The following is a 72,089-nucleotide window of genomic DNA, read 5'->3' as shown; positions in this document are numbered from 1 at the left end:
TTTAGAATCGCCAATCCACCTAACCTGCATGTCTTTGGACTGTGGGAGGAAACCGGAGTGCCCGGAGGAAAGCCACACAGACACGGGGAGAACATGCAAACTCCACGCAGGGAGGACCCGGGAAGCAAACCCAGGTCCCCAGATCTCCCAACTGCGAGGCACTATCCACTGCGCCACCGTGCCGCCCTTATTGAACATTCGCTCTCTTGGAAGTAAAGCTGTTTTGGTAAATGATATTATATTAAGTACAAAATCTGATCTGTGTCTTCTAACTGAAACCTGGCTTAGTAAATGTGACACTGTTTCCCTAGCTGAGGCATCACCAGATGGATACTCGTTCCTTCATAAGTCTATAGATTCTGGTCGAGGAGAAGGAGATATGGTGTCTCGCAGGGCTCAGTACTGGGACCTTTACTGTTTTCACTTTACATGCTTCAGCTGGGATCTATCATTAGAAAACATAATGTTAATTTTCACTCGTATGCAGATGACACCCAGTTATACCTTTCATTTAGATCAAATGAAGTTTCTCCAATGTTGTCTTTAATTAGTTGTGTTAGTGAATTAAAGGACTGGATGGATGAGAACTACTTGTCTTTAAACATTGATAAAACAGAGATGTTAATTGTTGGAGAGAATAACGCTGATCACAATAATATTTTGTCATCATTTAACTCAGTTGGAATCACCATTCATTTTACTGAATCAGCCTGCAATCTAGGAGTTATCTTTGACTCTAGCATGTCATTTAAAGCGCACATTACAAAGTTGTCTAAATCATGTTTCTTCCATCTTAAAAATATTGGGAAATTAAGGCGCTTTCTAAATAAACAGGATTCTGAGAAATTAATTCATGCATTTATTTCTAGTAGGATTGACTACTGCAATGTGGTGTTCACTGGATGTTCAAACTGTTCTTTTTACAGCCTCCAGTTAATCCAAAATGCTGCTGCAAGAATTATTACAAGAACAAGAAAAAAACGAACACCTAACTCCAGTTCTTAAATCCTTACACTGGCTCCCTTTTAAGTTTAGGGCAGATTTCAAAATCCTCCTTTTAACATATAAAGCATTAAATGGCCAAGGTCTAGCTTACTTGTCTGAACTTATCATGGCTTACAAACCAGAGTGCACATTAAGATCTCAAGTTGCCAGTCTGCTTATGATTCCAAGGATTAATAAAATAACAGTGAGAGTTTGTGGCTTTAGTTACAGGGCTCCTAAACTGTGGAATGGTCTGCCTGCTATTATAAGAGATGCCCCTTCAGTCTCAGCTTTCAAATCCCGGCTGAAGACTCACTCAGTTTAGCATATCCTGAATAAAGCTGCTGATCAACTGTACAGACTGCATCTCTGTTGTTAGTCATTAGCACTAAAACATAAGTAACACGATAGTTATTATTTGTTACTAACCCTCACCTCTTCTGTTTCTCTTCTCAGTACTCAAATGTGGCACTTTGTGCCACGGTCCACCTGCCAAGTTGTTTTGCCTGTCTAAGGTAAAGTCATCTCTGATGGAAGATCACAGGAATCGTTGGGTAGAGGGGTCCACTCATCGGATTGGCTGGCCCAACGCTATCTCAGCTGTGGAATGGCCAATAGGGGGATCCAGCTTGACAGCTGAGGTCTCCAGGACTCTAAACAAATCCAAATCATATTATGTGATATCATCTACTGTTAAATTCTGCTCTGTACTTATAATATTCTTATTATACTAATATACTGCATTGTACTGTATTGAGGATTTGTTCTGTTCCGTGTATTGTATTGTATTGACCTCCTTCTTTTTGACACCCACTGCATGCCCAACCTACCAGGAAAGGGGGTTCTCTCTTTGAACTGCCTTTCCCAAGGTTTCTTACATTTTTTTTTCCCTACTAGGTTTTTTTGGGAGTTTTTCCTTGTCTTCTTAGAGAGTCAAGGCTGGGGGGCTGTCAAGAGGCAGGGCCTGTTAAAGCCCATTGCGGCACTTCTTGTGTGATTTTGGGCTATACAAAAATAAATTGTATTGTATTATCATCATTTCACTCAGCTCAGGCACATTTCCTGCCATCTTCAAACACGCTCTGATAACCCCACTTCTCAAAAAAACAACACTTGATCCATCCCAAGTTAACAATTGCAAGCCTGTCTCTCTCTCCTATCCTTTCTTCCAAAACACTTGAATGTGCTGTTTCTAACCAGGTTCCTTCCTTCCTTGTACAGAATAGATTGCTCGATACCAACCAGTCCAGCTTCAAGAGGAACTAATCAACTTAGACAACTCTACTGACTGTGGTCGAACAGCCACAATTTTCTAGAGCTACCAACATGTCATAGGTCTTTATAGATCTCTCCTCTGCCTTCGACATGGTCAACCACATCATTGTTCTTGCCACCCTCTTTGACCTTGGCACCGCTGGGACTGCTCTCAAATGGTTTGAGTCCTACATCTCAGGCAGATCCTATAGTGTGTCCTGGTGAGGAGAGTTGTCAAGGGCACATCAGAAAAGAACAGGGGTGCCCCAAGAATTGGTGCTGGGTCCTCTACTTTTCTCTCTGTACACCACCTCACTGGGCTCCATGCTCCAATCCCATGGGTTCTCTTATCAGTGCTGACGATCCACAGCTGTACCTGCCGCTCCTTCCTGAGGACAACATGGTATCAGCTAGAGTCTCTGCATGTCTTACTGATATCTCAACCTGGATGAAGGACCACCATCTACCGCTTAACCTGGCAAAAACCGAGCTTCTTGTGATCCTGGCCATCCAGTCTGTTCAACTCTCAATCTCTGTATAGCTTGGCTCACTGTTGCTAACACCAACCAAATCAGTATGCAACCTTGGGGTAGTGACTGATGAGCAGTTATCTTTTTCTGACCACATTTCTGCTATTTCTCATTCATGCAGGTTCATTCTGTAGAACATCTGCAAGATCAGACCTTATCTGACAGAGCACGCAACACAACCTCTGGTCCAGGCTTTGGTTTTGTCACATCTAGATTACTGCAACTGGCATCTGGTAGGAGTACCTGCATGTGCTATCAAGCCACTGCAAATGGTCCAGAATGTAGCAATTCATCTTGTATTTAACCAGCCAAGATGGGCACATGTCACTCCTCTCTTCAGGAAGCTACACTGGCTCCCTTTAACAGCACACATTAAATTCAAATCCCTGATGCTTGCTTACACAGTAGTCAATGTATCAGCTCCTGTGTATATGGAGACTCTGGTGAGGTACTACGCACCTTCTTGGCCAATCAGGTCTGCCAGTGAACAGTGTCTGGTGATGCCACCTCTGCATTGTATCAAGTATCAATTCAGACTCTTTTCCTGTATAGTTCCCAGTAGGTGGAATAAGCTGCCCACCTCCACCAGAACCACTAACTCCCTCGATATACTTAAGAAACAATTGAAAACCTGTCTGTTCTGTGAATATCTGTCTAATTGATTGAAGGGGGAAAAACTTTGCTCTGTGATCTTTAATATTTCTGGTTGATATGTTCTTACATTAAGTTTAACTGTTATTCTATGATTGTGGTCATCAACTTTTGTTACATGTCCTACTACACTTGCTGAACAAACAGGCCCTAGCCTAATGTTACTCAAACATGTTACCTCTTTTGTAAATTGCTTTGAATAAAAGTGTCTGCCAAGCAAATAAATGTAAATCTACTAATGAACTTAATGTGCTGGCTGGTAAATTTACTTGCAGTCCATTTTTATTAGCAACCCTTCAAGATAGTGGTTGTGTGCAGCCGGTTTCTAAACGAAACTTGTTTATTTCCCATATCATATTCATAAAATATTAACATTTGTAACTTTGAAAGAAGATGGCACAGTGGCCAGCACTACTGCTTCACAGTTCCAGGAGATTGGGTTGAAATCTCAGACCAATTACTGCATGCATTTTTCTCTCGCATCACCAAACACATGCATATTAGGGAACACTATATTGCCAAAAGGTGTTCAGGTTGAGGTTTGAGCTCTGTCAAGTTCCTTCATGTCTTTATGGACCTGGCTTTGTACACAGGGGCACAGTCATGCTGGAACAGAAAAGGGCTTTTCCCCCAATCTGTTGCCACAAAGTTTTAAGATCATGATTGGTTAAAATGCCTTTGTATGCTGTAGCATTAACAGTACTCTTCAGTACAGCCAATGGGCCCAAACCCTGAAAAACTGCCCCAGACCATTATTCCTGCTCCAACAAACATTTCAATAGGTACTAGGCAGTCTGGAAGGTAGCAGTCTCCTGGCATCTGCCAAACCCAGATTCATCCATTAGACCAACAGATAGTGAAATGTGATTCATCACACCCGAGAGGGCATTTCCACTACTTCAGAGTCCAATGGTAGCATACTTTACACCACTCCAGCCAAAATTACGCATAGTGTGAAGGCTTGTGTGAAGTTGCTTGGCCATAAAAACACATTTTATGAAGCTTCCAACACCCAGGTTTTGTGCTTAAGTTGCTTCCTGAGGCAGTTTGGAACTCTGTTCTGATTGATGCAAATGAAGATAGGGGACTTCCACACACTGTGCATTTCAGCACTCAGCGGCTCTGCTCCTTGAACCTGCGTATTCTATCTCCTTTGTGGCTGAAATGTTGTTGCTACGAGATATTTCTACTTCATTATAATACAGTAACATTTACAGTTGACCAGGGAAGATCTTGCAGAGCAAAAAGTTCATTGTATTGTACTCACCTGTGGCACATTTACTTCAATGACATGTCATATTTAACATCACTGAACTCTTCGGTATAATCCACTCTACTGCCAATACTAGTAGAGATTGATACCGATTTCTTTGATTTGATGCACCTGATGTGACAATGGGTACATTTGACACACCTGAACTTAATTATCTGGATGGGTTGCCCACATACTTTTGGCTATATAAGTGAAGTGTAAATTAGTGTGGTGTGAGGGTGTATTTGTGGAAGCTACCATCTGCAGTGTACTTTCCAACATTGTATGTGATACAATGCTGCCAGGAGAGGCTATAAATCTCGGGACCATAAATATACAGTCATGGCCACTAGTTTTAAGAATGACGCAAATATTGATTTTCACAAAGTTTGTTGCTTCAGTGTTTCCAGATCTTTTTGTCAGATGTTTCTAAAGTATACTGAAGTATAATCACAAGCATTTCATAAGTTTCAAAGGCTTTTATTGACAATTACATTAAGTTTATGCAGACTCAATATTTGCAGCGTTGGCCTTTCTTTTTTTAAGACCTCTGCAATTCGCCCTGGCATGCTGTCAATCAACTTCTGGGCCAAATCCGGACTGATGATAGCCCATTCTTGCATAATCAATGTTTGGAGTTTGTCACAATTTGTGGGTTTTTGTTTAACCACCCGCCTCTTGAGGATTGACCACAAGTTCTCAATGGGATTAAGGTCTTGGGAGTTTCCTGGCCATGGACCCAACATTTTGATGTTTTGTTCCCTTAGTTATCACTTTTGCCTTATGGCACAGTGCTCCATCATGCTGGAAAAGGCATTATTCATTAACAAACTGTTCTTGGATGGTTGGGAGAAGTTGCTCTTAGAGGATGTTTTGGTACCATTCTTTATTCATGGTTGTGTTCTTGGGAAAATTGTGAGTGAGCCCACTCCCTTGACTGAGGCGCAATCCCACACATGAATGGTCTCAGGATGCTTTACTGTTGGCATGACACAGGACTTATGGTAGTGCTCACCTTTTCTTCTCTGGACAATCTTTTTTCCGGATGCCCTAATCATTCAGAAAGGGGATTCATCAGAGAAAATTACTTTACCTCAGTCCTCGGCAGTCCAATCCCTGTACCTTTTGTAGAATATCAGTCTGTCCCTGATGTTTTTCTTGGAGAGAAGTGGCTTCTTTGCTGCCCTTCTTGACACTAGGTCATCCTCCAAAAGTGTTTGCCTTACTGTGCGTGCAGATGCACTCACACCTGCCTGCTGCCATTCCTGAACAAGCTCTGCACTGGTGGTGAGCTGATCCCGAAGCTGAATCAACTTTTGAGACAGTCCTGGTGCTTACTGGACGTTCTTGGGCATCCTGAAGCCTTCTTCACAACAGCAGTGGAAATGGTTTCTTTGGGATTAAGTTCATTTTCACGGCAAAGAGGGACTTTGCAATTAATCTGATCACTCTTCATAACACCCACTACATTCTGTAGTATATGCAAATTGTCATCATAAAAACTGAGGCAGCAAACTTTGTGAAAATTAATATTTGTGTCATTCTCAGAACTTTTGGCCATGACTGTTTATTATGTTGTCGTATAAAGTGGACGAGTGGAAAGATGGGTGAAAGAAGTTTGAAACTGCATCATGCACAGTGTGAAATATCAGTACTTAAAATAATTTTGGCTGCTCAATGTATGAATGAACATGAAGGATAAAATATACATCCAGAGAAGACTTCACCAGTATTGGTGCTGATATCCATGATTAGTGTAAAAGTCATTCAAACTCTGGATATTTCTGTCTTTTTCATCATCATCATCATCCAAACAGTATGTGTGTGACACTGTTACGTCTTCCTGCAGGTTTAAGTGTTGGTTAACTGCTTAAAAATATAGAGAACAAGTGGGGAGCAAGCAAATTTATCAGTATGAGGTTATGGAAACAAAAGGTGCTGTAGAAATTAAGAGTTCTTTTTTATTATTTCTATATCAATGACAAAAGGAAAGGTGTTATTAGATTCATTTATTATATTCCTCAAATGGCTTGGATTCAGTTTCTTTAATACCTTTGTACTGAGTAAGAGTTCCCAGGCACTGGATTAACCATTCTTCTGTAGGGTTCAGAAAGAAAAAAGTTAGAAACCCAGTGATACTACATTATCTGCTAAGGTCTAAATAGATAAAGCAATTATTTTTGCTGGAGCAGCACTTTTGTTGTGAATACAAAGTGTAAAGGCAGAAGGCTGTGCATCAATGCACTACTGTATATAGCACTATAGTATCAGACTATGGTCTAAAGAAAAGGTCCAGTATAAACATGAATAATTATATAGCTATGTCATGATGCCCTAACACTCTGATACAACTGTGCTCTTCCAAGGCCTTAAACATGGCTACACTAAATGTTAGTTTTAAACTGTAAGATTTAAAAAAAAATTAACAATCTTATTAGTGATAGGAAAAAAGACTTTCTTACATCGAGTGAAACATGACTAGGCAGTGATGGCAAAGCAATGTTAATTGAAGCAGCACCACCGAATTACAACTGCTCTTTATTTTTGCCAAGGTAAGAAAAGCAGCGGTTTAGCAAGTATTTTCTCAAATCAAGTAAACTGCAAAGATACCAGTTTTGATACTTACTCTTGTATTGACCGTTTACAGACCTCCAAAATATAATGTGTCTTTATATGACAAATTCTTAGGCTAATTATCTTAATATATAATTCGCCTGCCTCCTCACTCACTCACTCACGTCCGTCCGAAGCCGAATGCGCAGTCGCCTTCTGCGCACGTCCGAAGCCGAATGCGCAGTCGCCTTCTGCGCAGCTGCCTGAAAAACCTTACAAGACCGACATCCAACCCCAACATCGTGGCAGACGGCGGATTTACGGCCGCAAAAATTCAAAGAGAAAGGCGACTTTGATTAAAGCTTTGGAGGCCTGAAAGGCGATTTCGACTACAGCTCGAGGTCTAATTACGCATTCTGATTCAAATACGTATTCATTCAATACACCTATATTAGGTTTATGGTGCTTATACTTATTACTATTCCATATTGTACTGGAACATTCATCATTCAATATTATACTATAGGCCTGGAAAATTCATCAACTAACAGTACAAGCCTGTACAGTAATGAGTAAAGCGGACTACAATCATTACAAAACAACTTCTTCGTTACTTAGCATTTGTTCTTCATACACTGCTGACACAAACTCGTGCCCGTTTCATCTTACGTTGTCGAAACGGGCTCTTTGTCTAGTCTATAATAATAACCAATCATGGCAGGTTCCTAATTGTAGGTGATTTCAGATTTCACGAGGATAGTGTGACCCAAAATCAAATAAAAGTACAAACTTACTGCACTTATTTGATCTTAGTCAGTATGTCGGCCAGGGTACACATAAATAAGGACAAACACTGATTTTAGTAATTTCAAAAGGAATAAAACTTGACGTGAGGCAGGTCATCAATATCGGTATCTCTGACCACTTCTGCATTCTATATGACACTGGGATTGAAAAGCAATGTATGGTTAAATACATTATTTTGATGTGTCTGCAGCTTCTAGGTTTGGTAATATTCTGAATAATCAGTACAAGTTTAGAACTTGTCCTAACACAGCCAGCAATGTTATCAGTAAGGTGCAATTTTTTAAACTAAAAGGTAAGAGCTGCAGCTGACATAAAGGCCCCTGAAACAAAAAAAGAAAAAAGAAGAAACCCACCAGTATCTTAAGAGAAAATGCTGTAGGACTGAGCGTAAATTGAGGAAAACTAAATTAAGGGTTCACTATGAAATAATGAAGACATATACAGTATAGATGAATACAACAAAATAGTTTGTCTTGAAAGGCGGTCCTATTTTTCTAAAATTACCAATGATTATGCAATGCAGGAAAACCAAGAGTTTTATTTTCAATTATTGATCGTGTTCTAAATCCAGTTCAGCCAATGAAATGCCTCCTGGTCTAGCCAAAACTTTTGCATTTTTTTAAACATAAAATAAACAATAGGAGATGTAATGTATCCCTATAAAATTAATCCTGTTGAACCTCACCATGGTCTTTTAAATTCCTTCACCCAAACAGGTCTATCTCAACTGTGTAGAATCATTTCTCAGCTAAGCCTTCCTTATGTTTCCTTGACCCAGTCCCAACAGGATTTTTTAAAAGATGTCCCATATGTGCTAATTCTTTGTATACATGACATAGTTCACTTGTTTTTGTATACTGGAGTCTTCCCAGATTGTCTAAAAGACTGCAGTAGTTTAAATCCCTGCTTAATGAAAGCAAACGTGAATCATCTGTACTTGACAACGCTAGATCCATTTCTAACCTACCCTTTTAAAGTTAAATTATAGAAAAAGCAGTTTTTCAACAGTTACAATAACTATAACAATAACTATTTAAATAAACATTCTATTCTTGGTTACGTTTTAGAACAAATCATGGTACAGAAACTACATGCTCCCATTATGTCCAAATTATATCGAAACACAAGATGAGCTACCACAGTTATGCAGATGACATGGAGCTTTACTTATCTATAGTACCTAAACCCCCTGACACTCTGGATTTTCTGACACAACATCTTGCTTATATTTCTGAATGGATGAGTACTAATTTTTTGCAAACTAAATAAGGAAAAAAAAACCCTGAAATCTATAAAATAGGAATAATGAGAGTATCATAAAGAAATTTGATCCCTTAGCATTAAAAGTCACAGTGGAAGTAAAGAATTTAGGTTTAATTATGGACTCTGACATAAACTTTAAATTGCATACTAACCATATTATTAGCACTGCATTTATCCTTTTAAGAAACAATGCAAAATTAGACCTCTTATAACAATGCAAGATTCTGAAAAATTAATTCACACTTTTGTTATTAATTGACTAGATTACTGTAATTCACACTTAACAGAACTACCTAAGAAAAACATCAATCAACTGCAGCTAATTTAGAATGTAGCAGCATGAATCTTAGCGAGTAAAAGAAATTCAGAGTACAGCTCACCAGTTTTTAGCATTGCTGCCTGTGTCCTTTAGAACTGATTTTAATATAATACAAATGGCATATAAATCCTTAAACAATCTTGCTCCTTTGTATGTTTTGGAAAACATTTGAAATCTCTCACAGCTGGATTACAGAGCCTGCAGATAGTCCCACTTCGAGCACTAAATCCAATGTCACTAAAAAGTCAAGGGTCATACCATACATAAAAATGACACTTAAGAATAACAGGTCAAATAAATATAAGCCAACCTTGCGTGAAAGAAGAGACACTGGGTGCCACTCTAATTTGAGTAACAGACAGAAGTGGAACCAAACAAGCAATACAAAATGTTACCAAAGGAATCTGGCTCTTGGGAAGTAGAAAGAACATTGAAATACAACTCTTAAATCTTGGTCATAGGTTGAGCTTAATAACAAAGCTGGTTAAGGCACATTTTTCATTCGACATTTATATCAGTGCAAAGTGCTGTTAAGCTTCCCTTGTAATGTGTACGAAAGTGTCTTCCATTTTTCCCAAAAGACATAGATTACTCTTGAATAGAGTCAATAGCCAAGCAAAAATTTGGCTATAATAATGCCATTTGTAGTAAAAAGGTCACACCAACACTCTGCAACAACTTAAGGTCTTGCCGACAAATGTCATTCTATTTGTCCTATTCACAACTTTCATATTAATTGTTTTCTTGGGACATAAATCACATTTTTTAATTAGAATTGTTAGGTTTTCTCTTCCTTCCTACATTGGCTGTCTTTAAACAGCAGGATGTGGTTTGGACCAAACACTGAAAGATCCAGATGGCATTATTTTTCACAAAGACGTGATATGTAATGAAAGAACTCTAATGTAGTACCACTTGATTTGTCTCAGAAGGTAATCTAAATGCCCCTGCAGATCACATAGCTAATTCATTAAAATGCTACAGCTGAAGACACAAAACAATGCTTTGGACATGTTCTAAATAATAACAGTTCAAAACATCATTTTCCTTCTATATTACTTGGTTTCTCAGAAAATGGAAGGAGTAATATCCATTTACTAATGCATGTGCATTTTTTTGAGATTGCAGTGCATTCAGAAAGTATTCAAACTCCTCTTTCACTTTTCTCACATTTGTTATACTGCAGCCTAATGCTGAAATCTTTTTAAATTCATTTTTCCCCCACCTCAAGCAACCCTCAATGCTCCAGAATGACAAAGCAAATACTGGATTTTTAGAAATATTGGCAAGTGTATTAAAAATAAAAATACTGAAATATTACACTTGAAATTTGGCTCAAGTGCATTCCATTCTATTGATCATCATTAAGATGTTTGTACACCTTATTTGGAGTTCACCTGTGGTCAATTCAATTGTTGGGACACGATTAGGAAAGGTACACAACTATGTACATAAGGTCTCGAAGTTGACAATGTGTGGAACCTCAAAAAAACATGCCCAAGGTCAAAGCAAATGCCTGCAGAGCTTAGTGACAGGAATGTGTTGAGGCACACATCAGGGAAAAAAAACCCTGCAGCAAGAACCCAGTTGCCTTCATAATTCTTAAACAGGAGCTTAAAACAACCCCAGCTCTTCCAAAAGCTGGTGATCCAGCCCAACTGAGCAATGTTGGGAGTAGGTCCATGATTAGAGAGGTGAGATGCAGAGAACCTATGTGGGGATGGCAACACTCCACTGATCTGGAAAGAAACCTCTACTCAGTAAACGACACATGAAAGTCCACTTGGACTTTACACAAAGGCACTTAAAGGACTCTCAGACTTTGTGAAACAAGATACTGTGGGGTGATGAAACCAGCATTAAACAATATGGCCTCAGTTCTAAGTGTTATGGATGTAGAGACCAGACACTGCTCATTACCCATGAAATACCATTTCAGAATTAAAACAGTGGGTGCAGAATCATGGCAGCAAGTACTGGGAAACAGGGTGAAATGGTAGCACAGTGTTATCAATGCTGCTTCACTGTCGAAGACCAGGGTCTGTGTGCCAGGTCTTCCTTACATGGAATTTGACATCCTTCACATCTTTGTGTGGGTATCCCCCGGTTGCTCTGGTCTCCGTCTGTCTAAAGACACGCAGGTTAGTTGAATTTGCAACATTATATTAGCTCTAATGTGTAGTGTGTGTGTTCATGTTTGCCCTGCAATGGCCTTGGCCCTATGCTAGCTGGGAATAGGCTCTGACCCTGGTCTAAACAGGTTACAAAATGACAGATACTGGGAGACTAAACAGGGCTGAAAAAAAAGCATAATGGAGCAAAATGTAGAGGAATCCGTAATGAAAACATACTGCAGAACACCCTGGGCCTTAGACTGGGCCTCAGGTTCACCTTCCAACAGGATAATTACCCTAAGCACAACGCAAACACAACACAGGAATGGCCTAGGGTCAACTCTGTGGATGTCCTCGAGTTGCCAGCCAGGACCAAGATTTGAACCCAATCAAACACCACCAAAAAGATGTCAAAATAGCTGTCCACATATGGTCTTCATCCAACCTGCCAGGGCTTGAAAGGATCTGCAGACAAGAATGGCAAAGAAATACCCAAATCCAAGTGTGCAAAGCTTGTCGCATCAGACCCAAGTAGACTCCAAGCTGTAATCACTGCCAAAGATGCTTCAACAAAGTTCTGAGTAAAGGGACTGAATGCTTGTATCATGATAATTCACTTTTTTATTTTTTAATAAATTTGCAAATAATTTTTAATTTCTGTTCAAGCTTTGTCATTCAGCAGTATTAAGTGCTGCTTAATGTCGGGAAGAAATTAATCTAAATGACTGTAGACTTAGGCTGCATCATAACAAAATGCAACAAAAGCATGAGTCTGAATATTTTCTAAAGGAACTGTATATTTATCTTGATCTGTTTGTGAGGATCCATCAAATGTATCATCTCAATCAAAGCTAAAAACTACTTTCCAAATATTCTGGTTCATTAGATTTTGGAAATACAGGTGCTGGTCATAAAATTAGAATATCATGACAAAGTTGATTTATTTCAGTAATTTCATTCAAAAAGTGAAACTTGTATATTAGATTCATTCATTACACACAGACTTATGTATTTCAAATGTTTATTTCTTTTAATGTTGATGATTATAACTGACAACTAATGAAAGTCCCAAATTCAGTATCTCAGAAAATTAGAATATCAATTAAGACCAATGCAAAAAAAGGATTTTTAGAAATGTTGGCCAACTGAAAGGTATGAACATGAAAAGTATGAGCATGTACAGCACTCAATATTTAGTTGGGGCTCCTTTGGCCTGGATTACTGCAGCAATGCGGCGTGGCATGGAGTCGATCAGTCTATGGCACTGCTCAGGTGTTATGAGAGCCCATGTTGCTCTGATAGTGGCCTTCAGCTCTTCTGAATTGTTGGGTCTGGCGCATTGCATCTTCCTCTTCACAATAGAAAATCTATGGGGTTAAGGTCAGGCGAGTTTGCTAGCCAATCAACAACAGGGATACCATGGTCCTTAAACCAGGTACTGGTAGCTTTGGCACTGTGTGCAGGTGCCAGGTCCTGTTGGAAAATGAAATCTGCATCTCCATAAAGTCTGTCAGCAGCAGGAAGCATGAAGTGCTCTAAAACTTCCTGATAGACGGCTGCGTTGACCTTGGACCTCAGAAAACACAATGAACCAACACCAGCAGATGACATGGCACCCCAAACCATCACTGACTGTGGAAACTTTACACTGGAGCTTACGCAACGTGGATTCTGTGCCTCTCCTCTCTTCCTCCAGACTCTGGGACCTTGATTTCCAAAGGAAATGCAAAATTTACTTTCATCAGAAAGCAGCAGTCCAGTCCTTTTTGTCTTTAGCCCAGGCGAGACGCTTCTGACGCCATCTCTTGTTCAAGAGTGGCTTCACACAAGGAATGTGACAGCTGAAACCCATGTCTTGCATACGTCTGTGCGTAGTGGTTCTTGAAGCACTGACTCCAGCTGCAGTCCACTCTTTGTGAATCTCCCCCACATTTTTGAATGGGTTTTGTTTCACAATCCTCTCCAGGGTGTGGTTATCCCTATTGCTTGTACACTTTTTTCTACCACATCTTGTCCTTCCCTTCGCCACTCAATGTGCTTGGACACAGAGCTCTGTGAACAGCCAGCCTCTTTAGTAATGACCTTTTGTGTCTTGCCCTCCTTGTGCAAGGTGTCAATGGTAGTCTTTTGGACAACTGTCAAGTCAGCAGTCTTCCCCATGATTGTGTAGCCTACAGAACTAGACTGAGAGACCATTTAAAGGCTTTTGCAGGTGTTTTGAGTTAATTAGCTGATTAGAGTGTGGCACCAGGTGTCTTCAATATTGAACCTTTTCACAATACAGTAATCCCTCCTCCATCGCGGGGGTTGCGTTCCAGAGCCACCCGCGAAATAAGAAAATTCGCGAAGTAGAAACCATATGTTTATATGCTTATTTTTATATTGTCATGCTTGGGTCACAGATTTGCGCAGAAACACAGGAGGTTGTAGAGAGACAGGAACGTTATTCAAACACTGCAAACAAACATTTGTCTCTTTTTCAAAAGTTTAAACTGTGCTCCATGACAAGACAGAGATGACAGTTCCGTCTCACAATTAAAAGAATGCAAACATATTTTCCTCTTCAAAGGAGTGCGCGTCAGGAGCAGAGTCTGTCAGAAAGACAGAGGAAAGCAAACAAATCAATAGGGCTGTTTGCTTTTAAGTATGCAAAGCACCGCGGCACAAAGCTGTTGAAGGCGGCAGCTCACACCCCCTCCGTCAGGAGCAGGAGAGAGAGAGAGAGAGAGAGAGAGAGAGAGAGAGAGAGAGAGAGAGAGAGAGTTTGTTTTTCAATCAAAAATCAATACGTGCCCTTCGAGCTTTTAAGTATGCGAAGCACCTGCAGCATGTCGTCTCAGGAAGCAGCTGCACAAAAGATAGCAACGTGAAGATTATCTTTCAGCATTTTTAGACGAGCGTCCGTATCGTCTAGGTGTGCGAACAGCCCCCCTGCTCAATCCCCCTACGTCAGGCTCATTGAAAGTCAGCGCAAGAGAGAGAGAAAAGTAAGCCGGGTAGCTTCTCAGCCATCTGCCAATAGCGTCCCTTGTATGAAATCAACTGGGCAAACCAACTGAGGAAGCATGTACCAGAAATTAAGACCCATTGTCCGCAGAAATCCGCGATATATATTTAAATATGCTTACATATAAAATCCGCGATGGAGTGAAGCCACGAAAGGCGAAGCGCGATATAGCGAGGGATTACTGTATTCTAATTTTCTGAGATACTGAATTTGGGATTTTCATTAGTTGTCAGTTATAATCATCAACATTAAAAGAAATAAACATTTGAAATACATCAGTCTGTGTGTAATGAATGAATCTAATATACAAGTTTCACTTTTTGAATGGAATTACTGAAATAAATCAACTTTGTCATCATATTCTAATTTTATGACCAGCACCTGTAGACTATTCTTTGTTTAACTGTGCTACAGTTTTTGTTTCCATCAGTTTCTCATTTACCATAGTATAAAGTCCTCTAATCCCTCTTGGTGGTGGTAAATACTTCCTTTTTTTTGCTATAATAAACTTAAAGTTGCTAAAAATTGAGAAAAAAAAACTGAACTGTTAATCACTTTACCATTTATTATCCTTATCTAAGCAGGTCCTAATGTCAGTAATTTTAAACTTGGGGTAAAAGTGCATCATATTAGCAAAATAACATTTTCCTCATTAGTACAACTATCAAGAGTTGTGGAATTTCTTTAATACACTATATTTCTAACAAATATGCTTGATTAAATGGGGTAGGCATTTACAGTAAGGTAACATAGGCACTTTATTTTAGTCTTACAGGCAAACCGGTTTTACTCTTCTGAAAATGTCCAAAGCACATTTGCAGGTATGTCAACATACAAGGTCAGTCACACTGACACACACTCTCAGAAATGCACAAGGCAAGTTTGAGTGTCCCAAATATCTATATACTAGACATAACCTGCAGTGACTCTGAGTCAAGGCTTTCGAGTATAAAGCACAGTAGTCAAGACTGCTCACAAAAGAGGTGGATCAAATTATGATTTAATTGAAACGATCTGATCTAAACCCACATTCAGTGTTAACACACCCAGCAGCAAAAAAAAAAAAAAAAATCAGCAGTCAGATGGCCACTCTGTATTTTCCCAACTTACTCATAGTCAGTCACCAGCATAGGCAGATAATGCTGAAACTATGTCTGTCCTAAGGATCAAGCCACACAATGACTAGCCTCATTAAAAAACTGGATCTATTTTTTCCCACTATGACATAACCCACCACTGTAAATTCTGATACAATTATAAAAGTGATATAACCTCCTTATGCCTGGACAAAGGAAGAGGGGCCCTTGATAGAAACTAAACTGTAAACCAGAAAATTTCACTAGTACAACACATACATTGTGGAGATGGGTGTAAATTACATTTACGTGAATTGGCCATTCTGGTTGAAGCATTTGCAGTTTAAAGGAAATGAACAGATTTCTCAAACTCAGCTAGAAGGAGATGTAAAACAGAACTAGAGTTCTCTACTCACGTTTCCTAAAGAAAGAATATCAGTGCTTATAACTTCATCAAAATAAACAGTAACCAAGTGCTGCTGGAAATTGTTTACAGATTGCCTTTATGCAATAAAGCAACAAAAATGGTGGATTTCATTAAATTTTTCACATGCCTTCTTGTGCCATTTTGCTTTGTGATCTTAAGATTTCTTTGAAACATTTAGTGATTTTACCAGATTTTTTTTATGTATATATTTTAAAATATTTTAGGCTTAAGTGTTCGTCACATAAAGACACAGCAGTAGCACCACTTTTTCCACCAAGTAATGGTAAAATACAATAATAAGGTTTGAGACTAGCAAAAGCATGCCACCAAATGCAACAAGTCATGACAAACATCATTAACAAAATTCTGGGATTAAATGTTTTGCATAAAAAAAAAAAAAAAAAAAAAAAAAAACTTGATTAAATGTGAAAATTTAAAGTAGCTCTTCATTTATGAATTTAAACTTTTCACAAATTCAACAAAAAAGGTGCCGTGGTCCTTTAGAAGTTTAACAATTGAATATAACTGAATAATAAGTCAAAACAAAAACTCCTTAATTAGGCCAAAAATATTAGAAATTCGGCAGAAATGACAATACATGTAACACACATAGTTCAAGTTGACATTTTAAGCAATAAGTAATAAAGAAACAAACATTAAAATATTCTCAGTGTTCTGCAAAATATTGAACCTGACAAAATATTTAAGGAATCAAATGTATGCTTGAAGAATAACTTAGACACCATAGCAATTTCATGTTTAAGATGCATTTTTACTAAGTTGTCTATAGTTTTAATTGAATTGTGTGATATCTGCGATATAAATCACTGTAAGGAACAACAAACTAACATTTATAATATAAAATGAGTGGGAAGAAGATCAAGATATAAACCAATCTCTAAACATTCTTTTACTTATAAACCTTTGTATTGACATTAAAACAATATGCGTTATGTGAGGTGTTCATTTACATACAATAAGACTGCTCATTAAAAGCAGCAACACAAAGGGGCATGTGTGCTGTAAAACAATTATAAAATTGATATACATACACTCGTTTTTTTCATTTTGCGTTTCAACTTCATTGAACAGGCTCTGGTTTAACCACACCAAGTGCCAGCCGGTGTAATAAAAATGACTACGTACAGGATCTGCAGCTATTATGTTTAGATCATATTATAATGCCATTGTGCACATAAATAACCTGCTGCTATTACTTCACATACTAATGGCATTGTGCATATACATCTGGTTGCTATACATTGTATGTTTTAAAATGGTATGCATGTTAGACAGTCTTTCACTTTTTTTCCTAGATTTGTATGCATTTCATGCCAGGTGGGAAACTGGGTTACAAAGCAAAAAGGTAAAACTGAATAGTGATATTATAACACTGATTCAAAGAAAAATACTACCACATTTACATGACACTTAAAGAGTGGTCTACTTCTGGAAACATCAAGAGCTTTTTACATCGTATTCCATACACATCAAGGGTGAAAAAAATTGATACCACATCTTAAAGTACAAAGTTACACTCTTTTGGAAGCTTAAGCTCTCCAGTGCATAAAAAGGCTTTAAGACTGTATGCACTACTATTCCCGCATGTCATGAAAATATGGTGTATCCTGTTTTCTTGGCTAAATTTCAACTTCTGGCGATATATCTTGGCATACATTTTACATTGTGATGACCAAAACTGACTAATGAAAGTTAAGTGGCATGTTTAGTGGGATTCTCCATTTACTGATGATCCTTCTCCCCGAGGAGATGATGACCTGGACATTGCTCGTTCTGTGTTGTCGGAACTGGAGCCACTCTGGCTGTGCTGATCAGCAGACGTAGCACTGGAAGCAGGTGTGGACTTTGTTTTCTCCTTAAAGTCTGTGATAATAACAGTCAGGTCTCCTACTGTCACTTCCAAATGTTGAGCACTGCTTCTGTCCACGTTTTTTAATCTTGGCCTATTCATATAGAAAGCAAACATGTTTATAAGAGGAAATGAGCTGCATGGCAATGTCAAAAACATACATTTTTGTGTAGATCTCCATTATCATTTTTAAGAATATTTAGTACAGCTTAATTCAATAACACCATGTAGACTAAAGTCAATATCACTATCAACTTAACTGCATATTTCAAACACACTCTTATTGTGTAATTATGACTTCTGGTGACTTGTCTTGTAGCCACAAATGCAGCCTGATGCTTTGCCATATTTAACATCTGACTAATCTAGTGCCTTAAAGCTCTGAATAGTTTCAGAATTCCTATGAAGATCTCAAATTCAACATAATGCATAGACGAAAATGTATTAGTAAATTTATTAAATCAAAAATTGAAAGAAGGCTTAGCAGAACTGAGCAACAGACTTCAATTTTTCCACTTCCTCTTAAGAAATTGCCAGTACATCTCCTGAAGGAGGTAACCACGGTAAATCTTCATTAGATTACACTACCTCAGATGGTCCCTCTGATCTGGAGCAGGTGCAGTTCTCTTCTACAATGGTCCTGCAATGTTGAAAGCTTTATCATACCATGCAGAACACGTCCCACAACCTGACGGAGGAACCTCATTTAATCCAACTGTACTTCACACTTCAAATACTGTACATCAAGCACATATTGTGAACCACTGCAGTCTTACCACTGAGGCCCACCCCACTCTATGTAATGGGCTCAGTCACAGAAGTGAAGCCATCGGCTATTAGGAAGCAATGCATGAAGAACCTATTAGGAAGACATCTATTCCAGAATCAGAAACTTCACAAAATGTTCTTCCCAGTTATAGAAAATATTCAGTCAAGGTCAATATTTCCTAATCCTTGCTGAAAACAACATGGATACTTTCTGAATCATATGTGGGCATTCTCTTAAGCATCCCTAATAAGACTTCAATAAATCTAGCTCTCTAGTACACCTCACATACTGTACTGCTATACATGGACAATTATCTCAGATTTACAGGTAAAGCATCCTTTAGCTTGAGGTTTTCCTTCATACTAGGTAACTACAAGTGAGGGTTGTCAGTATGATAATACCAAAAACTATTTGACTATAGCTTGCAGATACCATTAATGTGTTTAAGGTGATGATCCACTTATCACACCAAAGATGTGAAACAACCTTTTCTTGAAGTAAGATTTCAACTAACTTTAACAAAATTGTTCACTGGGTGTTCCCAAGACACCATAATACCTGTGGGTGTCTTCTAAAAATTTCCTAACAGTTCCCCAGTCATCCAAGGAAAATCACAACCCAGTGTTGTGGCCCCTCAAACACTGAGCACATAATGCCTCAGCTCAAATAACATTACTGCACAAATCAATCACTTATCTTTCTCCTAAAGTGCTCTGACAGCAATTATACTTGCAAGTCATCTTGTGTCTCAAGATGGTGTTTGATATACACATCACATTTGTCAATTAAGTAACTATTCACCGCTGTAAAAGTCAGACTACATATACACAATTGAGATACGTCCCTTATAGAAGTGTATAAGTGATGCACAAGAGAAGGAACACAGCTGGAAATAGATTAGGCTGAAATATTCTACAACCTGTCATCTATGTATTAGCAAATCCAGAAAGAGTACAGTTTTCAAGTCTCTGGTGTTTAAAAAAGTGTGCAAGTTCTGGTGTTCCACCTTGGGTGGACAAAAACAGGAATGTGTGTTGGGCTGCTAACAAAGAAGCCATATACACAAGGACAGAAGCAAATTTATTTACTGAGGAGGCCCAAATCATTTGCTGTGCACTTTTCTACACATTCTATCAGCCTGTAGTTCATGTGAGCTGTTTTATATAGTACTATACTGAAGTAGTAGCATGAGAACAGGAGTCTACTGTGGATGTTGTGGAGGCAACATCAGAGAAGAATATTGACTAAGCTGCCGAGTATGATCAGCATGCTTCAAATTAAATCTTTGTCATCACAAGCACTATCAGCCAAGACAAATTCTGTAACAGTGTGCCAGGGAGCACTTTCAGTATTCAATCTCTTCAATCTTACAGTTTCACATTAAGGCTATGTCACATTAGATTACTTTTCCAGCGATTTTCATTTGTAGCTTTCATTTACATAATCTTAGCCAATCAGAGGCAGTTGGCCACATGCTAGGATGAAGCAAATCTTCTAATGTGACACACCCAAAAACTGAGACCAACTAGTCTGCGACTGGCTAAGATAAAATTAAACTGGTTGAGTTGAGAACCAATGAGCATTCACCTAGAAGTACAACACATAAAATATAGCAATGAGAAATACAGAACCTCAAATAGAAGAGAAGCTCATCTGTCTGATGTATCATGTTCAACGTACTAAAACAGAATGGAAACAAGAAAAAAATAAGGGTCAAAACTACGGCTAAACAAAATACAGCTAATAACCCTTCATACAGTGCCAGTTCAGACAGGCAGCACAGATTCTGTAGATATTTCAAACAGAAGAAAAGCTCCACTGTCTAATGTCTCCTATTTTACACACTATAACAGAATGGAAAACGGTCAGCAACAATACTCTGGTAGGCTGTGACATTGAAACAATGCTCAGTTGGTACTAAGGGGCCCAAACTGTGCCAAGAAAATATTCCCCACATCATTACACCACCACCAGCCTGAACCCTTGATACAAGGCAGGACGGATCCATGCTTTCATGTTATTGATGCCAAGTTCTGACCTTATCATCTGAACGTCGCAGCAAAAATCAAGACTCATCAGACCAGGCAACGTTTATCCAATCTTCTATTGTCCAATTCTGGTGAGCCCATGTGCATTGTAGCCTCCGTTGCCTGTTCTTAGCTGACAGGAGTGGCACCCTGTGCGATCTCCTGCTTCTGTAGCCCATCCACTTCAAGATTCAACATGTTGTGCATTCAGAGACGCTCTTCCGCATACCTTGGTTGTAATGAGTGGTTATTTGAGTTACTGTTGCCTTTCTATCAGCTTGAACCAGTCTGGCCATTCTTCTCTAATCTCTGGCATTAACAAGGCATTGTCGCCCAGAGAACTGCCGCTTACTGGATATTTTCCCTTTTTGGAACCATTCCCTGTAAACCCTAGAGATGGTTGTGCGTGAAAGTCCCAGTAGATCAGCAGTTTCTGAAATACTCAGACCTGTCTGGCACCAACAACCATATCACATTCAAAAAGTCACTTAAATCACCTTTCTTTCCCATTCTGATGTTTGGTTTGAACTTCAGCTGGTTGTCTTGGCAATGTCTTCATGCCTAAATGCATTCAGTTGCTGCCATGTGATAGGGTGATTAGATATTTGTGTTAACAAGCAGTTGAACCTAATAAAGTATTAATAAGGGGTCTGAGCTGCCTTGAAAGTTTGCATATTGCAATCTTTTTAGTTAGCCAATAAAAGGTACCATTTTGCTCGACTTCTCATTGCATCCATAATGGCTAACATGGTACAAAAGCCTACTACTGCTCTCCCAAAAAACACACTGCTGCATACCTGACGTTTACCAGGTCCACAAGTATTACAGTACATAAAAATATTGTGAAAATGTTTTGTGGACTGATAACTAAATTGCTCAGGAAAGACAGCAGTTAAGGCTAATTGTTCAGAAAAAATACAGTAGTATGCATGGTATAAAATGAGCACTGCATACCAAAATGAAAATAAGATCCCAATAGTGAAATATGGTGGGGGAGCACAGTGATCTGGGACCTCAAGCCTGGACATCTTGCCATTACAAGGGTAAAATTAATTTCCAAGTTTACCAAGGTATCCTAAAGGACCATGTCAGGGTAGCTGTCTGCCAGCTGAAGCTTAGTAGAAACTGTGTAAAGCAGCAGGACAATGGTCCTATACATCAAAATAAATCTAGTACAAAATGGCTTCAAGAAAGAAAAAGCAGCCTTTTGGAATGGCCCATAGTCAGAGGTTACACCTAAACTCTACAGAGAGGACATGGAATGACCTGAAGAGAGTTGTTCACATTAAACATCCTAAGAATATGGCTGAGCTGGAGTAGTTCTGAAAAGAAGAAGGGACCAAAATTCCTCCTGAACGTTATGGATGTCTGATCTGCAGCTACCAGAAATGTTTGTTAAGAGTTTACTGCTGTCAAAGAAAGAGTTAGTTAATAAATCCAGGGGTTCACTTACTTTTTCTACAACACAATCACTAAAACACAACTACCGCTATCTGTTACTTTGTTTCATATCTCCACAATTCATTATGTAAGGAATGCTCCATTAACATTCTGCTTTCTAAGCATTTTGTATCCTTACAAAACGCACAGTTTTGCTAACTATATCACAATCAATGTCATTAACAGAAATTACAGCAACAGTCCACTCATAGGTCCCTTATAACCTTCACTGATAAGAATACAATGTACGGTGATGAACTAGGTATTTTAGAATTATTATGGAAGACTGCACTCAACAGAATTTGTTATTAGTTTTTAATAAAAAAAAAACAAATAGTATAACTGGTATTTCAATAGTCCAAGACCAAACAAAAAATCCTTAGGACTAGCCACAAAGTCTCTCTGAAATTAATTAAATTACTGAATTTTGTAAGAAGCCCTACCAAAATGTCTGTTTTACTTCTAAAATAAATGCATAAAATGCCTTTAGTCAGCATATTTTACAGGCAAATTCACGTTTTAGTAGATGCACGGTAGCACTGTGGGAAGACGTTCTGCTTCCCAGATTCAGTGTTCTAGATTTGATTCCCACACCTAAAGTGGAGTCTGTATGTTCCCCATTTCTGGCATTTTAGTCTGTAACAGATTTCCATTGTCTCCCTTTAGTGTGGATTAAATTCACACTAGCAACTTTCTAATCATTAGATACAGTGCATCCGGAAAGTATTCTCAGCACATCACTTCTTCCACATTTTGTTATGTTACAGCCTTATTCCAAAATGGATTAAATTCATTTTTTTTCCTCAGAATTCTACACACAACACCCCATAAAGAGAACGTGAAAAAAGTTCTCTTGAGATTTTTGCAAATTTATTAAAAATAAAAAAATTGAGAAAGCACATGTACATACTGTAAGTATTCACAGCCTTTGCCATGAAGCTCAAAATTGAGCTCAGGTACATCCTGTTTCCCCTGATCATTCTTGAGATGTTTCTGCAGCTTAATTGGAGTCCACCTGTGGTAAATACAGTTGATTGGACATGATTTGGAAAGGCACACACCTGTCTATATAAGGTTCCACAATTGATAGTTCATGTCTGTCTGTAGACCTCCAAGACAGGATTATCTCGAGGCACAAATCTGGGGAAGGTTACAGAAAAATTTCTGCTGCTTTGAAGGTCCCAATGAGCACAGTGGCCTCCATCATCCGTAAGTGGAAGAAGTTCAAAACCTCCAGGACTCTTCCTAGTGCTGGCCGGCCATCTAAACTGAGCGATCGGGGGAGAAGGGCCTTAGTCAGGGAGGTGACCAAGAACCCGATGGCCACTCTGTCTGAGCTCCAGAGATCCTCTGTGGAAAGAGGAGAACCTTCCAGAAGGACAACCATCTCTGCAGCAATCCACCAATCAGGCCTGTATGGTAGAGTGGCCAGACGGAAGTCACTACTAAGTAAAAGGTACATGGCAGGAGTTTGCCAAAAGACACCTGAAGGACTCTCAGACCATGAGAAAGAAAATTCTCTGGTCTGATGAGATAAAGATTGAACTCTTTGGTGTAAATGCCAGGCGTCATGTTTGGAGGAAACCAGGCAACGCTCATCACCAGGCCAATACCATCCCTACAGTGAAGCATGTTGGTGGCAGCATCATGCTGTGGGGATGTCTTTCAGCGGCAGGGACTGGGAGACTAGTCAGGATAAAGGGAAAGATGACTGCAGCAATGTACAGAGACATCCTGGATGAAAACCTGCTCCAGAGCGCTCTTGACCTCAGACTGGGGCGACGGTTCATCTTTCAGCAGGACAACGACCCTAAGCACACAGCCAAGATATCAAAGGAGTGGCTTCAGGACAACTCTGTGAATGTCCTTGAGTGGCCCAGCTAGAGCCCAGACTTGAATCCGATTGAACATCTCTGGAGAGATCTTAAAATGGCTGTGCACCGACGCTTCCCATCCAACCTGATGGAGCTTGAGAGGTGCTGCAAAGAGGAATGGGCGAAACTGGCCAAGGATAGGTGTGCCAAGCTTGTGGCATCATATTCAAAAAGACTTGAGGCTGTAATTGCTGCCAAAGGTGCATTGACAAAGTATTGAGCAAAGGCTGTGAATACTTATGTACATGTGATTTCTCAGTTTTTTTATTTTTAATAAATTTACAAAAACCTCAAGTAAATGTTCTTAATGTTGTCATTATGGGGTGTTGTGTGTAGAATTCTGAGGAAAAAAATGAATTTAATCCATTTTGGAATAAGGCTGTAACATAACAAAACGTGGAAAAAGTGATGCGCTGTGAATACTTTCCAGATGCACTGTATATTTCACAAATTCAGGTGACTACTAGAAAATGCTTACTAAAGGTTTATAAGGAGCATCTTTCACTAAGTAACATAATTATAGTAAAGTACAATAACAAACAATGTCATATTTAATGTGCCACAATAACCTTGGGTCTTTCAGTTGAGGGATTAAAGCAAATTACCAGTACAATAGATTCAGAAAGCATTCAGACCCCTTCAATTTCTGCATAACTTTATTGTATTCTAAATTTAACTTTAAATTGATAAATGTACCATTTTCTTCCGTCAATCTACATTCAAAAACACATAATGACAAAATGAAAACCTATTTTCAGAAAGGAAATTAATTAATAATCAAAAACTGAAATCTTTTCTTTATGTAAGTACTCAGAACATTAACTCAGTACTTCATTGAAACCCTTTTGGCAGCAATTATCCAAGAAGACTTGAAGTTGTAAGTCTCCGTAAGCTTTACTTACCTGGATTTTGGTAGTTTATTCCATTGCTCCTGGTAGACCTCAAGCTCCATGAGACTGGATGGGCAGCATGTGTAAACTGCCATCTTCCACAGATGTTCTATGTGGATTAAATCTGGGCTTTGGCTAGGCTACTGAAGGACAGTCATAGAATTTTCATGAAGCCACTCCATTGTTGTCTTGGCTGTACGTTTTGGATCACTGAAATGCTTAAAGCTGACCTGTTGCCTCAGTCTAAGGTTGCTTGCATTCTGGAACATGCTTTCTTTCAATTACCTCTTTATATTTGGCTGCATTCATCCTTCCGTAAATTCTGAATCCCCCTGTCCCTGAAAAGCACACCTATAGCATGATGCTGCCACCACCATGCATCACCTCCTTGACCAAGGCTTTCTTGCCCAGGTACTCAGTTTGGTCACATGGTCAACTCTAGGGAGATTCCTGGTGGCTCCAAACTTCCTGAGTTTCACAATTATTGAGTTCTTTGTAATCCTGGAAACAATGATGGCAATAAAAATGCTACTATACTCTTGTCCTGATCTGTGCCTCACGACAGTTCCTTGGAATTTATGGCTTCGTTTTTGTCCTGAAATGCAGTGTGAATTGTTGGACCTTATATACACAGGTTTGTCCCTTTCTAAACTATATCCAGATTGCCACAGGTGGACTCCAATCAAGTTCTAGAACTATCTCAAGGAAAATTAAAGCAACCTGAATGCAAATGACCACAGTTTGGACTGCCACAGGGTCTCGATACTTATATAAATGAGAGATTTCAGTTTTTAATTTTTAATGAATTTGCAAACCTTCCAAAAAACATGTTTTCACTTTGTCATTTTAGGTTACTGAGTGTAGATTGATGGGCAAAAAAATGACAAATTTGGCTATTTGAAATTAAATTGAAAACACAATAAAATGGACAGAAAGTGAAGGGATTTGAACACTTTCTGAAGACGCTAAAATTACATAATTTTCTTGTGATGTCTTGTGGAGAAAAAAAAAAATCCTGACCACTTTATTTAGTGTAAATTGTCTATGATTTTGATATGATAGTCTAAATCCTTCCAAACTATTAATTATAAAGCAAATTACAAATTTAAAAATATTTTACAAATGAAAATATTAAAGATCAACAAATGACTTTAAAGAGCTTACCTTGTTTTCTTGTGACTGTTCTTTTTGAGTGCAGTTTCCTTCTCACTTTTTTCCTTTTCTGCTTTGTCTTTTTTCTCTTTCTTTGGCTGTGTAGGAGGTGCAAACTGCTGGGTTACTTGCTGTGAAACCAACTGAGATACAGGACGTGGTTTCCTGAAATCACAGAGACAACTGTGACTTAGCTTGGTCTAAAAATTTCTAGAAAACAATGTTGAAATCCACACAACAATTCATTTAGGTTTAATGAATGCAACGTTTAAATGTCTCAGGAGGGAGAGAAGTTATTTTGTAATGTTCAGAATAGTTTACAATCATACAGAGTATAGAAAAGTAAATACATCTTCTACATATTCTCAGATCGAGTTCTTTTAGGGCTGATCACAAATTTCATTTCACCAGAATCAGCCAATTCCGATACCAGTTTTTTTTTCTTTAACCTTGTAAATTTTTTCCACTAATTCCCCTTAATAACCAACTGTGTAGAAGCTCTATGTTCTATAGTAAAGTGTTATCCCTGGTATTTTAACCCTTAAACCATCACATACTTTGGGGTTAATGCACCCCTGGACGCCAAATACTCTTTTGCTGCACTTTTTAAGTAAACGTCACAATTCACAAAGAAAATGTGAAATTTTAACAGAACACATTTTTTTTCATGCAAAGAGCATCACAATTACTGCAACACTGATCATTTTACATACTGCCCATAAAACACTACTGCAACAATCTATTATAGGTACAAGGTGCAACTGACGGCATTGATGAAATTCAGTAAATCACGGAGCCAACTGCACTTGAACTGGCTGCACACAAGAACAGAGGCCAATGCTGATGCCTGCAAATTAGTCTAGTGCAGCGGCTGAATCCCAGGGACAGTGATGCTGCAGTGGTGCTGGGGCCGGCAGTGGTCATGAGCTGGCTGCTCAATGAATATACGGCTCAGACTGATCCAGCTCCGACGTGCTGGCAAATTGCTCTGTGAAGCGACTATAGCCAGTTGCAGCACTCAATGAATATATGTCGCCGAATATACTCGGTCCCTGCGTGCCGGCAAATTGTACTGAGACACCTCAATGGAAATTCAATGGGCATTGCTTTGATGTTCAGTTCAGATCTAACAAGTACAGCCAGACCCCCACACTGACCTAAGCACCCTTTCTACTAAAGTCTAAATTTTTTCCATATATAGTAAGCGTTCCAGTAAAAAAACAACCTGTGCACTTTCTCAAGTACTGTAATACTTTGCATAAATGAGCACTATGACTTAATTAGTGTAAACTGTAGAAAAACAGATGCTGAAAAAATCATTTTTTTGTGATCAGCCAACTTGCCACTAACCAAGAGTAATTTGGAGTGGAAATCGGACAATTTAGATCAGTGGCTGATTGATTACGGCATTACTCTAGACCTGGATAGGTCTTTAACTACAGTGGTGATAACATCTAATACTGCAAAAAGAATCACACAGTTTGTAATGGATCATAACTTATCAGGCCCATGGAGATTCTTAAATCCAAACTCAAGAATATCCCTCATCATAGTTACTCAAGAATCGATCATTTCTTTCCCAATAATAATTTATTACCCACTATCAAATCTTGCAAGTATGATGCTATTGATAACTTTGATCATGTCCCTTTGATCTTGGAAAATGAATCACTATGTCCTACATATTAATTTTGTAGCTAGCATTTGAACCCCCTGTAATTAGCAGATGCAAATGCTACAGAAATCACCACCAAAGAAATTGATTCTTGTTATTTATATATATATATATATATATATATATATATATATATATTATATATACATAGTACTGTGCAAAAGTTTTAGGCAGGTGTGAAAAAAAATGCTGTAAACAAAGAATGCTTTCAAAAATGGAAGTGTTAATCATTTATTTTCATCAAACAACAAAATGCAGTGAATGAACAAAAGAGAAATCTAAATCACATCAATATTTGGTGTGACCACCCTTTGCCTTCAAAACAGCATCAATTCCTCTAGGTACACTTGCACACAGATTTTGAAGGAACTCGGCTGGTAGGTTGTTCCAAACATCTTGGAGAATTAACCACAGATCTTCTGTGGATGTAGGTTTCCTCACATCCTTCTGTCTCTTCATGTAATCCCAGACACACTCGATGATGTTGAGATCTGGGCTCTGTGGGGGCCATACCATCACTTCCAGGACTTCTTGTTCTTCTTTACGCTGAAGATAGTTCTGAATGACTTTGGCTGTATGTTTGGGGTTGTTGTCCTGCTGCAGAATAAATTTGGGGCCAATCATATGCCTCCCTGATGGTATTGCTTGATGGATAAGTATCTGTCTGTATTTCTCAGCATTGAGAACACCATTAATCCTGACCAAATCTCCAACTCCATTTGCAGAAATTCAGCCCCAAACGTTCAAGGAACCTCCACCATGCTTCACTGTTGCCTGCAGACACTTATAATTATAACTGCCTTCTGCTACAGCCAAATATTTCAAATTTTGACTCATCAGTCCAGAGCACCTGCTTCCATTTTTCTGCACCCCATTTCCTATGTTTTCGTGCATACTTGAGTCGCTTGGCCTTGTTTCCACGTCGGAGGTGTGGCTTTTTGGCTGCAACTCTTCCATGAAGACCACTTTTGGCCAGACTTCTCCGGACAGTAGACGGGTGTACCTGGGTCCCACTGGTTTCTGCCAGTTCTGAGCTGATGGCACTGCTGGACATCTTCTGATTTCGAATGGTAATAAGCTTGATGTGTCTTTCATCTGCGGCACTAAGTTTCCTTGGCTGAATACTGCGTCTATGATCCTCAACGTTGCCCGTTTCTTTGTGCTTCTTCAAAAGAGCTTGAACAGCACATCTTGAAACCCCAGTCTGCTTTGAAATCAGTATAACTACCTTGTGTCCTGTTGCTGTGCTCAATCTTGCCTTGAAACTGTCTTCCATAACCTCACCTTGGTAGCAGAGATTGGCTGTTCCACAATAAACAATCATTATTTATATTTCTGAAAGCATTCTTTGTTTACTTCATTTTTTCACACCTGCCTAAAACTTTTGCACAGTACTGTATATATATATATATATATATATATATATATACATACATACATACATACACACACACTAGGGGGCTTTGCTCCCTGCTCACTTCGCTCGCCAACCCCCGTGTTTGGTTTTCCTTATACAGTGATCCCTCGCTATATCGCGCTTCGCCTTTCGCGGCTTCAATCTATCACGGATTTTATAAGTAAGCATATTTAAATATATATCGCGGATTTTTGCTGGTTCGCGGATTTCTGAGGACAATGGGTCTTTTAATTTCTGGTACATGCTTCCTCAGTTGGTTTGCCCAGTTGATTTCATACAAGGGACGCTATTGGCAGATGGCTGAGAAGCTATCCAACTTACTTTTCTCTCTCTTGCGCTGACTTTCTCTGATCCTGGCGTAGGGGGTGTGAGCTGGGGGGGCTGTTCGCACACCTAGACGATACGGACGCTCGTCTAAAAATGCTGAAAGATTATCTTCACGTTGCTATCTTCTGTGCAGCTGCTTCCTGAAGCGACATGCTGCACGGTGCTTCGCATACTAAAAAGCTCGAAGGGCACGTATTGATTTTTGACGGTTTGTTTTTCTCTCTGTCAAACTCTGTCTCTCTCTCTCTCTCTCTCTCTCTCTCTTCCTGCTCCTGACGGAGGGGGTGTGAGCTGCCGCCTTCAACAGCTTTGTGCCTCGGTGCTTCGCATACTTAAAAGCAAACAGCCCTATTGATTTGTTTGCTTTCCTCTGTCTTTCTGACAGACTCTGCTCCTGACGCGCACTCCTTTGAAGAGGAAAATATGTTTGCATTCTTTTAATTGTGAGACGGAACTGTCATCTCTGTCTTGTCATGGAGCACAGTTTAAACTTTTGAAAAAGAGACAAATGTTTGTTTGCTGTGTTTGAATAATGTTCCTGTCTCTCTACAACCTCCTGTGTTTCTGCGCAAATCTGTGACCCAAGCATGACAATATAAAAATAACCATATAAACATATGGTTTCTACTTCGCGAATTTTCTTATTTCGCGGGTGGCTCTGGAACGCAACCCCTGCGATGGAGGAGGGATTACTGTATTTAAGCATAATTTCACATACTCCAGAAAACAGTGGTGAGTAACACAATGCGCTAATAAGGTCCTTCTGCACATGTGAAATGCTGTATAACAAATGTTTACATGCAAGATACTAGAGAATATATTAACTGCAACTATGCACATAAGGATTATCAACTTTTCAGTAATGCATGCAATTGGAAAAAAAATGAACTGAGCAAACAGCTTTGCAGCAAATTTAACTACAAGTCTTATTAAGGGGTGACCTGCAGTCAACAAGAGAAACCTAAAGTATAATATCCATTTGTATAAATTTTATGAAGAGCATTAAAGGGCAATTAAAGATCAAGTCATCAAAAGAACCCTTTTCCAGGATATAACGTGAGTATGATGATCTTCATACAAGGCATAACAGTTTACATAATTGCATTACCGAAATCCTTTCCAGACACTCTAGTACATCGAGCATGCAAGGCAGAATGAAATGTCCTTAAAAGAATTGGGAAATAATCTGAACAAAGGGGTAAAAAAAGTCTTGAGCACTGTCCTGGCCTCTGGACTAACATTTTTATAATTTATCCATGACAGTCTCTATAGTCTGGAGCACAGATACCAGGGATCACAGGGGATACTGAAAGGTGGGCTTTTATTACAAACATCAAATATTTCATGAAACATGTTCACCTTATCTACTGAAAATGAAATGAGGCAAATAAATCCTTTCCACATTCTGCTTTAGAACCTATAATGGCCTAAAAAACATTCCAAATAGTATATTTTGTATACCTAAGAAAAGGAGAAAAAAATGCAAGACAGAAAGGATATATAAGGACAGAAGAAGAACATATAAAAAAGACATTTCAGGCTTTTTGCAGAGACATTAAGAGTAAAAGCACTAAAGGTAGGAAAATGTGCTGTAAAAAATAAAATGCCCATTACAGGTTGTCAGATATTTGGTATGCAGAGTTTTTTTTTTCCCAGAAGAACTGGTCCAAAAACAAGACACATGGATGGATCATTTCTCTCAACTGGTCTTGAAGCACATAGGAATTGTAGAGGAGGAACTGGAAAATGATGTCGATGATAGTGTGGATTAGTATGTTGGTACAAAAATGTTGCTTTATTTGACACATGTTTAAGGACTCATTTTATAAACAGTAATATTGTTATATGCATAATATTGCATGAAATTCTTTTAAAGCTTTTCAGGAAATAAATCAATCTATTCGGTCTCAAACCACAGAAAGCTCCAGACTTTGCATGAGATAAGGTTTAGTTACGAATGGAAAGAGACCATAATGTTTTTGATAACTTTTAAACTCAGTTTTAACAATATACATGCATAAACACTTGGACAAACTTCTTTTTCAGTCTTCAGGTTCAGTGGCAGTTTTAAAAAATAGCATTGCAAGATAAATTTATTATGATGTAATGATATTTTGTAAATTATTTAAACAGTCTAAGAAAAGAGGAGGAAGGCTGCAATGAGCCAATAGTGCCTTTTTATGCATAATTCTTCTTAATGTTCATAATTCTTCATACTGTTCTTTTGGTCAGCATTATCTGCTAAAGATTAATTAATTTAGGGTGAAAATGCAAATTTATGCAACGCTGGACTAAACAGTGGTACAGGAAAAGTATGTAATATGTTTTTATATCTACATTTTGTTTCTACCATATACACACTTTGAAAGTTGATGCTAATATTAGCCAAAGCTAAAAAGAGACAAGGAATATAGTAGGAAAAACTCTGATTTACAGTACATCACAGTGTCATTATGCTCTGTTGATGCAAAGTAGCTTTACTTTGTTTATTTTTGACAGATATGCAATATTTTAATTAATTATCTACAGTGACGGTGCAGGTTGGCCCCACACTACCAGATCCCACTGGGAGTCTCTTCAACCTGCCTCCGCCGATAACACTGGTCTACAAAAAAATATTTTTTTTGTTTGCCACTGGGAACTTCAGAGCAGCTCTTTAAGGTTTTTACACTGATTTCATATATGAAATCGGAATTAAGCTAGCACATCAGGATTTTGAAATGCACATCATTGATGTTTTGACACTTTTGAATATCAATATATCAACACAATACCTGGAGTTTGGACTATGTCCCACCAAAATTGTTTTGATGTGTTTATTCTGAAAACAAACCTGAAGACAATATCAGAGACGCGTTAAAGCATATTTATGTCAATTTACCGCAATATAAAAGTGAGGTCAGCGTGCCCAAAAATGTTGGAGGCACTCACTTTTGTGCTTGTACTGCACATCCGTCTCTCTTTGCAAGAACCAACAGTAGTCACCCATCATGCTCGGAGTGAATTTTCCCCGATACCAGTTTTCCATCACATTTATATCTTGATGAAATCTTTCCCCATGCTCATCTCTGACATCGCTTAGATTTGGTGGAAAAAAGTCGAGATGAGAATGTAAAAAATGCGTCTTCAGCGACATTCTGCCTCCTGTAAGCTAATATACTTTCAGCATATTCTCCACAAGCTCTGCATTATTCTCTGCTCTGTGACTGTCAAGAAAATTCTGGACAACCTGCACGAATGAGGGTGCTGATTCAGTTGGCTTCAGTTTCCTTTTGAACTCATCGTCAAGCATCAGTTCATGGATTTCAGGGCCAACAAAAACACCTTCCTTAATTTTGGCTTCACTTTTCTCGAGACCAAACTTATTTCTTAAATGCTGAAATGCATCTCCTTTACTGTCCAGTCACCCTAGTTGTCCAAGGCCTGGAACATCATAACTAAAAAATGGGTCGTGCTAGATGAAAACGGTTTTCAGATTTGGAGTCAGCAAGTGAAATTTGTTAAAAGTACAGATGAAAGAATCCCAGTAACAAAATGCTTGTTGACCAGTGTAATGTTTCCAAGGGATGAGCTTGGCAAATGAGGGCAACACACAAAGAAAGGGGAAGGTGCAAAGTGCTCAGTGCCTTTATTAAAACTATTAAAAAAAAAAAAAAAAAGCATTCAAAAAGTGCAGTGCGCAGTTCTCAAATAAATAAATAATCCAATTAAAACAAAGCTGAGGTGGAGATTAAAACCAGCATAAATAAATTAATTAAAACAAGGTTAAAACCACCTGGAAGGAAACTGTCCTTTTGTAAAAGCCCAGTGCATTGTTCCTTTAACTGCTGGCTCCTCTGCTTATCCCATACAGGCCTTGCAGCAGAGGAGTCGCCCTGCCAACAGACATAGTTGACTTTCCACAGGTCCAGGTCCCTGCCGTCCCATGGCTACGGTAAGGCTCCCTCTCCGAATCTAGGCTCAGGTCCTCAAAGGCCATGGCTCTCACAATGGGGCTCTCACTCCAAGCTTCTGACTCCCAATGCCTTCCTGGGCTTATTCAGCCACCTGATCACTCCAGCTCCCCCAGGATGCTAAGCTGGAGTGATCCCACTACAGCAGCCCCTTGAGCAATTGCCACACGCACCTCTCCAGGGGCTCTCCACAACGCTGCCGGTCACTGCTCCCACTGTTTTGCTCGCTTGCACTGGCTCCTTCTTCCTCCAACCTTCTTCTCTCTTTCTCCTTTTAACCTCCATTTCCTATTTCCTCGCACTTGCACTTCCCTTTTAAAACAAGGACATGACACAGCTGCAGCAATCATGGTCATGGGTGATCCTGCACCTGTGCACTAAGTGCAGGGCCATTTGCTCCCGCCCTGCCACCAAGCCCCCACCTGAAGACAAGAGTCTGGCGATTATTTTGTAACGGCCGACCCCTTACCCAGCCGGCAGCTACACCTCCAAGACCTGTGGCCTGGATAATTTACTGAGGTTAAATCTAACTATCAAGCCATACCTCTAACAAATTAAACGTTCAAATGTTTTCCATGCTTTTTAGATTTGTCATTGCTTTAAGACTACCTTTCTGAATAAAATGAATTATTGTTACTATTAAATGTAACTTGCCAATTTGAAATTATTTTTTTCAGAATTCTAGCAAAACTGCCTCTTTTTATATTTTTTTAAAACTTCTTCACATAACTGACCAGACTTTGCTATTACTTGTGCCTGGGTTTTATTCCAGAATTTGCCACTGAACTGGACAACAATAATTATTCATAACTGTCCTCTGCATTATGTTCTCTCCCATGCAATCCAAATATGTGCAATTTGTGCTTTCACTACACTTTGAGCTACTTTTTTGTATGAAAATGTGCTATACAAATAAATATTATTACTACTACTACTACTACTACATTTGGCATATTTGTTATAGTAATTAACCTTTAGTTTGATTTCAAAACCATAAGGAATGATACAAATGTAGTAATTGCTAAAATCATCTCAGCAAATAAGTATTCCGTTTTAGCAGCCTCATTAACAGCACATCCCCATAATTATGTCTTCTGTTTCAAAGCAGTACGAGCTGAGCCACACAAATGTATGGTCAATATGGATATTCTGAAACATTAAACACATTTTATTGTTGAATTAATATACAGAGCAATTCATTTTGTCACTGTTGTAGACAGAGAGCAATGTCAACTTTGCCCATAGTGTAGCCAGGATAGGTACCCAAACCAAGCAATCTTTAACTGGATAGGTTAGTTATAAAACAAACAGTGGTAGGACTTGTAACTATGCCTTGTTCATTAAAACCAGAAAAAGTATGCAAAACCACATTTAAAATGATGTATTAAAAGTCAACTGATCTGGGCATAAATCCACCAAGAAGAGTCCCAAGCCCAGCTGCAAAAGGCCAATGATTGGGCTGGGGGAACGCAACTCCACCCTGTAAAAATTTGCTAGCTACAGAAACATTAACAGACTTGGATGAGGAAGGGTCTTCACCAAGAAATCGTTATGACGTGCTGCAGTGAAAACCAGGAAGGAAGCTGCAATATTGATTATCCTTTTGTCAACTGGAAAGTTTTTAACCATGGGCACCTTGAATGTCAGGACATGGTATGAGACAGAGAAGGCAACGCAAGTGGCAGCAAAGATGCTACAAGCTTGCCTTGCTGGATGAGCCCCATGAAAATCAAGATTCTTTACAGTGACCATTGACATGATGAAGAGACTGAAGAGAAATGCTGTTTTGTACTAGGCACATACCAAGGACAGCAATGAAAAACCTAAGAAGCAGTTCTATCAGGAGTTGCAGACCATTGTAGAAAAGCTGAACAACAGAGACATCAACATCATGGTGGAAGGCTAATGCAAAGATAGAACTAGACAACACCAGATAAAAGTAAGTGATGGCACATTATGGAAGGCGAAATATAAATGAAAATAGTGAACTGAACAAGACAGAAGAAAGACAAGATACAACTTTAGCCTGCTTAACGACACTAAGATGAGAAGAGAGTTCAAGACAGTGCTTGCCAACAGATTACAGGTCATCCGAAAACTGCAAGAGGAAGAAGAGAGTCAGAATGTCAAGTTCCAGTGGAGGAACATCAAAGAGATACTTAATGCAACATATGAAGAATTTCTTGGAAGATATAGGAGGATCCAACAAAGGAAAGAGAAGAAAGTTGCAGTAAACAAATCAGAGCTCAATTTTTTTTTTAACATTATTCACTTGGTGCAAATGAAAAGGCCTTGAAATTTTTATACAGAAAATAATAATGAAGAGCGGTACAATACACGCTGGCAGAATTGTATCTGAAACAATTTTCTTATGATTAACTATTTTTCCCCACTTACGGTATGTAGATAATAGAGTTTACATTCGTGCGCCACCACCATCATTATAATAACTATTCATTCAAAATCTGTACTAACCCCTACTCTCTCTTCTGTTTCCTTTTCCGGTGTCCTGTTGGTGGTGGCGTGCGCCACCACCATCTACCCAAAGCACCATGATATTCCAACAATGATGGATGGATTAAAAGCCAGAAGTCTGTATGACCATCGGCATCAAGTGACTCCGTGAAAAACCCGAACTACAAAGAGGACTATTTCATTTATGTTAGGTAGAATGCCCAGAGGGGACTGGGCGGTCTCGTAGCCTGGAACCCCTACAGATTTTATTTTTTTCTCCAGCCTTCTGGAGTTTTTTTTATGTTTTTTCTGTCCACCCTGGCCATCGGACCTTACTCCTTTCTATGTTAACTAATGTTGTCTTATTTTAATTTCTTATTTTGTCTTTTATTTTTCTTCTCTTCATTATGTAAAGCACTTTGAGCTACTTTTTGTATGAAAATGTGCTATATAAATAAATGTTGTTGTTGTTGTTATGCGCCCAAGTTTTCCTAATAACCGAAAAAATCCAACAGTTACCAAAGTGTATAAAATACCTAATCAGAGGCTGGACTGTATATGTAAAGAATATTTAAATTGAGGCACAATCTTCACAGTAGAGTAGAATCTCTATAGAATACATATTTTGGGAGACCTCATACAAGAGCTGGGGACACCAGGTATTTCCATGACACTTCAAAGTAAAAAGCATGGAAAAAAACTGCCAGAATCTTTCAATGCACACTATGAATTGGCAGCTGAGTGATTTCTTACAAACGACTGTGGGGCTAATGTGAAGGACTGCTGAAATAGGTGCTTGGCTCAAGTTGCGGTACTACAATCACATTCAAAGTATTACAAAGTACGCTTACGTACAGTATTGTAGCTACTTCTTTGCAGTTAAAGGAAAGTAAAATATGTGAGCCAGAAAATGCAGTTCAACAAGAAAATAAAAGTTCATTATAGTGAGAGGTTCAAAACGTGAAAGAAGAAAGGATGGTGCAGGACGGAACTGATTCTAAAGAAATAGCATACTGAACTATGCACAGTCTTCCCCACAGTTCTGGACGTGGGGAACATCTTTACAGATCTGCTCTAGCTGCTGCTCATTCCAGTTAGGATGACTTTTATAACACAGTGGATGAAACAGTCTCTTCCCCTTCAGCTCTCTTGTGACATTGCTCTCTGCTTTTTTTCTGATCCAGAAGATACCACTCACCCTTCTGTTTCTCTCTCACCTACATTTAGGTGAAACAACACTCAACTATGCCACCACACTCCTTCATGTTTGCCACTGCCATCATTCTCTCTTTCTTCTCTAGATGGTTCCCATTTGTATAGCTAGCTTACACTTTCTCATCTCCCAGAATGCATGGTAGTCACAGAGGAATTGCTACAGTATTAAAGCCCATCATGTGCCAACAGTATTGGGTAACATTACTTTTAAAAGTAACTTAGTTACATTACTTACTAGAGTAAAACTGATAACCTGAGGTAATGTAGACCAATGCCGAAAACTCAGATAAAACATATGGCCACATCCATTTCGGATTTAAACTTACAGATATACTATATATATTAAAATGTTGCCAATTTATATGGTACAGTATCGCTTTTAAGCCTCATCTCATACCTTAGTGAATTTAAATTTTATATGAAAACAAAAAAATACACATTTACTTATTTTTATGTATCCTCATTTATTATACATGTCATTTTGTAATAAAGGTTATTGTTTAAAAAAAAAAAAAGTCCTTCAAATTTTTGTTTTATAGTGGTTCCTCGTTTCTTTGCCACAATGTTCTGCAGTTGCTTTAGCATCAAAAATGTCAGAAGGTGTAATGTATATTGAACATTAGGTAGATACAAGTACTGTTAAGAGATTTTATGAATTAAAATGGCATTACACTGACCATTTTGCCTCAGACAATGCAAAACCTTGCGTTAATAGGAGCACAGATAATCAAGGCTCTACTATATTTGTAAAAAAAAAAAAAAAAAAAAAAAGTAGCTACATATGGTATATAATTAACTTATAAAATGTAATGCATTACAAACAGTATGGTACTTTTGTGTCACTACTTCTTCTCTTGTATTAAAAACTACACATTTCGCTGATCAGCATTTGCTATTGATTCCAAAGTCCATATATCAACCTGAAACTGACCATTAAACTGACCAATTTACAGTGTTTCTTGTGTGATAAAATAAATAACATTTATCCCTTTTTTGCCATCCCCAAAAGCGAGCCCCCAAAGATTTGCAGTATGAACACTAGCTGCTGTGCCACCAGATCACACAGTTTTCAAACTATCTACAGCAAACAGCTGGACTAAAAGTAAACTACTTATTTATAGCTTTCCGTTACTGAATTGCATAAGGCACACTCTTTTTTGTTTGGCACTGTGATTGTGCTCTGCAAAGGACCGGCAGACCCCATTTACTTCTTGAATTACACTCAGTATTGCTGCAATAATCACTGCCACCCTGGGACGTTAACCTGGGTGGAATAAATATGCCTCAGCACACACAAGATTAAATGCATACCTATAACTTTTATTCTGTTCTTTTCACTTGATTGCATGCCCTTAAATGGTTTACTTGTGCCTCACTAGCTGTCACCAAAGGGCCAGAGCACACACGTGTGCTGATGTTACATAGCACAAGGCAACATCTTAAAAAGGCAATACTTCTGTGAAATAATGCAGTATTTTTGATTAGCTTACACAGTTAGTTTAAAAAAAAAATGTGTTGCAGCCTACCACAGTACACCAGTAAAATAAGTATTCGGTTAGGCTACATGTTTCTTTAAAAATTAATGATGCTATCCAGAAAAGACTTCTTTTTCAATGTTCACATTCATCTTATCTGTAGATGGCACATTTTTCATGGCATTTTGGTTAAATCTGAGGGTTTGCCTTACATGAGTATCTCTGGTAAAAATAGTCATAGTAACTCTCAAACTGATAATTCAGAGGAGAGGGAGGCAACAGCCTATCCTGTTAGTACTTGCCACAATGCATGAATAGGGCATGGGCAGGGTACCAATACATCGCAGAATCCACCAACACACACATACCCCCATAAGGGGGCCATTTAACAAACTTGCAAGGTTTTGAGAATATGGGAGGAAAACTGGACTACCCCAAAGAAAAGCACAAAGACACAGAGCAACCATGTAAATCTCCACAAAGACTATCAGGTTCTGGAACCTAGTACACTGGATCTGAAGTGGCTGTGCTATTCAGTGTATACTATTGTACGACTTAAGCTAAGACTTTATGAACTATATTTTAACTAAAAATATTTATATTTCTTGAAAATAACATTTACCCTTACAGCCTTGTGCTGTTGACTACTACTACAGAAAATTATTCTATGACTGGAAAAACACTATAGTATTGATTTAAAAAAAATAATTTCTTAGCATATTTCATTTTGCATTCTGTAATACATTTTATCCAGGCAAAAGTCAGGCTTTTGGTTAAATCCACGTGGAAATTTACAGAGCCCCGTAGGTGTCAGGCAAAAACAAAAATAAAATCCGATTGGAAGAGAATTATTAATCTGTTTTAAGAAATTAATAATCCACTGAGACATAAATAGCTACTGAAATAAGAGTCAGGGAAAAAAAATATTATTTCATCCAAACAGATTTTTATTTTTCCTCCCTGATACCTACTGGGCTTTGTAGAAATTACTTAATGCAAATTCAACAATTATTTTTTAAAGTTAAAACAGCATAAAGATTTTTTGATTTAATTGATCAATTATGTTCCAGATTACAGCTATCATTTACCATTTTTAATGATGTTTTATTGGTATGAGCTTCATTAAATAAAATTCCATGCAACTGGAATTGCTATGGTAATTATTAACTTGGTATTCTACCAAGATTATTTGTCAGTCCTCACATTTAAAATTTATGCAGACAGATTCCAAGGTCCAGCCAGGACTGAGACAGTATCCATCATGGGAATCTGACGGTTACACCTATGCTGCTTGCAGGTAATACAGTGCCTTTATCCTTGATTGACTTATTTCTGATGCAGACCGCAATCAATCCTTTGAGATTACCGTCAGCTATTCCAATATCATAAGTCATTGATCCTCTCTTGCATTCCATAGGTGATAAGGGATAAGCTGTTCCAAGTGTAATTGTTTAAATATTTTGAGGTCCCTTGGGTTGTGATACTGTAATGACACCCACAATGCCAAATTCAATGAGATCTGAGGCTTTTCTTCAATAAAATTGCTGCTAATGATTTTCTTTCTCAAAATTACTCCACAGGAAAAGGGCATTTCAGGTAATATTTTAAGTGAAGGCAGGAATCACTACAGATAAAATGCATAGCCCAATACGTTTGCTCATGGCAAGGGCACAGAAGCGAAGAATGGGGAAATGTCAGAATGAGACTGAAAAAATGACTGCACCTTACATTACCTTTTGACCAAGATATCATGCTGTATTAGTTTGTGCAGCACATAAGTTTTACAGTTTTTGATTAATACTGTATATCTGTTTGTAGAAATATCCATCCATCCATCCATTTTCCAAACCGCTGAATCCGAACACAGGGTCACGGGGGTCCGCTGGAGCCAATCCCAGCCAACACAGGGCACAAGGCAGGAACCAATCCTGGGCAGGGTGCCAACCCACCGCAGGACACACACAAACACACCCACACACCAAGCACACACTAGGGCCAATTTAGAATCGCCAATCCACCTAACCTGCATGTCTTTGGACTGTGGGAGGAAACCGGAGCGCCTAACCCTAACCCTAACCCATGCAGACACGGGGAGAACATGCAAACTCCATGCAGGGAGGACCCGGGAAGCGAACCCAGGTCTCCCAACTGCGAGGCAGCAGCGCTACCCACTGCACCACCGTGCCGCCCTTGTAGAAATATACTGCTGCAAAATTTGCGAAGCACAGAACAGCTCTGTAATGGTAAAACATAATATACCAGTTATTGGGGTTGTTGGTCCTGGTGGGGCAGCGGGCGTTGTTGCATTCAAGAGGCAAAACATGATAGTAGATAAGTGAGTTACCCACCCCAAATCTTCAAACAAGAAAAATTTGGGCAACTGTTGTTTAAACTGTTAAACTGGTGCACCCTATATAACATAAGCATCTGCACCACCGTCAGAGAAATGGGTGACCAAGACTTAAACTGCTCAGCCTGTTGGGCACTGCAGCACTATCACTCACCCCTATAAATCAACTGTCATGTACCCTCATAAAAAATGCTTTTCCCTGGGAAACTCTGCATCCAATTCCTCACATTCATCCTTGCAGCAGCAAGACGCACCACAACATGTTTGCAGTACTAGCCGAGTGTTACAAATGGGACCCATGCAAAACTGTCATTACTGTTTTATGAATTTCCCCTTGGGATTAATAAAGTATCTATCTATCTATCTATCTACCGTCTTTTTCCGAAAATAAGACATCCCCCGAAAATAAGCCCTATCGAGATTTTCGGAACTTTTTGTAATATAAGCCCTCCCCCGAAAATAAGCCCTAGTTAAAATAATGTGAAAAAAAGAATTCGTTAAAAAATGCTGTTGATTTATTAAGTATGTTTAGCTTCCCTAATACTCGTATTTCAGAGAAATGTTTGAAATAAAATATTCCGAGAAATTCATTGTTTACCTCTACAGTTCGTTTCAAATTAATTCTTGGAATTTATCTTAAAAATACAACATAAGGCAGCATGAATACATACCGTAAATATTGTGTCCGCTCTGCTCTGCTGTGTTGTACTGCGTCGCGCGTATCGCAGAGTATGGTCGAATGAGGTGGGGAGGGGGTGGAGGGGGGCATGCATATGCGGAATGCGACGGAACGCGTCGTTGGCGCACACTATAAATAATTGTTCGTTAAGGCAGCAGTCTACATTGAGCGACAGTGCAGATACAATGTTTGTTCATTTCAGTCTTGTAAGTCTGATTATTTCCTCATACGTAATTTTATTTTTTATAAAGTGAATAATTTTTAACCGCAGTTAAAATGAGTACAAAACGAAAGAGCTATTCCGTCGAGTACAAAAAGGGAATTGTGGAAGACTCCAGGGGTGTAAATCTTGATTTATGACGATGTTCCAGAAGAAGATGACATGACTGTAATTGAATAAATTTTAATTTCTGTATTCTGTGTAAAATAAATAAATAGATAGATAGATAGATAGATAGATAGATAGATAGATAGATAGATAGATAGATAGATACTTTATTAATCCCGATGGGAAATTCAAATATTAAATAAAAATATATAAATATACTTTTATTTTTGTCCTCCCCCGAAAATAAGCCCTAGTGCGTATTTTGGACCAAAAAAGAAAGTAAGACAGTGTCTTATTTTCGGAAAAAGACGGTATCTATCTATCTATCTATCTATCATATGCTTTGCACAAACACCTTGAATAAAAAAAAAAAAAAAAAGTAAAAATATTAATAATTTAGTGCAAGTGTGATCAGCATGTGATTAAAACTCCTCTTCACGGCTGCTTTAATGGCTTGCTGTCCTAATAAGGATCAAGAAGGGATACTGGTCAGTTAGTAAGACAGCGACAGGGCAAGAACAGCAAAAGAAGTAAAACAGGAAAGAGACCAAACAAGTCTGTCTTCGACTTGCCTATTATTTTGAATGTGTTCAATGGGCAGTGGTAGGGTATCGATTATGTTGCAGTATTCAGAATAAAATAACAGTTGGCACCTGTGGACTAACCCAGAAAAGCATGATCATCACAGTATCAAGCAGAGTCTGTACAATCGTTTACTTTTTTACCCTTTACAAATGCAGCAATATCTTAATAAAGATGGCTTCAATATTTTTAATTACACCTAATTGTTTTAGGCATTATATGTCAAACCAATAGCTACCCATGATTGGAACTAATTGTAGGATACTGCACCAGAGAAGATTTTTTGAAAAACTACTCAGAGTAAATCTGTAGATCAAAGTGCAGTCAGTGGGACCAAGAAATGTCCACATAGCATGCAGGCACTTATTTGTCTATTTCAAATGCTCTGCACTACTAAAACGTTACAAACATGAATAAAAACAGCAGCCTTAGTAGTTTTTTTATTTTGCCTTCAATGTTCACGTATCAGATACGGTGTAAATTGCATTACAGTCCATTTAATTTTCAGTTTGAGTTTTTACTTTTGTTTAGCAGGTGCATTGAGTTTACTAATGACTGAGAACGTCTGCGAGGAACGATTTAAAGTTATGGTGTTGTGCTATCTCATCCTGTTGTTCTATTTTCTCCATGTGTATTAGTGTTTCGCCGCTTTAAGAAACAGTATTTTGCTGCCTTGCAATGTTTAACTTGTAATTCTTCCTAGCTCTGTGCATCAAATGAAAGTATACAGTATATAGCGAGTTAAAAAAAAATAAAACTGTTCTGAAAGATTAGTTAATATCTACAAAATATGTTCATATTAATCTTTAGTTATATATTACTGTTCTAGCAAGCATTCATTCATAACTTTAAACATGGTATATGGCAGCGTTTCTTTGTGCTCTAAAAGCACCCATATGCCTTTGCAGATAAATGCAAATTATTGTACTACAAGATGGTGAAAAAAATTTGTCTGGCAGAGCAGTTTCTGGGGGGGCAAGCTGAAGCAGCACTTATCTAATATATAGTGCCATTCATATGTATCCATCTATCTTTCTACCTATCCACTCATACATCATGCTCTCATGATCCTTATAGTGCCAATGAACATCTTGGGCTGTCCAGTATCAGACCCAGAGGACAAATCCAGTGTAAAATGAATTATGCTCTTTCCAATGCCCAATCTGATGACAAATTTCCCATTTCTACTGTGCTCCAAAACATCAGTCTGTGACATTCATGTTCCCCCTTATTCTTCACATTACTTGCCCTATAGATGTGGAAAATAACGGGTGCACCTGCCACCCAAATTTTAATACTATACCCATCTCTAAATTGCACAATCCTCTGCCAACTTTTGTAACCAAAACCATTATTTTTATTATTATTATTATCCCAATGCACACCACTATCGTACTAACCACAAACACACATCTCATACATTTGCTCACCTGCCTGAAGGGACAGGACAAGTGGAGAAGCCGGTAAAGAAAGTTTGCAGATACTGCACTTAGTGCGCACTTTGATGGCATGTCCATGCTACTTCGCCCTTTTGCCCACCTCTCTCTGCCACAGAGGCAACTTGTATGCCCACTATCTACCTGCACTGTGAGAATCGCAAGCAACCACAAACCCAGAGCAGATGGACATTGTGATCACAGAACTGCCTTAATGCCAGCTTTTTCCAGGTGGACCTATCCTCCTCAGACAGGTCTTGACCATCAATGGAGCTTGTCCCCCTCTCTGGTTCAGACCCAAGTGTGCTACACTATTATTTCCACAGCACACCTGGGTAGCTCTCACAGTATACCACTGTGCTGTGGCACACTGGTAGAAAAACACTGATCTATCTAACTATTCTGTCATTATTCTGTGACTTTTGACCAAAGTCAGAAAAGGCATGTATACACAAATACCTAAAGAAAGATATTGCTTTGGATTGAAAAACACTGACAGAAAGGTCATGCAGGGTCAATTAGACTCACTCCAAACACTAACATGTTGCTATTTCCTAGTGTACTGCTTGAGGAGGGGGAATGACTTGATGTACGTACAATACTTATGTGAAATATTCTTCATGTGAATCTCCCCAGGTGCAATACATTTGGATTAATAAAGTATCTATCTATCTATCTATCTACATTTGGCTCTGCATACTTCCATTGCCCTGACGGATACAGCTAGTTTGAAAACTAGTGTGTGATTTTTGTCTAAATCCTTTCCCCTGCTAGCTATTTATAGGGTATCACTTTATTGCTGACAAATGTTGTTGCTGCACATTACAGCATTGCATTGGCCAACATACTGTGCAAATATATGTGTGCTTTGCTTATGGGTTATACTATTAAACATTAGTTTGCCTTCAAAAACCAGATGACTGACACATATTCAGTGTTATAAATAGTTATCAATGAAGTATGCCGTTTTGATCGTCCTGGTAACTGAATGTTTTGGTGATTACACATTTTTATTCAACACAGTACACATCATAGTAGCCTCCTTAGCATTAGACCCGAGTATTACTCAGGCTGCGAAAACCATGCTAAAAGCGTTAGTTTCGAGTGTCACCCAGGCATCTGTACAGATGCATCTTGCGCAAGTGTTAGAACAGAGAATCACTCGGGCTGTAAAAGTGCTGTTAGTGCTGCTGTTCATTGGAGAAATTACTGTATGTCTGAGAGCAGGTTTTCACAAATTATGAAATATCTGAACTTTACCAACAATGAAGACTTTGATGAAAATAACCACCCAGCACCCAATCTGAAGAAAATTTGGGAGATATTCCTGGCCATTGTAGGAAAATTTCAGATTGTTTACATTTCGGACCATGATGTCAGCATCAATGAAAGTCTCATGGCTTATAAAGGGCAGACTGTGATGGATACAGTACATCGCGTTAAAAAAAAAGCAAGATTTGTGAGCTTTGTAAATCTAAAATGGGATGCATTTGGAATTCTGTACACAGGGACAACGCTTGATCCGAAATACAATCAGTACAGAGTTGTTACGTCATTTGTGTCGACTTTGATAGATGCTCTGCTGAATCAAGGTTACTGTGTAACCATGGACAATCTGTATACTTTGCCAGAGCTATTTGACATCTTGCTACAAAGAAAGACTAAAGCATATGGAACATTGCATCCCAACCATCATGGCCTGTCTGAAGATTTTGGCACAGCTAAATTACAGCGAGGTGCGCTAGTAGCTTAGCAAAAGGGTAAAGTGCTTACACTGAAATGGAAAGACAAGAAAGATGTTTTGCTTTCTTAGCACTGTACATAATGTAGCTAGTCACCATATAGGCAAAAGGCAACAAGCAAGTTATGAAGCCTTGTGCTGTGGTTGACTACAACAGCACAATGGGTGGCATAAACCGTGGGGATCAAGAATTGACTTTCTTTCCCATTAAATGGAGGCAACAACAAAAGAAATACAGTGATCCCTCGCTATATCGCGCTTCGCCTTTCGTGGCTTCACTCCATCGCGGATTTTATATGTAAGCATATTTAAACATATATCGCGGATTTTTTGCTGGTTCGCGGATTTCTGCGGACAATGGGTCTTTTAATTTCTGGTACATGCTTCCTCAGTTGGTTTGCCCAGTTGATTTCATACAAGGGACGCTATTGGCAGATGGATGAAGCTAGATTGCTTACTTTTCTCTATCTCTCTCTTGCGCAGACTTTCTCTGATCCTGACGTATGGGGATTGAGCAGGGGGGCTGTTCGCACACCTAGACGATACGGACGCTCGTCTAAAAATGCTGAAAGATTATCTTCACGTTGGTATCTTTTGTGCAGCTGCTTCCTGAAACGACATGCTGCACAGTGCTTCGCATACTTAAAAGCTCGAAGGGCACGTATTGATTTTTGATTGAAAAACAAACTCTGTCTCCCTCTCTCCCTGCTCCTGACGGAGGGGGTGTGAGCTGCCGCCTTCAACAGCTTTGTGCCGCGGTGCTTCGCATACTTAAAAGCAAACAGCCCTATTGATTTGTTTGCTAGAGATTGTTTTCTCTATCTATGTGACATTCTGTGCTCCTGACACGCACTCCTTTGAAGAGGAAAATAGGTTTTCATTCTTTTAATTGTGAGACAGAACTGTCATCTCTGTCTTGTCATGGAGCACAGTTTAAACTTTTGAAAAAGAGACAAATGTTTGTTTGCAGTGTTTGAATAACGTTCCTGTCTCTCTACAACCTCCTGTGTTTCTGCGCAAACCTGTGACCCAAGCATGACAATCTAAAAATAACCATATAAACATATGGTTTCTACTTCGCGGATTTTCTTATTTCGCGGGTGGCTCTGGAACGCAACCCCCGCGATGGAGGAGGGATTACTGTACTACAAAAAAGATATTGTCATCTGGTGGGACAGTGCATTTAGAATGCGTTAGTCTTATACAAACAAAAAGCTGGCGAAACTGTATCTAATGCAAACTTAACATGCCAGCTTATAGAACAAGTCATTGCCGCACATCCATCATCCATACTACTGCTAAAGAGAAGCGGTCGACCCAGCACATCGTGGATCAATCCAGAGCTTCTTATTCGTAGACTCATAGCTGTGCAGTGCGCTGTTCAAAAACGGACAAATCTGGAAAGAAAATCCGAAAAGAAACACGCTATTATTGTTCTGACTGACGACGGATTGTGTCTTTCACCGTGCTTTAAGATTTACCAGACAAAGGACTCATTTTGAGATTATATACTGTTTTGGCATCATTATTAGTAGTATTTGTACTGTTATTTTTGTTATTATTGTTCATTTCATATTATTTTTATTCATCATTACTATTATTTATATCATTAATATACTTTTGAGATTTAATAAAAATGTCATTTTTCATGGCAAAAAAAAAAAAAAAAAAAAAGCAATGCTTTTTAGAATAAAATGCAACACTAATGAGGTTAATAAGAAGATGTGCCTTGTCCTTTGGCAGCTCAAATATATTTGATTTCTCTGTTCTTGCAATAATATGAGCTGCTCAGTCTTCCCACATTCCATAATTCTATACATGCAACTGGGGATGCGTGCAAGTCACACCCCAGCACAACCGTGAACTGAATATTCCACTTAGTAAATGGAAATATGCTTGGACTGATGGACATCCTTAGAAGTACTTATTACAATCAAGAGAATGAATTTGAAGACTCCATTAATTTATCAGGGCTGGGCACTCTCATTACCTTTTCATCTCCTCTTACAAATGTGTGACAACACAAGGTTAAGCTATTACACCTCATTTGATCAATAAAGTTATTTTGCTCTGAAAACATGTGCAAATCCATTTTTTAGATCCCATAATGAGAGAAAAGTGTGTGGTGTGTTTTGCTTTTTTTTTTTTTTTTTTTTTTAAACAAGCATGATTCCTACACTAGCACAATAAAATTCTTCTGAGCAAACACAAACATTTCTACACATGACCTTTTCGATATGTGTTGAGGTGCTGTATCATCACCATAGGGAGCGATTTTTATATGTAGTTTTCATCATATATTATTGTGCCTTCCAGAGTAATTTGTCTACTAGCAGTCACAAATGAGTGCAGTACCAACATTCTCGATACTACCAATACTGTAAAAAAAGTAGGCACTGTTACATTTTCCGAACTTCGGTACCAATTTGTACCAAAATACCAGTTCTTGTTTTATCCTTACTTGCAACCTCATTCTTTTGGTCATTACTTGCAGCTCATAATCCAAAGTGAAGACAGGGAAGTAGATTAACTGGGAAACCTAGATTTTTGTTATTAGAATCTGCTGCCACATCACTACCATGGACTGGTAGCACCCACAGAACAACTGTCTCCTCTCCAATCCAACTGTCAATCTTATGTTCATTTCTTTAACACTAGAATTACCAGAGTCAACGAAAAAACTCGTAGATCCGGCCCACCTTAAAACCATTCTCACCTCTCTTTTGTCTTCTAAATGAGCCGATTAAGACAAGCCAGTAAGCAGCCGGCTATTCCATCCCCCACCGTCGCAGAACGTTCACTAAGTTTTCCCAGCTCATGCCTTGTTTGATTATCTGGGAGTGACTGAACTGCTAGAGTTTTAGAGTGAAAATAATAGATCGTTATTTGGAACACACGCATTTCATGCGTGTTCCGTTTCTAAAGTAATCTGTGTAAACACATTGTTAAAACAGAAACATTTTAGTAATAAATGTTACAAAATGTGGCATAAACTATTGCATTTGTGAAGCTTGACGTCCAAACATCAAATAAACACTTTCACAAAAGATTCAACGATGCTACAACACCTTCCGTGGCGTAGCAGTAAGATTTGCTGACTTAGCGCTACAGCAGCCTTGCCGTGCATTACAGACCCGAGTTCGATTCCTCGCTGGGGAGGAAGTGTTTTTTTTTCTTTGTAACCTCAAATGGACAAAAAATTTATAAATTGGTATGCACTGTAAATCATTAAGTTTAAAATGTTGATCGCGGTTATTTCTGTTGATTAATTCATACATTTTTACTTAGAGTCAGAACAGGAGCTTATTCAGCTTCTGATCTGACTCTAACAGCGCCACAGTATAAATTCACACCCAATCTGACGCTGTTCGTTTTCAAATAATATTGTACTAGTGCGATTATGTTTTCTGATTGGTACTATTCGCGTCGTCATAAAATGATTTCTTCAAAACGTCACATATATTTGTCTCTTTCTTTTTTTAAAATGTGCGTTGATCACCACCAGCATGTTGTAGCACACAGCAACTGGTACTGCATGTTCTTGCATGCACTGAATAAGCGCACTGAATAAGACAGCGCTATATGCAATCATCAGATTCAAACCTTAACAGTTCACACACACGCAAGGATCGTCTTTCTTACATTTACAACGTGTGTACCTGTTACAATGTATTCACTTCTCTCTATGCTGTGGTTTCTATTACACACCTGAAAGAAAGACAATATATGTGAAAACGTCATCGCACTAATGCAATATTATTGAAAACGAACAGCGTCAGATCGTTTGTGAATTTATGCTGGAACTGGAAATTCTCTGATGTGGAATCAGTTCTGTATGGTTGTGGCCATGGGTGTGAGTGGTAGACATAACTGGGAATTACTGTGAATGTGCGTGGTGTTTTGAGATAATGAATAGAGCTGCGAATTACAGGTGCTTGCTCAGTGTAATAGAAACCATAGCACAGAGAGGTGTGTACACTGCAACAAGTACACATGTAAATGTAGGAAGGGTGCTCCTTGGGTGAGCTATAGCGCGTCCTTATGTGAAAACAGCAGTGTCAGATGGGGAGTGTCTGATGATTGCATATAGTGCTGAAGTTAATACTCTTTACTATGCTTTCCTCTGCATGTCCTGGAGTACAAAAGAAACAGCATACAGCAACGTGTGGGGACTGGCAAGATTGGGGGGAAAAAAAAAAACACGCGGTCGTATGTATTGTGATACACTGCAGAGCTATAGCGCGTCTTTATGTGAAAACAGCAGTGTCAGATGGGGTAGGAAGAATGAAAAGTGAATAAAACAAAAACAAAAACAAAGCTAACCTTTACAAATATCATAAATTACACCGGCTGTTACAGACTGAAATCAAATATATCTTTTTATTCTAAAATAGTAAAAATAAGAGCAGTTCACTTCTCAAAAGGGAGTCGTGCAGGATCGAACTCGTGACCGGTTGATTGCCAGTCAGCAACTGATACTGTTGCGCCACAGCAGCAGTCGTTGCAAGTAAGTGAAAATGTCGCACACTAAGGCGACTTTTTTTTTCTGGAGTTGTGTTTTTGAATAAAAGCGCACTTGTTCCGTTATATTTGTACCTTTCGTGAAAGTGTTTCTTTGATATTTGGACTTCAGGCTTCATACATTATATAGTTTATGCCTACATTTTGTCATTTACTACTAGAATATGAAAAAGTTTCTGTTTTAAAAATGTGTTTAAATAGATTATTGTAGAACGGAACACAAATGAAATGCTTGTGTTCCAAATAACGATTTATTATTTACACTCTAAAACTCCACTTCACTCCCATATAATCAATCAAGGCATGAGCTGGGAGAAATTCGTGCACGTTCTAAGTCAGTGGGGGGATGGAATAGCCGGCTACTTGCAGCTTGTACATTTAGATGACAAAAGACAATGGCGGAGAGGTGCGAAAGGATTTAAGAAGCGATTTAAGGTGGGACGGATCTACGAGTTTTTTCGTAGGCTCTGGTAATTCTAGTATTAATCACTCATGAAGAATATCCCAAGATACCAGAACTCTTCCACAAAGTGCAACTGTCCCTCCATTCCCCCAGCCCACCAGGAGTGAGCGATTCACTGTTTTTCAACAGAGAATCAAGACCTCAGACTTAGAGGTGCCAAATCTCATCACTCCCACTTCACACCCTTCAACAACCCATTTGTGTGTGTACCAAAGGTCACAGTCAGACGAGGCAAAAAAAGACATCATCAACATCTGAATAAAGCAACAATTCTACCATTAGCATCTCTAATTGGACACCCTTACATCTTTGGTTACACCTTGATATCCTGTCCATGAAAACCACAAACGGGAATGGTGACAAGATGAAACCATGAACAAGTCCGGCACACACAAACGAATTAATGACAAGTATTCAGATATGTATTCTGTATACCAATACTAGAAAAGTACCCAAAAAACAAAAAACAAATATCAAACGGTACTTTACCAGCACTTCTAGATTTTCAGTACCAGAATTAAACGTCAGCCTTCAATTCAAACCTCTCATCCCAACACATAGTGGAGTACAGTAATCCCTCCTCCATCGCGGGGGTTGCGCTCCAGAGCAACCCGCGAAATAAGAAAATCCGCAAAGTAGAAACCATATGTTTATATGGTTATTTTTATATTGTCATGCTTGGGTCACAGATTTGCACAGAAACACAGGAGGTTGTAGAGAGACAGGAACGTCATTCAAACACTGCAAACAAACATTTGTCTCTTTTTCAAAAGTTTAAACTGTGCTCCATGACAAGACAGAGATGACAGTTCAGTCTCACAATTAAAAGAATGCAAACATATCTTCCTCTTCAAAGGAGCAAACAAATCAATAGGGCTGTTTGGCTTTTAAGTATGCGAAGCACCGCGGCACAAAGCTGTTGAAGGCGGCAGCTCACACCCCCTCCGTCAGGAGCAGAGAGAGAGAGAGAGAGAGAGAGAGAGAGATAGATAGAGACAGATAAAAAAATCAATACGTGCCCTTCGTGCTTTTAAGTATGCGAAGCACCGTTCAGCATGTCGTTTCAGGAAGCAGCTGCACAAAAGATAGCAACGTGAAGATAATCTTTCAGCATTTTTAGACAAGCGTCCGTATCGTCTAGGTGTGCGAACAGCCCCCCTGCTCAATCCCCCTACGTCAGGATCAGAGAAAGTCAGCGCAAGAGACAGAGAAAAGTAAGCTGGGTAGCTTCTCAGCCATCTGCCAATAGCGTCCCTTGTATGAAATCAACTGGGCAAACCAACTGAGGAAGCATGTACCAGAAATTAAAAGACCCATTGTCCTCAGAAACCCGCGAAGCAGCGAAAAACCCGCGATATATATTTAAATATGCTTACATATAAAATCCGCGATGGAGTGAAGCCGCGAAAGGCGAAGCGTGATATAGCGAGGGATTACTATAGTCGGATAAAAACAAGCTGGGGATATTAAGAAACCACACGCTTCATTGAGACCTCCCAATGAAATCTCAAACCACATGACCCCCCCCGCCCCCCAACACAATGAATCAACATGATCAAGACTTCATAGGGAACTCAACACTCACCTACACAACTTTGAACAAACTCTCTGGTTACCTTTTATAAATATAAGAACCACCACAACAGTCTGCCAGTCCAAGAGTACTTTGCCCACCTTTCATGCAAAACAGAATAGATGCATCGACCATGCTATACCTATGATCAGTGCTTTGGACATCTCCAGTTGCAGCCTTATGACCATGCAGTCCTAGGATCACCACAGTGGCTTTGGCGACACTGATGGGAGTCTGTTCTATTGGACGTTTCCAACACATCCTCCTGATGAGGAGGCATGTCCACCAGGTTGAAGAGATCCTCAAAGTGTTTCTTCCACCACTGAACAATTTCCCCAGAAGAGACAAGCACCTCTCCAACCCTACTTAACACAGTCTGGGCACTGTCGAACTTTTCCTTTCTAAGGCATCGACCACTTCACCAAAATAGCCTCAAGGTCACTTAACAGTCTATCTCCATCGCTTCTCAAAACTTCTCAAGTTCAAGCTTTTGCTTGCAGAATCACTTTTGCAGCAGTCCTTGTTGGCACCTTTCAACTGAGTCAGGGACATAAAACCTTTGACTTGGCCTAGTATTTATTCTTTGTTCTTTTGTTCTTTATTTCTTTATTTCGCCTTATACAATTTCTTGTATTAGGAATTTGGTAGTTTTCGCATACCCCTTGGGGTCAGAGCGCAGGGTCAGCCATTGTACAGCGCCCCTGGAGCAATTACAGGTTAAGGGCCTTGCTCAAGGGCCCAGCAGAGCAGTGGCCTTTTTTGGCAATGACGGGGACTCGAACCGGCAACCTTCAGGATACCAGCGCAGATCCTTAGCCACAGAGCCACCACTCCGCCCCTTAGTACCCTGTAAAAAGTTTGGGTTTAAAGACTATAATGATGATGCTGTGGTTTTTTATAGTATTAATTAATAAAAGTACAAAATTGAGAAGCATTTAGCGTAAGACAAAACTATCAAAAATAAAAAAGATGCTATGTTTTGATTAAAAGTCTGGAAGAAAAAAAAGTTTAGTTTAATCAAATTAGTATATATGAAAGTGGAAACAAACACATATTACGATTTGCATTTAGTTGCCAGAGGTGGTCAACTCAAGTTATTTTACTTGCCTGACAATGTTTAAAATATGACAAAACTTGACTTAGCCTTGCTTACTGATGACTTGTGATTCAACATGAAAAATAACCTGCAAAGTCTCACGTTAATTAACTACAAATGCTCCACACCTGCATTAAGTTATCAGGACTAATGAGTGTGTTAGAGGGTAACGGCAATGGAGGGATCAGCACCAGGGATTAGCAATTTTGAATGTAAATTTTATTAATAATATAATGTAATGGTCATCTGCAAGATCTGAGGGTCAAAAACCACTGGCCTGACAACAATATCTTCAGACTTTCTCATTTCCCCGATCCACAATCTTTCATGCCAATTCAAGCCACCACATTGGGTGTAAGTACAATACAAACACCACTTGTTTTACAATCTACGTGAACTGCCAATCCAACTGAGAATCTGTTGCGATACTAAGCCATGCAAAAGGATGCTGCTGAGGAGAGTGTCATAAAGCACTTTATTATATACAGTAAGTGATGTCCACAAGTACAGGGTGAACCAAAAAGCAGTACCACATTTCAAACGTTTATTCTACAAAAACACTACAAGATGAAATAAATTTAATTATGACACAAGAAAGTGTATAAAAAATAGATTTTTTTCACTGTGTTTTAAAAATGATGTCTTCAAGGAGGTGGCCATACTTAGAGATACACTCTTTGAGACGATTTCTGAGTGCTCGCATGACTTGTTTGGCCATTTCAAGGGGTTATAGCGGCGATTTCGTGGCGAACAGCATCCTTGAGGGTTTCAAAGTTTTGAGGTCAGTGTGTGTATACTTTCAACATGAAATAGCCCAAGAAGAAATCGCATGGAGCGAGATCAGGCAAACGTGAAGGCCACCCGACATCGCCGCGCAGGAAGATCAGCTTCCCGAAAACATCTCCTGCAAAACTTGCATGGATCTCCGTGCCGTATGAGCTGTTGCTCCATCCTATTGATACCAGGCATCCACCTCATCCATTTCCTTCAGTTGGGGCCATAAAAACTTCTCTAGCACTTCAATGTAATGTTCTTAAGTGACAGTGACTGTTGCCTGCCCACCCCCCAAAAAAAGTAAGGGTCTACAATGCCAAACTCTGCAATGGCGCACCAAACTGTAACACGCTCACTGTGCAGGGGTCTCTGATGAAGTTCATGAGGGTTGGTTTCAGCCAATAGAAAAGTTTTGCTTATTTACACAACCATTCAAAAGGAAATGTGCCTCGTCGCTGCACATAACAATAGCATCTCGATGAACGGTTTGTAGAATGTTCTCACACAACTCTCCACGGCTCTTCCAGTCTCTCACAGCGAGTTCCTGCACTATCATAATTTTCTATGGATGGAAATTAAGGTCCTCATGCAAAATCCTCTATAAAGACATGTTGGAAATGCCTAAGGCAGAAGCATGCTTGCACGCTGAACGTCTAGGAGGCTGCAAAAGTGATGCCCTTACAGCTTGGATGTTTTCAGGCATTCATACAGTCCGAGGATGGCCTGGAGATTTTCTGTTCAATGTTGTACCCATCTGTCTAAATTTAGTCATCCAATGAAGAATTATTTTCAGATTTGGGACATCACCGTTAGGAGGAATGCTGAAGTGCATTCGGAAGTCTGAGTTACGTAGTGATGATGGATTAATTGTTTTTGAAGAATGGTTCGACAGCAAAAGCATGGTGCGCACCAGACCAAGGCATGTTGCCATATGAAAACTACAAGGGATGGCCTATCAAAGGACCCCCATCCCAACCCACTCAGCTGCCTCTGCCTAGTGCAATGACCTTAAGAAAAGTGGTACTTTATTTTGACTTGCCCTGTAGTATTCCCTATGTGCTATGCAAAGCTACAGGTGTTATGATCAACGTCAAAATCCTGTCTATAGCTTGCAGCAGTTAGATTGTTTTTAGAAGGACCGAGACATTACAGTATGAAACCTGAGTCACATGAATAAGATCAGTGTTTCATAAAACTGTGTTCTGTGAAAACTTACAATAGTTCTGCAAGCCATCAGTCAATAAGTCCTCTAACAGCTGCCGCTACTGGAAAAATTAGTGGTGATCAACAAATACCATGAATTTGATGCAACACTGATTGCATCTCTTCCTACATAGATCTGAGCTCAGCCAAACCAGAAAGCATGTTCCTATAGAGTTAAGATTGCTTTAATTCTTTATTTCATTGGCTGCATGCCAGTGTGGAGAGCTTGCACTGACCCTTGTGTTTAGTCACTGTAATGAATTAACGGATTTGTATCACGCGAGATGAGAAAATGCAAACATTACACAACCTAAAAACACTATCAAAGGCATGCAGTCAAATCTACAAATGGCATGTCACTACATTTTTGAGATGTAGGTGTAGTTTTATTTAACATCATTTATAACTACCTTCGTCATTTATGTACACTTAGTTTACTAGAGATGATTGTGGTTAAATGAAGAACAGGACCCCAGAGGGAGTAATAGTGGTATCAGGGCGGTTTGTGGAAGTGAGAATATTAGCAGTACCTCTACTCAATCACCTTTCAGAGTAGGTGTTTAGTTACGCGTTAATGCAACTACATTGTTCACAAATAACCGATAAAACTTTTTTTGCAAGAGCAATGTATTCTAAATGATGGAGAATTGTTGAAATGTTGAGTTAAATAAGACATAAGCAAAATTATGTAAATAAACTTTAAAAACAATAACCACTTAGGTAACAAAACTCTACAGGATTCACATCCTTGGTCTTCCCTGCACGAAGTTTGCATGTTCTCCCTTTGTCTGCATGGGTTTCCTCCAACAGGACAAAGAAATTCAGGTTAGCTGGATTGGCAATAATTAATTGACCCTAGAGTTTGTATATGTGTTTGCTGCCCTGTGATGGGCTTGCTCCTTGTGGCTTATGCTTGCTGGGGATAGGCTCCCAGTGGGAACAGAAAAATGAATGGAAGTACATGGCCTTTCAAAATTTATTTTCTTTAAATATTGTGTGCATTAGGCACACTATACTTATGCAAAAACTATGGAAGGTAAAAAAAAAAAAAAAAAAACAAAACTGCAAATTACAACAAAGTAAAATTAATATAGAAGTCACTGTCATTTCTTATTGGAATTCTTTTCTCTGAGAAAGTCTTTTCTTAGCTTAAATGTCAGTATATGTCACACACATTATGATAATTAATTTAACTGCAGAAAGTAGTAATAATGTAAACACTTTTTACTCAAGCCTTCCCAACTACGATTTTGACTTGACCTGCTTGAATAAAACCAGTGCCTTGACTGAACTTGCTTGATTAAATCCAGTGACTCAGCTTGACTTGCTTAATGCAATCTTCGTAACTGGAGACTTCACTTGAAACTTACTTAAGACTTGCATATGTAGAACTTAGTCCCATCTGTTAGTCAAACAACCTAAATTATTATCAGCTCCGACTCTAGTAACCTAATACTGTGGAACCTCGGTTCACAACCATAATTCATTCCAAAACTCTGGTTGTAAACCGATTTGTTCGTGAACCAAAACAATATCCCCCACAGGATTGTATGTAGATACAATTAATCCGTTCTAGACCATACGAACTGTATGTAAATATATATATATATATATTTTTTAAGTTTTTAAGCACAAATATAGTTAATTAAACCATAGAATGCACAGCGTAATAGTAAACTAAATGTAAAAACATTGAATAACACTGAGAAAATCTTAAACAACAGAGAAAACTAACATTGCAAGAGTTTGCGTTATACTATAGCCTTATGACCCGATCGCTGTAAACACTCTGTTTAAATGAGTTTTAAGCACAGGGGGAAAAAAAAGGAACATTTGAACAAATCTGAACTTTATTTAAAAACCAAACATAAACCACCAAGAAAGTAACATTGCAGGAGTTCATGCTAATAGCCTAACAACCCGATCGCTGTAAACACTCTGTTTAAATGAGTTTTAAGCACAGGGAAAAAAATGAACATTTGAAAAATCAGAAATTTAATAAACAACCAAGAAAAGTAACAATGCAACAATTCACGCTACGAACTGAAAAATGAACATTTGAAAAATCCGTAATACAAAAACTAACCATAAACCACCAAGAAAACTCACCTTGCCTGAGTGGAGTTCTGACATGAAGGAAGTGAGGAGGAACTGAGTGGAGAAATTCCTCACTTTCGCCACTTGTAGAAGGATAGTTTTGCAGCAAATCGCCATGAATCTTCCTGGCTTTCTCGCATAACATCGCCTCGCTTACGCTGTCACCTGCAAGTTGCTTCTCGTTCAGCCACACTAGCAACAGTTTTTCCACCTCTCCCAGCACTTGAGGCCTCTGCCTGGTTAACACTGTAACTCCTTTTGCAACATCAGCTGCTTTAATAGACTCTGCTTTAGAATAGTCAAAATTGTAGATTTTGACTTCTTGTACTCAGCGGCAAGATCAGTAACACGAACGCCACGCTCATACTTTTCAATAATTTCTTTCTTTACTTCGATTTCTATTTTCTTCAAAACTTTCTTCTCACCACTCTTCACTTGCTTAGATGCCATGGTTAACTGCAAAAGCACACGAAATACTGTAGAGCACAAAGAGTTCACAAGTAAAGCACGCACATCTGACCGAGAACAATGAACAGGGAGAGGCTGAACACGTGCTTAAATACAGTAATCAGCGCGTACGAACCGGAAGGGAAATGAAATACAGCACAAAGAGTTCACAGCGAAAGCATGCACAAGCACACACGTCTGACCGAGAACAATGCAACATGTGCGGAAATCATCGGAGCGCACAAACCGAAAGGGAAACTTGCTTGTTCGTATACCGAGTGTGTGGTCGTGAACCGAGGCAAAAGTTTGGCAAACTTTTTGGTCGTAAACTGATTTGTACGTGTACCGAGACGTTTGTGAACTGAGGTTCCACTGTAATTACTTCAGACACCAACTATGACTTCAAGACTCTGACTCCCAATCCACAGCCCTGATGGTGTGCACCATCGGGTCCCTAGGGTTGCTACCATGAGATGTACAGACTGCATTAAGTACAAACCTTTTAGCAGCTACTTCCACAACTGAGATCTTGCACAGGGTCCATTTGCACTTAATAACCCACGCCTCCCACTGCACATGAGATACGTTTTCTAGGAGGCAAAAGTTGAATTCATCACGAAAAGAAGCCACAGCCAAACATTCCCAGGACACCCTAACTACTCATCTAAACCTCCTTGGTCTATCTGGCCTATGCCTTTTGCTTCATATTCAATACACTACCAAGTGCTGATCAACTGAATGCTCTGCTCCTCTCTTCACAAGAGTGTCCAAAACATTTGGCCTCTAGTTAGGCAATACCACAACAAAGTCATCGACCCTTGGTGTTATTGTACCAGCTACACCTGTGAGCCTCCTCATGTTTGATCAATACAAAAACAAAGCAAAAGACGCATATACATTTTCATTATCACTTATAACAGTTGAGATTGAGAATTACTGTATTTTAAGTGCATTTTGATCCATTTTTCTAAGTTTTCTTTGTGTATATTTTCTCATTTAATTTTGTCCTCTCCTTCCCTTCTTCCTCTCTAAGTCAAACAAAAATATTTTAAAGACTACTATTTCTTCAGACATGTTACATGTGTAAGGAACCTCAAACCACCACTTTCAGCTTAACTGAAGAGACCAAACCATAATGAATACCTGAGAAGTGTAGCCACTACTTAATTTCCACATACGCTGCTCTCCTTTAAACTTTTATTGGAGACAAATTAAGTAGAAAATAGAGAAGAATTCAATCCATTTTTTTTTTCTGAGAGCTGCCCTATAGAAGTCCTGCGGTGGGTTGGCACCCTGCCCAGGATTGGTTCCCTGCCTTGTGCCCTGTGTTGGCTGGGATTGGCTCCAGCAGACCCCCGTGACCCTGTGTTCGGATTCAGCGGGTTGGAAAATGGATGGATGGATGCCCTATAGAATGTTTTTGTTGTGAAACTTTTCAAATTTAATGACAAGGGCCACAGGAAAATGTTTAGAGGCTAAGCAGTGAGCTCCTTTAATTTCTGGATGTTTCTAAAATGGTATCTATCATACTTTTAGCAAGAATTCAAACATGACCTTATTTATATTGTTAGGTTCCACCTTTCTGGTATCCCTAAAATTCTCTATTTTTGTACTCATACCAGTCCTGTGCATAGTGTTGCTTCTTTATGGAGCTCCTTAACTTCGAGTTTTATAGCAGTACATTTTTTTATTTGTTGTGGTCTCCATTTATTCCAGTTGTTCAATGTAGCAAGTTAGCAAACATTTTAAATCCTGAAGCTGGGCACCAATTTTCTTCATTTTAGATTCTATCATGGTCATTTAAAACTTATTTTTAAGACTCCATTGTGTTCCTTCCCCAATTCATGTGAACATTTACACTATTTACTTCCTTCAAATCCACTCACAGTCCAGATGTTCTGATTTTAAGGCATTCTCCATAGAGGTACATTTATAGAGCTGTGGTGATAAGCCATTATCACTAGTTGGTGAAACATCTTTTAATTGATCAAGATGACCGAGTCTTCACTATAAACTAGACTGGCTGAATGACCAGTTGCAGATGCTTGACATGACAGCCACATCTCTTCTATTACAAGAGTACCAGAAATTCCATGGCATACATCTGTTTCCTCAACCTCAGAATCCAGACAGGCTGCAATGTGTCAATTTTGATAGTTTTGACTGATCCATTAACAGCTATGTCACAGATTTTTAGAGCCAACATTGTGTAATCCATACCATATGAATTCATCTATCTATCCATCCATCCAGTCATTCATTGTCCACCACTTATCCGAAGTTGGGTCGTGGGGGCAACAGCCTAAGCAGGGAAGCCCAGACCTCCCTTTTCCCGGCCACCTCCTCCAGCTCTTCTGGGGGGACCCCGAGGCGTTCCCAAGGCAGCCAGGAGATATAATCCCTCCAGCGTGTCCTGGGTCTGTCCCATGGCCTTCTCCCAATGGGACATGCCATGAACACCCCCCCTTGGGAGGCATCCTGACCATATGCCCGAACCACCTCAACTGCCTCCTCTCAATGCAGAGTAGCAATGACTCTACTTTCGAGTCTCTCCCTATCCCTAAGGGAAAGTCCAGCCACCCTACAGAGAAAACTCATTTCGGCCGCTTGTATCTGCGATCTTGCTCTTTCGGTCACTACCCAAAGCTCGTGGCCATAGGCGAGAGTAGGAACGTAGATCGACTGGTAAATCGATAGCTTCGCCTTTTGGGTCAGCTCTCTCTTCACCACGATGGACCGTTGCAGAGCCCGCATTACTGCGGATGCCACACAGATCCGTCAGTCAACCTCCCGCTCCATTCTTCCCTCACTCATGAACAAGACCCAGAGATACTTGAACTCCTCCACTTGAGGCAGTAATGTGTTCCCAAACCGGAGAGAGCATTCCACCCTGTTCCGGCAGAGAACCATGGCCTCAGATTTAGAGGTGCTGACTCTCATCCCCGTCGCTTCACACTCAGCTGTGAATCGCTCCAGTGAGAGCTGGAGGTCACTGTCCAATGAAGCCAACAGAACCATGTCATCCGCAAATAGCAGAGACGAGATTCTGAGGTCACCGAACCAGACCCCCTTCACTCCTTGGCTGCGCCTAGAAATTCTGTCCATAAAACTTATGAACTGAATAGGTTACAAAGGGCAGCCCTGGCAGAATCCAACCTCAACAGGAAACAAGTTCGGCTTATTACCGGCAATGCGGACCAAGCTCCTGCTCCTCCTGTACAGGGTCTGAATGGCTCGTAACAACGAGCCTTGTACCCCGTACTCTTGGAGCACACCCCACAGGATGCTTTGAGGCACACGGTCGAATGCCTTCTCAAAATCCACAAAACATATGTGGACTGGTTGGGCAAACTCCCATGCCCCCTCCAGGATCCTGGCCAGGGTGTAGAGCTGGTCCAATGTTCCATGGCCGGGACGGAATCCGCACTGTTCCTCTTGAATCCAAGATTCGACTATCGACCAAATTCTCTTCTCCAGCACCCCTGAATAGACCTTACCGGGGAGGCTGAGGAGTGTGATCCCCCTATAGTTGGAGTTCTTAAAAAGGGGGACCACCACCGAGGTTTGCCAATTCAGAGGCACTGCCCCCAATGTCCATGCGATGCTGCAGAGACGTGTCAACCAGGACAGCCCCACAACATCCAGAGCCTTGAGGAACCCAGAGTGGACCTTGTCCACCCCAGGGGCCCCGCCACCTCAGAGCTTTTTAACTACCTCGGTGACCTCGGCCCCCGATATGGACAGGCCCCGCCCGGACTCCTCCAACTCTGCTGCTGGTAGGATTGAGAAGATCCTCGAAGTATTCCTTCCACCGGTCAATAACGTCTGCAGTTGAAGTCAGCAGGGCCCCATCTCCACTGTACACAGTGTTGGTGGAGCACCGCTTTCCCCTCCTTAGGCGCTTGATGGTTTGCCAGAACCTTCTTGGTGCCGACCGAAAGTCGTTTTCCATGGCTTCCCCAAACTCCTCCCATGCCCGAGTTTTTGTCTCTGCAACAGCCGATGCTGCCACACACTTGGCCCGCCAGTACCCCTCAGCTGCCTCTGGAGTCCCACTGGTCAAGCAGACCCGATAGGACTCTTTCTTCAACTTGACAGCCTCTCAAACCTTAGGTGTCCACCACCGGGTTCTTGGATTGCCGCCACGGGAGGCACCGACAACCTTGCCGCCACAGCTCCGTTCTGCTGCTTCGACAATGGAGGCTCGGAACATAGCCCATTCAGACTCAATGTTCTTCGCCTCCCTTGGAATGAGACTGAAGTTCTGCCGGAGGTGGCAGTTAAAGATCTTTTTGACCGGTTCCTCTGCCAGACATTCCCAGCAGACCCTCACTATACGTTTGGGTCTGCCTGGTCTGTCTGGCAGCCTCTCTCACCATCTGATCAAACTTACCACCAGGTGGTGATCAGTTGACAGCTCAGCCCCTCTCTTCACCTGAGTGTCCAAGACGTAAAGTCGCAGATCCGATGACATGATTACAAAGTTGATCATCGAGCTGTGACCTTGGGCATCCTGGCACCAAGCGCACTTATGGACACCCTTATGCTCGAACATGGTGTTCGTTATGGACAATCCATGGCCAGCACAGAAGTCCAACAACTGAACACTACTCGAATTTAGATCGGGGAGGCCGTTCCTCCCTATCACACCTCTCCTGGTTTTACTGTCATTGCCGACGTGAACGTTTAAGTCTCCCAGCAGGACAATAGAGTCCCCAGGAGCTTCCTCCAGGGACTCCAAAAAGGCTGGGTACACTGAACTGCCGTTCGGCACATAAGTACAAACAACAGTCAAGAGTCCTTCCCCTAACTCGAAGGCGCAGGGAAGCAACCATCTTGTCCAACAGGGAGAACCCCAACATGCAGGCCTTGAGCCGGGGGGCCAGAAGCAAGCCCATTCCCACCCGACACCTTTCGCCCACAGCAACTCCAGAGTGGAACAAAGTCCAGCCTCTCTCAAGAGGAATGGTTCCAGAGCCAAGACCATGTGTAGAGGTGAGCCCGACTGTATCTAGCCAGTACCTCTCAATCTCTACGAATCCTTTTCACACATATCAAAATGCAAAATGTCATGTAGCAAGTAAGGAAATGAGTGCAAAATAAATTTGTCAAAGGTGCAGGTATCTTAAGCGCCCATACCAAACAAACAAATGAGATCAACTAAAGCTAAACCAATTTCAAAATTAAATATGACAAAAAATATATTTTTGACATGACCTGTGAACCCATCAAGATTAACACCACTGTTCATCAATATCAAAAAGAAGACCAATGAACCTCATTTCAGATTTTTTGTACAGTTTACGGAAAAAATAACTATTTTCCTACCTTATTTTTTTTTTTTTTTTTAATTTATTACAGCAGCAAAGCATAGCCACCTTCAAGTGAAAAGCAGCAACTAGCTGTTGACAGAACTTTGTCAAAAGCAGAGCACAATCACTCTCTTACCAAGGAAATCAATAGCCATATAATAGTTTATCACTGAAACACGACAAACAAATCCATATGACAAGAGGCAGAATATGCTAAATCTACAAATGCACCTAGGATATTAATGGCAATCAAGACCTGAATGGTATATTGTGGTGTCTATTTCAGGTCTGTTTTGTACACATCAAAATGTATTACTTTTAGATGACACAGATAGCAAAAGTAACATGTACATTATAAAGAAATACTTATTTTCCATACTTTATTTGCTCCGAGCCACAGAGTGAGTCAGGAGTGTTGGAAATTGACTAGTTACATAATAGTTTAATACTGTTGCCACTGTGGCTTAGTCCACACCAACAGATACTTTTGAAAACATCATCTTTTGTTTTACTAGTTTTCCATTCACACTAGCATTTTTCAGATTATTGATTTTTAAATTTGTCATCCATTCTGAAATGACAAAAGAGCTTAACTATTTTCTATTTGGCATCCACAGTTTACCAGCCAAGAGCAATGCTTTTTGTTCACAAAGCAAACCAAAAGTAAACTGGATTACTGAAAGAACAGGGAAAAAAATGTACTTCTTTGTTCGGACAGGCAATGGAAGAAAGTACAACTGTTTTTAAGGGTTATAAACAAGCATAAGGTTGCCATAGCCTTGGAATATGAAGACCAGAGGTCCTGCCAAAATAAATACAGCAAATCATTCAATTGTTTAAAGGTGCAGAAACCATCAACCGAGTTAAGAGTGAGGAAGTACTATCCCCACAGTAAATATGAGATTAGAAAGGGAATTATCATGGCAAAACTAAACTCAGTGCCTGATCATGTGACAATCCTAAGTCAATGTTTTCAAAAAGAAGAGTTACCTACTATCTACACCAGATGCAAAACTTGGCATTTTCAAATTCAAACACTTCAGGGAACATTTTTCAAAAGCAATAGTCACGGTCAAAAAAACAGTGTGGATGTAAAACCAAAATTAATAGACAAATACATTGCAAATGTATTCATGCTCCTGTGGACAAAGCTTAAGGCAAACCGCTATCAAAAATAAAAGTGGATTTTAAAATTCAAAAAACAAACAAAATATATTAATTGAACCATGAAGAATAGGCACACTAAAATATACGAAATAAATCACTTCACAGGTGCCTATTACCATATCAAAATGGACAAAGTTGGCTGGCTAGGTGATTAGATATTAACCAACTTGCTACTATCTGGTGACTAGTTAATAAATCACAGGACATCAGAATTAAAAGAACTTGTTGCAGTGCAAGAGTAGCTTATCTGGCTTTAGAAGTGATCACTGAGCCAAGATTACTACTATTCCACTGTGCATGAGGTCAAAAGTTCACACACCAGAACAGCATGAAGCTTGGTGGTAGCAGCACAAACTTGATTAGAAAGAGATACATAACCATTTCGTGAATTCATTTATCCTAAAATTCAGGGTTACTGAATGTGGAAGACCTAAATACAAACCCTGAACCTGGTGCCAGCCCAATGAGTAGCACCCTTATTCACCTATTATCATTTCATCCATGATCAAACCTACTTGATCCAATTCAGGGTTACGGAGCACAGCAACAATCCATGCAGTACTACATGCATAGCAGAAATCAAAACTAAATTAGGTGCCAGTCCAGTAAAGAGCACACTTGGGCAGAAATCATCCGCCAATCCATTATTAAACATGTTTAATCTAGTTTGGTGTCACAGGAACTATAGCCAATCCAGAATAAAGTGCGGATAGGAATCACCCCAAAAGAGTTACAAGACAAATGTAGAGGACACTTTTGCAGACATTACATGCTAATAAGGAATATTACATGGACAGTGAAATTCTTACTTGCACATGCTAATCAACATGCTCTCCGACTCCTTGATCTGGGGGTATAACTACTTCAAAACTTTTTTATCTTGGGACTTCTGCATATTTTATCTCAAATAAATGCATTCATCAAACAACTTTGGCTTAAACAGGTCATTCAGCACAATAATGCTCATCAATCTAGCTCTAGAATCAGATATTCACTTATAAATTAACAATCAGCTATTAAATCTGCTTAATCCTAAACTATTCTGACATATTCGTGACATTTAATGTAACTTTTTCCAGCAATTTTCAGTTGCAACCTTAACTACATAATCTTAGCAAGTTGGTGGTATGTTCCCGTGAAAACAGATGCCTAATGTGACATACCCAGAGATTCACTTCAGTTTTGTCTTTAGTCATTGGGGTGGACTTGTGTGAATGAGAGAGGACAACGAGGAATAAAGAAAGTGGGTGTTTTGTACCTCATAAACAGAACAGAAACATGTCCGTCTGATGTCTCGTGTTTTACATACTACCACAGAATTGGCTGGAAAAAAAAACCAGGTGAGATTACAGCTGAAAATTGCCATAGCTGTTAGTCCTTCAAACAGTGTGGACTCCATCAGGCAGGATACTATTGGCTGTTAGAAAAAGATGCAAGCAAGATAAAATGTGTCATGGATAGTGACTTTCAGTTGCTTAAATTGGCATCGTCTGGTGATAAGATCATCAACTGTAGCCAACAAATCTGGTATACACCACGACTAGAGGTCCCATACTGTGATATTGACGTAACCTAACACACACATATTTGGGTTGGGAGAAGAAAAACTAGATCACTTAGACATGGGGTAAGGCATGCAGATTCTGCTTGGAGAATGTTTGAACCACAAGTCAAATTCTGCTATTCAGGGAGTGAAAGGGCTAGGAGTTAAACTCTTGGTTCTTTATGAAACCTGAGAAAAACAATCATGAATCATTACTGTACAACAAGTAGACACTTTTATCTACACCAACTTAAACAGATCACAAATACTTAACTTTTTTTCCCCATCTGTTTGCAAAAACGTAAATCACTACACTGTGCACTATACAAAGTTGTAGATAAAGGCATTAGTTAATCACACAATCGGAGCAATTTGCTCAGGGTCACAAAGTCAAACGTGGGCACTGACCCAGGTCCAGTGCTCCAGCCACTACATCACCCTGCTCATCTGATTGATCACTTTTTGCAACAGAAAATGATAATGTTCGGCCACTTGAAAAATTACTAAAAAAAGAAAAGGAAAGAATTAACACACCATAAATCTCAGCACGCTAGGCACAGCTAACACTCAAACGTTATACACTGAAATACAGATGTGCCATCCCATTTTCTAGCATTTGCCAGGAAAATGCCAACAAAAGCCAAAGACTACCAGCTAAGCTTCTGAGAACAACCTCCTCCTCCCCCTCCACTATAATATTAGACTGGCACCGTGCGGGAGTCTCTCTGCAGAAAAAGCCAGTCTGGCAGCACATTTCGTGCGGTGGGGGTGGGGGGTGTATGATGCGCCGCGTCGTTCCGCTCCGCTCCGCTTTTCTGCCTGCGAAAAGTCTCCCAGCACTCAACTCACCGTGTCGATGTGCCCTTCCTGACATCGCACATCATGCACTTGAAAGCCTCGGCGCTGTTCCTGAACGTGCACACACTGCAATCCCAGTATCCTTCGTCAGAGGAAGGCTTGGGCTGTCTTTTTGGCCTTCAAATAAAAAGATAAGATACAGAGACACAAAAAAACAACAAAAAAATCATTAGGAAAAAACATGCAGAAGCATTGTTTAACGTTGCGGCTACTAAACAGTCATCTATTCTCTCCCCCTCCCTCATCCCCGGCTTCCCTCCACCCCAACAGACGTGTTCCCAAGGCCTTGGTGATCTCCCCACAGCCAGTCTGCCCCGGGACCGCCAATGTTTTCTTTGCCTGTTGTAACGAAGCAAGCCGTCCGCCATGGCTGATGCACTACTGGAGACTTCCCCCCCATTCACACATACTGAGCCCCGACGGCTAAATTATTCACTCTGAGCGCATTTCGCTTACCATTTCCTGCGACTTGCCGAACTGATCTTACCTGGTCGGACTCTTCTTGTCTCCCATGTTCTTTGCACGCTTGCTCGTTTACGTAAAAAAATCGCTCAGTATAAACTGTTGGGCAAAAATATTGCTATGTGTATACAGTTCTATTGTGTATATAGATGTATAAATATATTATATGACTGAGGCGGCCGGATCGTAGAGCTTCCAGCTGTCGTGGAAACTCCAGTGACGCGGTCACGTGGTAGCAACCAAGCCAATCAGGCGGCACCTCATTTCCTGAAAGAGAAACATTAGTCTGAGGGCGGCAGGTTTGCAAGCTGTACAGAATGCTGATTATTTTAAATAAGTATACAAAGGCGTATACATTTTGTTTTAAGTGAACTATACTTTACGAAAAGGAGGACGTGCCTTCGTAGGGACGGGGATGGGGGGGTAGGTTTGGAAATGTACATTAACGGTGGGTGGGTGAGGGTGGGATTAGTTTCGCTGCAGCACTCGCCCCTTTGACAGAGATGGGTCAGCTGCTCGCTTCGAGCATTTGATTGGAACAAACGGGGCTAATAGCGTTACCGAGAAGACAAAAGAGCGCAGCTGACCACCGCTCTTGTTTCTCAGCACGTAATGTGATGGCGGCAGCGAACTGTAATGTTAAAGGGCGTACGTGCGCCCGGTTTTCCTTTGTTACCCGGTCAAGCTGCTCTTATTTCCCCGCCCCTTCTTACATTGGATTTTTTTTAAACTGCTGGTGGCTTTCCAAACGGCTGTAACCCCTGCCTACGCAAATCAACAGCTCGTAAATCGTCACTTGCTTTCCTTTACCCTTCATGCAGCACAGGTTAAGTCATTAAGTCACCGTTAGCTCTCTGTTTTGGAACGACTGAAAGTGATTTTTTTAAACACACCCCTCAGAACATATATTTAACGGAGATGATCAAGGGAATATGACAACGTCGCGTGTGTCCTTTTATGTAGTTACCTAGATGTAAATATAACGAGAGTTAGACATTTATCCATCCATTTTCCAACCCGCTAAATCCGAACACAGGGTCATGGGGGTCTGCTGGAGCCAATCCCGGGCAGGGTGTCAACCCACCGCAGGACACACACAAACACACCAAGCACACACTAGGGCCAATTTAGAATCGCCAAGAGTTAGACATTTATGCCTTCTTTAATATTTTTAAATTCAAATCCATCCTGATTAATACTTGTGTGCCGTTTGCATGTTCTCCCTTTGTCGGTATGAGTTTTCCTTCAGCTGTTGCCATGCTTGTTACTGTAATAATACTGTAATTATATTCTTAAACCCACTTTCAGGAATTGGGAGTAGAAGGGTCACCAGTTCATTAAAGGGTCCAATCACATAAACATTCAAATAGATATGTAGATAGGTAGTAGTTTGTTGATTCCGGAGGAGAATATGTTGCTTTGGGAGCAACACTGAACATAAAACACATTGCAAACCTGTCAAAAAAGTGCAAACTGTTACTTAAGTGCAAGACCCAGAGCTGTAGATGCAATATAATAATGCAAAGAAACATTGTCACTATGCCATTTACTTTATTGTAACTGGCTAGGGTGAAGACACATCTTTGGCATGTGGGAGGGCAGGCAATGTAACCAGAGAAACAATAATGCAGATATGTGGAGAAAATTTAACATGCAGAGTGAGACCTCATGAAGTATTAAAAGCCAGTACACTGGATCCATAAAGTAGCAATGCTAACTAATTGTGTTACCATGCTTCTTCTTCTTCTTTCGGCTGCTCCCGTTAGGGGTCGCCACAGTGAATCCTCTTCTTCCATATCTTTCTGTCCTCTGCATCTTGTTCTGTTACACCCATCACCTGCATGTCCTCTCTCACCACATCCATAAACCTTCTCTTGGGCCTTCCTCTTTTTCTCTTGCCTGGCAGCTCTATCCTTAGCATCCTTCTCCCAATATACTCAGCATCTCTCCTCTGCACATGTCCAAACCAATGCAATCTTGCCTCTCTGACTTTGTCTCCCAACCGTCCAACTTGAGCTGACCCTCTGATGTACTCATTTCTAATCCTGTTCATCCTCGTCACCACCAATGCAAATCTTAGCATCTTTAACTCTGCCACCTCCAGCTCTGTCTCCTGCTTTCTGATCAGTGCCACCGTCTCCAACCCATATAACAAAGCCGGTCTCACTACCGTCCTGTAGACCTTCCCTTCCACTCTTGCTGATATCTGTCTGTCACAAATCACTCCTGACACTCTTCTCCACCCATTCCACCCTGCCTGCACTCTCTTTTTCACCTCTCTTCCACAATCCCCATTACTCTGTACTGTTGATCCCAAGTATTTAAACTCATCCACCTTCGCCAACTCTACTCCTTGCATCCTCACCATTCCACTGACCTCCCTCTCATTTACACACATGTATTCTGTCTTGTTCCTACTGACCTTCATTCCTCTCCTCTCTAGAGCATATCTCCACCTCTCCAAGGTCTCCTCAACCTGCTCACTACTATCACTACAGATCACAATGTCATCAGCAAACATCATAGTCCATGGGGACTCCTGTCTAATCTCGTCTGTCAACCTGTCCATCACCATTGAAAATAAGAAAGGGCTCAGAGCCGATCCCTGATGTAATCCCACCTCCACCTTGAATGCATCCGTCACTCCTACCACAGACCTCACCACAGTCACACTTCCCTCGTACATATCCTGTACAACTCTTACATACTTCTCTGCCACTCCCGACTTCCTCATACAATACCACAGCTCCTCTCGAGGCACCCTGTCATATGCTTTCTCCAGGTCGCAATGCAACTTCTTCTGGCCTTCTCTATACTTCTCCATCAACACCCTCAGAGCAAACATCACATCTGTGGTGCTCTTTCTTGGCATGAAACCATACTGCTGCTCACTAACCATTACCTCACTTCTTAACCTAGCTTCCACTACTCTTTCCCATAACTTCATGCTGTGGCTCATCAATTTTATCACCCTGTTGTTACTACAGTCCTGCACATCCCCCTTATTCTTAAATATCAGCACCAGTACACTTCTTCTCCACTCCTCAGGCATCCTCTCACTTTCTAAGATTCTATTAAACAATCTGGTTAAAAACTCCACTGCCATCTCTCCTAAACACCTCCATGCTTCCACAGGTACAGTATGTCATCTGGACCAACGGCTTTTCCATTCTTCATCCTCTCCATAGCTATCCTTACTTCCTCCTTGGTAATCCGTTGCACTTCCTGATTATTTATCTCCACATCATCCAACCTCTTCTCTCTCTCGTTCTCTTCATTCATAAGCCTTTCAAAGTACTCTTTCCATCTGCTCAACACACTCTCCTCGCTTGTGAGTACGTTTCCATCTTTATCCTTTATGATCCTAACATGCTGCACATCTTTCCCAGCTCGGTCCCTCTGTCTAGCTAATCGGTACAGGTCCTTTTCTCCCTCCTTAGTGTCCAACCTCTCATACAACTCATCATATGCCTTTTCTTTAGCCTTCGCCACCTCTCTCTTCACCTTGCGCCTTATCTCCTTGTACTCTTGTCTACTTTCTACATCTCTCTGACTATCCCACTTCTTCTTTGCCATCCTCTTCCTCTGTATACTCTCCTGTATTTCCTCATTCTACCACCAGGTTTCCTTTTCCTTCTTCCTCTGTCCAGATGTCATGCCAAACACCCTTCTTGCTGTCACCCTTACTACATCTGCTGTAGTTTCCCAACTGTCTGGTAACTCTTCACTGCCACCCAGTGCCTGTCTCACCTTCTCCCTAAACTCAACCTTGCAGTCTTCCTTTTTCAACTTCCATCATTTGATCCTTGGCTCTGCCCTCACTCTCTTCCTTTTCTTGATCTCCAACGTCATCCTACAGACCACCATCCTATGTTGCTTGACTACACTTTCCCCTGCCACTACTTTGCAGTCTTCAATCTCCTTCAGATTGACTCTTCTGCATAGTACGTAATCTACCTGTGTGCATTTTCCTCCACTCTTGTACGTCACCCTATGTTCCTCCCTCTTCTTAAAATACATATTAACCACAGCCATGTCCATCCTTTTGGCAAAATCCACTATCCTCTGACCTTCTTCATTCCTCTCCTTGACACCATACCTACCCATCACCTCCTTGTCTCCACTGTTCCCTTCACCAACATGCCCATTGAAATCTGATCCAATCACCACTTTCTGTCCCTTGGGTACACTGTTCATCACTTCATCCAACTCACTCCAAAAATCTTCTTTCTCACCCATTGCACACCCAACTTGCGGTGCATATGCACTAATAACATTCATCATCACACCTCCAATTTCCAGCTTCATAATCATTACTCTATCTGACACTCTTTTCACTTCCAAAACACTCTTGACATACTGTTCCTTCAGAATAACCCCTACTCCATTTCTCCTCCTATCCACACCATGATAGAACAATTTGAATTCACCTCCGATTCACCTGGCCTTACTCCCCTTCCATTTAGTCTCTTGCACGCACAATATACTGTATCAACCTTCCTTCTCTCCATCATATCGGCTAACTCTCTCCCCTTACCAGTCATACTGCCAACATTCAAAGTTCCTACCCTCAGTTCCACTCTCTTTATCTTCCTCCTCTCCTCCTGCCTCCGGACAAGTCTCCCCCCTCTTCTTCTCCTTCTTCTTCTTCAGCCAACAGTAGCCTAATTTCCGCCAGCACC

At 39.9% G+C, this 72,089-nt stretch overlaps 1 protein-coding gene and 1 pseudogene across 2 annotated transcripts; one reads left to right on the top strand and one right to left on the bottom strand.

Annotated features, from left to right (window-relative positions):
* The window catches only part of LOC127527897 (uncharacterized), an 18,733-nt pseudogene extending 15,338 nt beyond the window's left edge, over positions 1–3,395 (top strand).
* Positions 3,396–16,296: 12,901 nt separating this feature from the next.
* On the bottom strand, positions 16,297–67,673 carry yaf2 (YY1 associated factor 2). 2 transcript variants are annotated; one of them, XM_028810873.2, is made up of 5 exons: positions 67,433–67,673; positions 66,937–67,062; positions 26,272–26,424; positions 20,508–20,555; positions 16,297–18,201 (listed from the first exon to the last, which is right to left on the bottom strand). In XM_028810873.2, the coding sequence occupies exons 1-5, from the start codon at positions 67,456–67,458 to the stop codon at positions 17,964–17,966; spliced, it is 591 nt and encodes a 196-aa protein (XP_028666706.1). In that variant the 5' UTR covers positions 67,459–67,673; the 3' UTR covers positions 16,297–17,963. The 2 variants fall into 2 exon arrangements, with proteins under 2 accessions (XP_028666706.1, XP_028666719.1); XM_028810886.2 differs by lacking the exon at positions 20,508–20,555 and having other exon boundaries at positions 67,433–67,661.
* Positions 67,674–72,089: the final 4,416 nt, after the last annotated feature.

The sequence above is a fragment of the Erpetoichthys calabaricus genome, chromosome 1, assembly GCF_900747795.2.
Source record: "Erpetoichthys calabaricus chromosome 1, fErpCal1.3, whole genome shotgun sequence".
In the NCBI taxonomy this organism is placed as follows: Eukaryota; Metazoa; Chordata; class Cladistia; order Polypteriformes; family Polypteridae; genus Erpetoichthys; species Erpetoichthys calabaricus.
This window is presented reverse-complemented; position numbering and strand designations above follow the sequence as displayed.

Excerpts from the sequence above, each read along its gene's own strand:
- yaf2 (XM_028810873.2), bottom strand. The coding sequence starts at position 67,458 with ATGGGAGACAAGAAGAGTCCGACCAG. Across the intron at positions 26,425-66,936 it reads AGGAAGGGCACATCGACACG|GAAACCACGTCCTGTATCTC; the intron begins GTGAGTTGAGTG and ends CTGTGATTTCAG. Across the intron at positions 18,202-20,507 it reads GAGCTTCTCTTCTATTTGAG|GCCAAGATTAAAAAACGTGG; the intron begins GTTCTGTATTTC and ends CTATATGAATAG.